At 35.2% G+C, this 72,089-nt stretch overlaps 4 protein-coding genes across 5 annotated transcripts; 3 read left to right on the top strand and 1 right to left on the bottom strand.

Moving 5' to 3' along the window:
* Positions 1-29,311: 29,311 nt before the first annotated feature.
* On the top strand, positions 29,312-30,042 carry LOC141660619 (non-specific lipid-transfer protein 1). Its single transcript, XM_074467611.1, has 2 exons — positions 29,312-29,725; positions 29,875-30,042. The coding sequence occupies exons 1-2, from the start codon at positions 29,388-29,390 to the stop codon at positions 29,879-29,881; spliced, it is 345 nt and encodes a 114-aa protein (XP_074323712.1). The 5' UTR covers positions 29,312-29,387; the 3' UTR covers positions 29,882-30,042.
* A 5,167-nt stretch (positions 30,043-35,209) lies between these two features.
* On the bottom strand, positions 35,210-39,972 carry LOC141660612 (serine--tRNA ligase). Its single transcript, XM_074467602.1, has 10 exons — positions 39,825-39,972; positions 39,541-39,688; positions 39,390-39,460; positions 38,384-38,545; positions 38,206-38,311; positions 37,675-37,868; positions 37,480-37,583; positions 37,096-37,279; positions 36,617-36,796; positions 35,210-35,685 (listed from the first exon to the last, which is right to left on the bottom strand). The coding sequence occupies exons 2-10, from the start codon at positions 39,671-39,673 to the stop codon at positions 35,485-35,487; spliced, it is 1,335 nt and encodes a 444-aa protein (XP_074323703.1). The 5' UTR covers positions 39,674-39,688; positions 39,825-39,972; the 3' UTR covers positions 35,210-35,484.
* A 4,035-nt stretch (positions 39,973-44,007) lies between these two features.
* On the top strand, positions 44,008-46,573 carry LOC141660586 (pentatricopeptide repeat-containing protein At2g44880). The gene has a single exon (XM_074467577.1). The coding sequence runs from the start codon at positions 44,063-44,065 to the stop codon at positions 45,962-45,964; it is 1,902 nt and encodes a 633-aa protein (XP_074323678.1). The 5' UTR covers positions 44,008-44,062; the 3' UTR covers positions 45,965-46,573.
* Positions 46,574-46,579: 6 nt separating this feature from the next.
* LOC141660600 (uncharacterized) lies at positions 46,580-48,936 on the top strand. 2 transcript variants are annotated; one of them, XM_074467596.1, is made up of 6 exons: positions 46,580-46,733; positions 47,674-47,866; positions 47,992-48,024; positions 48,170-48,284; positions 48,359-48,419; positions 48,508-48,936. In XM_074467596.1, exons 3-6 carry the CDS (start codon positions 47,994-47,996, stop codon positions 48,796-48,798), a joined length of 498 nt encoding a protein of 165 aa, XP_074323697.1. In that variant the 5' UTR covers positions 46,580-46,733; positions 47,674-47,866; positions 47,992-47,993; the 3' UTR covers positions 48,799-48,936. The 2 variants fall into 2 exon arrangements, with proteins under 2 accessions (XP_074323697.1, XP_074323691.1); XM_074467590.1 differs by lacking the exons at positions 46,580-46,733; positions 47,674-47,866 and having other exon boundaries at positions 47,879-48,024.
* Positions 48,937-72,089: the final 23,153 nt, after the last annotated feature.

Here is a 72,089-nt window from a genome sequence, read left to right as displayed (position 1 = left end):
TAACTCTAAACTTAAATAGTTCCTGGTCGTAGGATTACTAACTGGTAATTAATAATCCACAAAGATCGATACATACTATGCTTGCTTCATTATGAAGGATGTCTGTTCTCATAGACATTTGTGTGGTGACACTATAGCTAGTATGTAGGTGCTTATTATAGAATAAGTTCACTGAACATGACTCACACAGCTGAACAACTGATGGAGTTCACTCACGTGTCAGCAGTTGTTCACATAGTGATAGTTGTACAAGTATCCTTAGACTTGAGGTCATCATAGTCATCTTGTGTGCACTGAACTATGCTTTGGTTTAGTTCTTAGTCTCAAGGGACAATTATAAGGGCTCTACTGGGTATAGGAATTTGTACACGAAGATAGTGTATGATCAATAAAGGATCTACCCCTTCCAGTGTAGGAAGAGAATGTTCAATGCTGATCCACTTATGTTAGTTTAGAAATCTCTGGCCAGAGTGAATGAAATTAGAAAGGAGTTTCTAATTTACATTAAATAGAACTAAGCATAGTGAATGGGAAAGCAAGTGATTAAATAAGATATGCTTGACACAAGTTCCATGCCTTGTATTTAATTGTGACATTGCAGGGTAGAAGGAATTAATTGTACGGTAACTACTCACTGAATAGGTTCTTGGTATTCTAAGCAGTGAATTCGTATTATCCGGATAGTCGCGATATGCTGAGAAGTATCCCTCACGATGTAGAATAAAAAAGATTAATTAATTAATCATATTTAATGAATTAGAGAATTTATATAAATAATGATAAAATAGTTTTATTATTATTTATTTCTACTACCGGATTAATATTGAACCTACAGGGTCACACCATAAAAGAGAATGATTTAATGGTGGAGAAATTAATTAATAATGGCTGATAATTATTTATTTGTGAAATAAATAATTAATTGGCAAATTTAATAATTGATTAAATAAGATTTAATTGATTATAAATTAATTAAGAAAAAGTTCTTAATATTATTAATTAAGAATTTAATTTTTGGAAATTAAATCAAGTGAGAGAATTATTTCTAAAGTGTTTAGAAAAAGGATTAATAATTAAAAGGTGTTTTAATTATTAGTGAGAATAATAAAGTATTAATAATAATAATATTTTATAAGAAAATTTTCAGCTGAAAATTTTGCCTATAAATATACTATTATAGACCCTATTTTTGCCTCAACCAAAAAAAGATTTACAAAACCCTAATTCTCTCCATCTCCTCCTCCTTCATTACATCGTTTTCATGGTAGATACTGGTGAAGTGCTTCACACTTGAGGAGCAGCTGCTATGGATCTCCGTTCATCATTTTTGGATCGCCATTAAAGACCTCCATATTTCCATTAACGTAAAGTTTCTTAAGGTAAACATACTGAACTACGAATTAAATATTATTTTTCGCATGGATCCTGCGGAGGGTTTTGTTTTTTTTAAGATTTAAATTTAAGTTTTCGTTGCGTTTATGTGCTAAAAACCCTTCAATGGCATCAGAGCTACTTGCGAAAAGTTTTTAATTCGTTTATGTGTTTAACTGTTTTCGATATATGAGCATGTACGTGATTCGCAATTATTTGATGTTGATATAATATGCTTATATATGTATGGTTTTGAATATATGATATTCATGTGAGTTGTATAATCATAAGATGATTATGTAATCTGTATATATACCGATATATACATAATAAATGTTTGTTCAAATTATGAGAATCATATTAGATACGAATTCTGAATTGGCTGCTGCAGATTTGCTGAAATCTGGGTTTGGTGTCCGATTTACGCAAACGAATACCCTATTCCATAGGTAAACGAGCATTTGAACAAAACTGATAGCTAAATCTATCAAAGACTCGTCTGTAAGGCGTTTGACGTCGTTTACTGCCCGTAAACAGTGATTCTTGTTTTTCTGATTTGATTCTGATTTTTCTGATTTTTGTCATATTTTCTTTTTATGATTAGTTCATGGATAATATTATATGTTAAGATCAGATTATGTGTTTTAACATGCTTTTATGTGTTGTATGAGCATGGTGGATGGTTATGGCTTTTTGACCTTAGTGTAATGGTTTTGGTTTTGGTTTTAAATATGACTTGCATGTCGTCAATCTTTGTAATCATAAATCTCGAATGTAACTCGAGTTATTCTTGTAAGTTCGTTATATTAGTTTTACTTTCAATCATGTAATGTAATTGAAGACTCAAGAAGGCTATCCAATGGAGGTGATACAAAGAAGAAGATGAGGCATACAGAAGTCTAAACAAAGAAGAAGACTTATGTAATAAGTAGTTGTATTTATTTCCATCACCATATTAGATTGACCTTGAGCTTTATCATGAGCTTGATAAAGATCACATAGGATGGGGCCATAACCAAACACATTTACTTTATTGCACTTTACATTTACTTGTTTATTTAATTTTATATATGAGATATATGCCTATGTTTACCATGCGATGATAGATTTAGGTGAACTTAAATCAATATAAGGCGTGCTCTAGAAAATCTAGAATAGGAATCGTTTCTTGCCTTAACAATAAATATTATGAATACGATCATGAGATTCTTGTGTTTATGAAACATGTAATTGAATATGAATTTTCAATATTGAGAGAAAGGATGATTCTGTCAACAACAGATTTCTATCTGTAAGAAAGGGTTATTAACTGACGCCTCTTGACAATGCTCCACCCGATCTGGGAATCATCTGATTATCGATTATTGATTTGAAATATTTAATTTAAAAGGAAGAATCTCTTTATAATATGATTATGATTGTAACGTAATATAATCCCTCTAAAATTAAATAATATCAAGTAGTAATTGGCCAATGACACAACGGGCTTGTGTCGGTCATAGCCTTCCAACATGGTAGAAAGTGGTTCTTATTTTTAAAGCATTGTCGTTTTGTGCTACAGCCGAGGGCTTTGATTTCGAAATAAGAAATACTTGTCTATTACATAGAGATGTATACATTGAATTAGAATCTAAAGGTCGGTACGTGCTACAGCCGTGGGCCGTTGGAGACTGATTCAATTGTACGAAATGTTGGGTTAGACTTGACTTAGAATATTGAGTTTGTCGTGCCACAGCCGTGACTCAATTATTCAAGAGGCTAAACTTATATTAGGGAATAACATAAGATGTAATTGACAAGAGTTGTCTGCCTATTGAACATCACATGACGTTTCGTGCCACAGCCGAGGTTGTGGGATGGAATGTAGGATCCCTATTCTCACTAGCATTATGAATGCTTAATTTTCACTTAGGGGGTTGAAAAAATTAGATAAACTAGTGGGAGACACTTATGAATAAAGACCCGATTCATATAGTGTTTTGAAATGAAATTGAATATTTGCTAAGTTTTGTTATGTGTTTATCATTTACAGGTTTACTATATTCGTCATGTCTTCTGCACTATCACTCCGGAGTATACTAGATGCTCACAAGTTGACTGGTCCTAATTTAGCTGTTTGTTTTCACTGTAACAAGTTGGGGCACTGGAAGAGGAACTGCAAGGTTTACCTTGCAGAATTGAAGAAGAAGAAGGGTAGTAAGACTACCGCTTCTGATTCAGGCATGTTCATGATCGAAGTTAATATGTCACTAGGTCAAATTTCTACTTGGGTATTAGATACCGCCTGTGGTTCTCATATTTGCAATTCGTTGCAAGGACTAAAGGGAAGTAGGACTCTTGAAAAAGATGAGGTGATTCTACGTATGGGCAATGGAGCAAGGGTTGCGGCCATATCTGTAGGATCATTTAGTTTACATATGCCTACGAGCCAGACTATTATTTTGAATAATTGTTATTACGTTCCCTCTATTGTGGGGAATATTGTTTCAATTCCTATGTTGGATGTGGATGGTTTTTCATTTATTATTAAGAATAATGAATGTTCTATCCTTAGAGATAATGTTCTTTTTGGACGTGGCATTTTAAATAATGGTCTGTATGTATGTGACGTAGAGCATGATTTACTTCAGATTGAACAAACTAATAAAAGAAAACGAGATGATGAAAATCTGACCTATTTATGGCACTGTAGGCTAGGTCATATTAGTGAAAATAGACTGCAGACATTGCATAAGGAAGGGTTACTTAACCCCTTTGATTTTGAATCATATCCTACATGCGAGTCTTGTCTATTGGGTAAAATGACCAAATCTCCATTTAGTGGACATGGAGAGAGGGCTGCAGATTTGCTAGGATCGGTACACACAGATGTAAGTGGACCAATGATAGATTTTCGTACTTCATTACTTTCATAGATGATAGATCTAGATTCGGATATGTGTATTTGATGAAACACAAGTCTGAAGCCTTTGAAAACTTCAAAGAATATAAACATGAAGTGGAGAAATAAACCAAACACAGTATTATAACTCTTCGATCAGATCGAGGTGGTGAATACTTGAATGGAGAGTTTCTAGATTATCTCAAAGAAAATGGTATAGTCTCTCAGTGGACTCCTCCATATACTCCACAATTAAATGGGGTATCTAAAAGGAGCAATCGAACTTTGTTAGACATGGTTCGGTCCATGCTGAGCTATGCGAATCTTCCAGTATTCCTATGGGGTTATACATTGGAAACCTCAGCATATTTACTGAATAAGATGCCTTCCAAATCTGTTCCTCAAACACCATATGAGATATGGAAAGAAAGGAAACCGAGTCTAAAACATGTTAAGGTTTGGGGATGTCCAGTTTATGTCAAGAAAGTTGACCCAGATAAGCTGGAATCTCGATCCGTAAAATGTAATTTTGTGGGATATCCTAAAGAGACTTTGGGGTATTACTTTTACACCGATCATCGGATGTTTGTCTCCAGACATGCTACCTTCTTGGAAAAGGAGTTTATCCTTGAAGGAAACAGTGGGAGCAAAATTGAACTTGATGAAGTTCAAGAAGCACAAACTACTACGGATCAAGTAGAAACACCTGTTCAGACTGAACAACCTTCTGTGGAACAGCCCATTCGTAGGACAGGGAGAGTGTCTCGCCAACCTGAGAGGTATTATGACCTTGTCATTAAGAATGACAATGAGTTGTCAATCATTGATGATGATGACCCTGTGACCTATAATGAGTCTATGAGTAGTGTTGACTCAGAGAAATGGCATAGTGCCATGAAATCCGAAATGGAATCTATGTATACCAACCAAGTATGGACTCTGGTTGAGGCGCCTGAAGGTGTTAAGCCTATTGGGTGCAAGTGGGTATACAAAAGAAAGATTGGAGCAGATGGCCAGGTGGAGACCTATAAGGCCAGGCTCATGGCAAAAGGATTCAAACAAAGGCAAGGGATTGACTTTGATGAAACTTTTTTGCCTGTAGCCCTGTTAAAATCAATTCGGATTTTGCTTGCGATTGCTGCTTACTACGACTATGAGATCTAGCAAATGGATGTGAAAACGGCCTTCCTCAATGGGGAACTTGAGGAGGAAGTGTATATGACACAGCCAGAGGGTTTTCTTTCCAAGGGAAATGAACACCTAGTGTGTAAGGTGCTGCGAACCATATATGGTTTAAGGCAAGCTTCTCGTAGATGGAACATCCGTTTTGATGAGACAATCAAAGAGTTTGGTTTTATCAAAAACATAGATGAACCATGTGTCTACAAGAAGGTTAGTGGGAGCGCGGTAACATTTCTTGTATTGTATGTGGATGACATACTTCTTATAGGAAATGATATACTGATGCTACAATCAGTCAAAGTATGGCTATCAAAGAACTTCACCATGAAGGACTTGGGAGAAGCATCCTACATTCTCGGTATGAAGATCTATAGAGATAGATCTAGAAGAATGATAGGTCTTACCCAGGGTACATACATCCAGAAAGTGCTTAAAAGGTTTAGCATGGAAAACTCCAAAAGAGGTCTCATACCGATGAGCCATGGAGTGTCCCTTTCTGAAAAAATATCTCCTAAGACACCTGAGGAAAGAGAGCGTATGAGTAAGATTCCTTATGCTTCAGCAATAGGATATATCATGTACGCGATATTGTGTACAAGGCCTGATGTTGCTTATTCAATTAGTGTGACGAGCAGATATCAGTCCAATCCAGGTGAAGAGCACTGGAAAGCAGTGAAAAACGTCCTTAATTACTTGCGAAGGACTCAGGACATTTTTCTTATTTTTGGTGGTGAATCTGAGTTGAAAATAGAGGAGATGTCAACGTCGAGAGACACACATAACAACGTAGCAGACCCACTCACAAAGCCATTTTCTCAGAGTCACTTTGATTGTCATAAAGACAAGATGGGTATTAGATACCAGAGTGATTGGCTTTAGTACAAGTGGGAGATTGAAAGAGATATGTCCTAATTCCAATCATGTATGAGGATTTAGGAATAACTTTTATGTAATCTGTTTTGATTTCATTGATATTTATAAAAGACTTGTTTTGTTTTTATTGTGGGCTCTATCTATTTAAATGTTTAAATAAGATATACCACAGTTTAGAGTAAAGCTTTTTATGGATTGTGATGAGATCATAATAATGAGACCCAAAAGATGATAACTCTTAACTTAAATAGTTCCTGGTCGTAGGATTACTAACTGGTAATTAATAATCCGCAAAGATCGGTACATACTATGCTTGCTTCATTATGAAGGATGTCTGTTCTCATAGATATTTGTGTGGTGACACTATAGCTAGTATGTAGGTGCTTATTATAGAATAAGTTCACTGAACATGACTCACACAGCTGAACAACTGATGGAGTTCACTCACGTGTCAGCAGTTGTTCACATAGTGATAGTTGTACAAGTATCCTTAGACTTGAGGTCATCATAGTCATCTTGTGTACACTGAACTATGCTTTGGTTTAGTTCTTAGTCTCAAGGGACAATTATAAGGGCTCTACTGGGTATAGGAATTTGTACACAAAGATGGTGTATGATCAATAAAGGATCTACCTCTTCCAGTGTAGGAAGAGAATGTTCAATGTTGATCCATTTATGTTAGTTCAGGAATCTCTGGCCAGAGTGAATGAAATTAGAAAGGAGTTTCTAATTTACATTAAATAGAACTAAGCATAGTGAATGGGAAAGAAAGTGATTAAATAAGATAGGCTTGACACAAGTTCCATGCCTTGTATTTAATCGTGACATTACAGGGTAGAAGGAATTAATTGTACGATAACTACTCACTGAATAGGTTCTTGGTATTCTAAGCAGTGAATTCGTATTATCCGGATAGTCGCGATATGCTGGAAGTATCCCTCACGATGTAGAATAAATATGATTAATTAATTAATCATATTTAATGAATTAGAGAATTTATATAAATAATGATAAAATAGTTTTATTATTATTTATTTCTACTATCGGCTTAATATTGAACCTACAGGGTCACACCATAAAAGAGAATGATTTAATGGTGGAGAAATTAATTAATAATGGCTGATAATTATTTATTTATGAAATAAATAATTAATTGGAAAATTTAATAATTGATTAAATGAGATTTAATTGATTATAAATTAATTAAGAAAAAATTCTTAATATTATTAATTAAGAATTTAATTTTTGGAAATTAAATCAAGTGAGAGAATTATTTCTAAAGTGTTTAGAAAAAGGATTAATAATTAAAAGGTGTTTTAATTATTAGTGAGAATAATAAAGGGTTAATAATAATAATATTTTATGGGAAAATTTTCAGCTGAAAATTTTGCCTATAAATATACTATTATAGACCCTATTTTTGCCTCAACCAAAAAAAAATTTACAAAACCCTAATTCTCTACATCTCCTCCTCCTTCATTACATCGTTTTCTTGGTGGATACCGGTGGAGTGCTTCACACTTGAGGTAAACATACTGAACTACGAATTAAATATTATTTTTTGCATGGATCCTGCGGAGGGTTTCATTTTTTTTTAAGATTTAAATTTACGTTTTCGTTGTGTTTATATGCTAAAAACCCTTCAGTTAGGACACTTCCTAAGCATCTCGTTATAGCGCTCCCAAGCTTCACATAAAGATTCACCTGATTGTTGCATGAATTGTGTAAGAGCAATCCTGATTACAGCTGTCTTTGCCATAGGGAATAATTTAATAAGGAATTTTTGAGCAAGATCCTCCCATGTCGCAATAGAACCTGGTGGTAGAGAGCGCAACCAGCTCTTAGCTTTATCCCTCAGAGAGAATGGGAAAGGTCTCAGTTTCACGGCATCTTCAGAAACATTATTGAACATGAAGGTGTCGCAGATCACGATGAAATCCCTAATATGCATATTGGGATCTTCCGATGGAGCACCCCCAAAATGGACTGAATTTTGCACCATCTGAATTGTGTTAGGCTTGATCTCTAAGGTATTAGCTGCGATAGCTGGCCTGACAATGTCAAATTCAATGTCATTGATCTTTGGTTGAAAATAATCCATCAACGCTTTCGTTGCTGCTAGTGGTTCTCCCATTGTAATGATTACTTCTTCTTCAACTTTTTCAACTTCTTAAAAAACTTATTTTTCCACTTCTTCAACCTCGTCTAGTGTTTCCTTACAAGATTGAGAACGTGTTCGCATACACGCTCTCTAGAGTACCTGAAACATACGAACAAATAAACCTTGTAAGATAAAGAATCTGAGTCAGCGAACTTTAACGACCACTGATGACAAGTACATAAACTAAATTTAACACCGATCCCCGACAGCGGTGCCAAAAACTTGTTCACAATAAAATACATGCAAGCGTACGCGATCACAAGTAGTATAAGATTTAAATCAAGTTCGTTCCCACAGAGACTGGTTTAGGTTAAGTTCAGATTATGCACTTATGAAACAATGTATGATTATCGTTCACATCTAAGAAAAGTAACAAATTTAAGTTGATTAACTACTTAAGAGATTATAATAGCATGCATTAACTAAGAGATTAAAATTGATTTACATATATGAGAATAAAACATGGGATTCTAACTTCATTAAATACTTCATTCAAAGTTTATGTCTTTATCAATAGTATGCGATGATGATGATAACTAATCAGATAACACGAAATTAGTATATGATTGATAAGTGGATTTTATATATACTTGGAACGCTTCATTACAGGCTTAAGTTGGTGTTTTGGACTCAAGTTATTGGTATTTTGATTTGTTTTTGTGTTTTTGCATTACAGGCTTTAGTTGGATGTACAAATGAGCTTTTCAAGGAATTATGCTGAAAGGAGGTCAGAGTGTAAAGTCAATACCATTCTCATATTGAAGAGAATCTCGATAGCTTCGCGTGGACTATTGGATTACCAAATTCTGACAGACGGAGCTCAAGATACAGAAGAAACAAGAAATTGGAGCCAAGGATCAGAAAGTCGGCGCGCCCGTGTGGAAGGCGGAGCGGCCGCGCCAGAAGTCAGAAATCGCGTGCGCCCGTGGGGAGTATGGGGCGGTCGCGCCATGTCTTTTTACTGGAATCCTGTTTTGACTTGGATTCGAAGAAATTGAGGGCCCAGGTCATCCAGAAGCTATATAAACCAATAAAAAGACGTTTTTAAGAAGAAGGAGCCAATGGAGAGCATTGAGAAGACCTAGAGAGCACAAGACGACTATAGAGAAGAAGACTTTTATATTTTTCAATATATTTGTACTTCAGATGCTTATTTTTTATTTGTCTTTGAACCCTAGTACTCTTATATTATTTATTATTATGTTTTCATTGGAACCCATGGTGACGAAGAGTTCGATTATGAACTAATCATTATCGTGGGGTTCTAACGGATTTATTTATGGATTTCAATAGTTAATTTTTTTATAATCCTTTGTGTGTGGTGATTTATAATTTCCTACTTTGGTTGTGCTTATTCATCTTTGATGCGTAGCTAACTTTTAAGATTTTTTGTTAATCTCTATTGAAGCGACAATGAATATTGTTAGGACGAAAATACGCGCTAAATTACACACAAGTATATGTGTTCGCAAGTAATATAGAATTATTTCTAGTTCGTTCCCACAGAGACTCTTTTAGGTTAACTTCAATTTATGTACTTCTGCAATAATGGTATGGTTATTATTCAATGCTAAGATGATAACAAGTTGAGATTGTTTATAACTACGAGATTATACTAACTAATATTAGCTTAGAGAATTAATGATTTACTTATTTAACACAAATATGTGATTCTAACTTCATTAAATACTTCATTCAATAGCCTTTTTATTCTTAACCTTAGCATGCAATGGTGATGACACTAATCAGATAACACGAAACTAGTAAACGCCAACTTTCATTGTACGAATACCCTGCTACCAGACATCCACAAAAGAGATAGAAGCTGAATAGACACCAATTATATTGAGACCCTATATATCTATAGAATTTGACAACATAATGGTTTAATGCACAAGTTATCTATCATGATTACATAGGGCAAATAAGATGGTTAAAATTACCTACGAATCATGCATATCAAATACATGAACCTATGCTAGCATGGCAAGTTCTAAACCCCTATATTCACTTTCGCTTCAATAGAGATTAACACATTATCTTATAAGTTCGCGACGCTCATAAGACGAATAAGCACAACCAATACTAGGATATCATACAACCACCACCCACTAAGGTATCGAAATAAATTAACTATTAAAATGCATAAGTAAATTCGTTAGAACCCCACGATAACGATTAACCCATAATTGAACTCATCATCACCGTGGGTTCCGATGAAAGCATGGTATAATAAACGAAGTCTTTATAAACTGAATAATAATCAAAGTACGTTAAACAAGAGTAATAGGTTCAATAAACAAGAAAACTAGCATCCAAGATTACAATTCAATTAAAAAAATTACAAGTATAAACAAGCTTTTCTTCTCCTTTGTTGTATTTGTGCTCCTAGGTCTTCTCGTCGTCTTCTCCTTAGTCTCTGTTATGAAAAATGTCTTCAAAGAGTCTTTATATAGCAGCCCAATCAGAAGAGAAGTCCAGAAAATCAATTTTCTAGTTGAAACAGGATTCTTCAGTTTCGGCCTAGCGCAGCCGCGCGCGCTCTCAGCGCGGGGGCGCTATCCATCTAACAAACTGGTGCGACCGTGCGCTATCACAGTGCGGCGCGCTGACCTACTGGAAAAAATTCTGAACTTTGTTTTCTTTGCTAGTTTTTGATGGCGATCAATGAGCCTTCATCCAAGACACCTTTCTAACACCATTCCAAGCATAAAAATATTATAAAACCCTTCCTGCTTCCGACTATGCCCTAAAATGCTAAACACTACAAAAACACATCAAATACACAAATAACTTGAGTACAAAACACCAATTCGAGCCTTTATAGGACGTTATAAGTGGATATAAATGCCACTTAACAAATATAGAGGTTTAGAACTTGTCATGCTAACATAGGTATATGTATGAATTGACATGTATAATTCGTTACTACTAAGCATCCACAATCAAGATAGAAGTGGAGTAGACACCAATTATGCTTAGACCCTATATGTCTATAAGATTTGAAAACATAACGGTTTAAGAACAAGTTATCTATTATGATTACAAAGGGTGTGTAAGATGGTTAAAATTACACTACGAATCATGCATGTCAATTCATACATAAACCTACGCTAGCATGGCAAGTTCTGAACCTCTATATTCACTGTCGCTTCAATAGAGATTAACAAACAATCTTAGATGTTAGCTACACATCAAAGACGAATAAGCACAACCAAACTAATAAATCATAAATCACCATACACTAAAGATTTAGAACAATCAACTATTAAAATCCATAAACAAATCCGCTAGAACCCCATTATAACGATTAGTTCATGATCGAACACATCGTCACCATGGGTTCCAATGGAAACATGATACTAAATAAGTTCATAATACCATGCAAGATTATATAAAGTACTAGGGTTCAGAACAAATCAAAACAAGCATCCAAAAGTATCGCCTAAATCGAAGAATACAAAACTATGGAACTAAATCTTCTTCTCCTTAGCCGTCTCGTGTGCTCTAAGTCTTCGTAGTTCCTGGCTTTCTTGTTCTTAAAAATGTCTTCTTTTCATTATATATAAGCCCCCGGTTGACCTGGACTCTTCAAATCACCCAATCAGACTCAAATCAGGATTCTGCAGCAAGTGTATGGCGCGGGAGCGCTCTACCTAGCGCGGGCACGCTCTCTTTCTGTCAATATGGGCGCGGGCGCGCCTGCTCTCTAGAGAATTTCCTACATTTTCTTTATTCTTGCTCTGATCTTCGTGCAAACTTCCGCAACTCTATTCCCTGATCTCTTATCAACATAAAATCATTTGAAAGCTCATTTCCACCTCCGACTAGTGCCCTGAAATGATTCAACACAAAACACATTAAAAATACCAAATACTTCAGTCCAAATACCAACTTAAGCTGATATGAAGCATTCCAAGTGGATATAAATTCCACTTATCAGCCACAAACTCAGCTTACATCGTGCAATGAGTTATCACGGTTTGCTTTGAAGATTTTTATGAAATTGCCACATCAGCTAGTGTAAACACATAGCCACTCATAGAATTTATAGCCTTCTTTCTTTATATCCAGTTCACGTCAGTATATCCCTCTAATATTGTTGGATATCCGCCATAGTGCAGCCTATAGTCTCGAGTTCCTCTCAAGTACATCGGTACCCTTATGATCGTTTTCCAGTGATCAGCTCCGGGATTACTCGTAAACCTACTCAACTTGTTGATTGAGTATACAATGTCTGGTCTAGTACAACTCATTAGGTACATCAGACTCTCAATTATCCTTCAGTATTCCAACTGGGAAACCGCTACACCTTTATTCTTGGATAGATGTAAAGTCATTTCCACAGGTGTCCTAGCTTTTTCAAAGTCATCCTTAAGAAACTTCTCAAGGATCTTGTCAACAAAATGAGGTTGACTCAATGCGAGCCTCTGATGTTCTAGAAATTTGGATTCCTAGAATCACGTTTTTGAGACCCATATCCTTCATGTCAAATCTTGCCTTTAACATGTCCTTTGCAGATTTGATCTCTTTATCATCTCTTCCGGCAATAAGTAGATCGTTTACATATAATGACATCATGACATAAACATTATCATTGTCCTTGACATAAATGCTCTCGTTATCTTTGTAATAGGCACGGTTTTCACATTCATTGATCTTGAAGCCATTTTCCAGCACAACCTCATCAAATTTCTCATGCCATTTCATAGGCGCTTGCTTCAAGCCATACCGTGACTTCACTAGTCTACAGACTTTCCTTTCTTGTCCAGGTACAACAAACCCTTCAGGTTGTTCCATATAGATTTTCTCATCTATATCCCCATTTAGGAAAGTTGTTTTCACATCCATTTGATGTACTGCTAAATCTCGCATTGCAGCGATAGCAAACATCATTATTATAGACGTTATTCTCGTTACTGGAGAATATGTGTCAAAGTAATCAAGACATTTTTGTTGCTTGTATCCTTTAACTACATGTCGTTCCTTCTACTTGTTGATAGTACCATCAGTTTTCAACTTTTTTAAAAAAACCCACTTGTTGCCTAACGGTTTACAACCGTTTGGAAAATCAACTAATTCCCAAGTATGATTCTGTAGAACTGAATCAACTTCATTTTTAATGGCCTCTTTCCACGTGGGGCCATCGAGTGAGGTAACCGCTTCCTTATAAGTTTTCGGGTCACCTTCCTCGGGCAAATAGGTCATAAAGTCAAACCCATAGGATTTCTCCGTACGTTATCTTTTGCTCCTTCTCACTACCCCACATTCTTGTCCTCACTTTCTTCACTCTCATTATTGTCATCTATAGACTCATGAGCTCGTTTAGATGCTGTAGGAAGTTCGTTTCCTGGATTACAAGGAAACATCGTCTTAAAGAATGAGGCATTCCTAGATTCCATAATTGTATTCTTCTGAATGTCAGGAATCTTGAAATCATACATGAGAAACCGATATGCAGTGCTATGTGGTGGATATCCGATGAAGATATAATCCACGGTCTTTGGACCAATCTTCACCTTCTTAGGTGTAGGGATCAGTACCTTTTCCAGACACCCCCACACTTTCAGGTGTTGGTAATTTGGTTTATTTTTCTTCCAAATTTTATAAGGACTTACATCATTATTCTTGCGCATGGTAATTTTAAAATATTATTTGCGCTTAGGATGGCTTCCCCCCACATCGATTACGGAAGTCCAGAGCTTAGCAACATCACATTCATCATCTCTTTGATAGTGCGATTCATCCTCTCAGCCACTCCATTTGACTGAGGGGAGTATGGTGCAGTGACCTATGGATTATACCATGTTGTGAACAGAATTCCCCAAAGGGTTCAACATATTCACCTCCATGATTACTTCGTATCGTTTTGATTTCATCAGATTGTTATGTCTTCCTTATAGATTTTAAATTTATCTATAGCTTCGTCTTTGCTTTTCAGCAAATATAAATAGCAGTATTTTATACATTCATCTATGAATATAATAAATACTAGTTTCCTCCTCTTGTTAAAGCAAATTTTAAATCACAAATATCGCTATGTATTAGACCTAGCACTTTGGTGTTTCTTTCCACACGTTTAAATGATGATCTCGTTAATTTTGCCTCAACACAAGTCTAGCACTTATGTTTTGAATAATTGTTAATTTTGGTATATTTTCTTTTACACTTAACCTTCGTAAAGTGTCATAATTAACATGTTCTAATCTAGCATGCCATTAATTAGGAGACTCAAGCAAGTAGTCAGAAGAATTTTTCATTTCATTATCGTCCTTAATGGACATAACATTGAGCTTAAAAAGCCCATCGGTTATATAGCGCTTTCTTACAAACATACCACTCTTAGATAAAACAACCTTATCTGACTCAATTACAATACGAAATCTGTGCTTATTCAACAAAGAACTAGACACAAGGTTCGTGCGAATATCAAGCACATACAGTACGTTCTTCAGAGTCAGATTCTTCCCAGAGGTCATCTTCAGAATCACCGTGCCTTCACCTTCAATGGTAGAAGTCACTGAATTCCCCATGTAAAGCTTCTTACTAGCATCGGAAGCTTTGAGGCTAGAGAAAATTGCCTTGTATGAGCAAACATGCCTGGTAGCACCAGTATCAATCCACCACTCACACGGATTAGATCCGACCAGGTTCACTTCAGAGACCATAGCACAGAGGTCCATATTACCCATCTCTGTGGAGATATGATCGACCATGTTTGCTTATTTCTTCTTGTTGGCCTTTTTGGGCTTCTTGCAATCAGAAGACCTATGACCCACTTTATCACGGTTGTAGCACTTTCCTTGAAATTTTGACTACGAAATCCCTCCCTTAGGTGTCAGTTTCACCCTTTTACCATAAGTGGACTTCTTGGGCTTGGAGCTTTCAACATGCTCCACCATATTTTCCTTCTCAGTAGCAACATTCACTTTCTTCTCAGATCTTCTATTGACTTCGAGCTATATACGTTATACAACGAGTCAGCCAGGCAGTTCAGCACATAATTCCGACATATGTAGTCGGAGTGCTTCCAAGCATACAAAGTCTGCATGTAGCTCTCACCAGTGAGCAATGGCACCTCTTCCTTTAGGAAGCGATCTAGATGCAATGTGATCAGATAAAAGTGCATATTTTGTTGCCGACATTTGAAGTTCGTTCCGTTGAACTTCTCGGGTTTATCAGGGTATGCAGCATGCACAATTGGCATAACAGGTGCAACATGCACCGCAGGTGTGACAGTCGGTACGGGCGTCTGTACTACAGGTGTATGTACACCAGTAGACACCGCATGTATAATCGGAGGAGCGAATCCTGCCAATATCTGTCCAAGAGGCACACTAAACTGTCCAATGACAGTGTGTCCTACAGGCACATGTCCCGAAGGCACATGTCCAACAAGTGTCTGACCCCCATCAGATACTACGATTTGTGTGTTAGGGTTAGGCGCCTGCTAGTGAACCCCATCAGATCCAGTGATCTGTGCATTGTGATCAGCCGTCGTGTTCATCGTATTGTTCACAGTGTTATTGTCCATAGATCTGTTACTCAACAAAAAGACAGAGACAAATATATTAGTCACAGATAATAAATAATAATAGCTTTAAGATTGTTATCCATAATCGATTTAAAAAAATAATATAAGTTCGTGTGTGCGAATTACAGAGTAATAAACTCCGAAAAATAAACGAAGGGATATGAAGGAGACGTTCTCGAGTCCAGTTGTATAAATGTCTCCTTAAAGCTATTACGGCCCCCACCGTATGTGCGAGTCGCTAGCCTCCCAGGATAAAACGAGAAGACGGCGGTGTTGCAGGAACAGCGCATTCGGCGAACTAGAACGGAGTAAAGGACTATCACCGGAACACCGGAACAGAGAGATGGTAGGGTTTGTGTTTGTGAGGCGGCTGTGTTTTGTATATCGAATAAATAACTAACCCTAAGCCTAATACAATATTATATAGGCTCGAGGGAAACGTGTGCGCTACTCCACGCGTAATTAAATAAAACGCGTTATTTAATAATCAAATATGTAATTGAATTAGATTATTATTACGCCAAATCAATTATAATAATTCGTAATAAAAAACGAATTAAGAATTTAAAAGCCCAAATCTAGTGGAAATTAAATTTAGCAAAACTAGTCCATTCGGGTCAATTTTCCGCTACATTTGTGTCCGCACGTCGTACACTCGGGCAAGCTCGAAGGCTTCGCAAGCCTCGGATTACCTCTCGAAAGCCCGTGATTTGCACCCCCTGCGCACGCGCGTAGGTGTTTGAGCAATACATAAGTAACACATTTGAACACTACATAAGTGTTTTGTTATATAAAGCTATCTATGCTCCTTTGCAAAATCAATGTGGGACTTTCTTTCCTTCCACAAATTTCCACTACTAAGAGACCAATTTTGGATGATCATATCGCATCCATCTATTAGTCATTTTGAATGATTTAAAGTGCATCTGGCCGCTTTCTCTGAGGAGAACGCATTCCGAGTGTTATTCGTTGCGCGCACACAACATTCGTCCATTCAAATTATGACTCAAATTCACTTGAAAATGTGGGACTACAACCCATATTTTCCAACAATTTTAACAGGCTTTAACAGTATAAATTGTTATCTTCTTTGAAATAAAAAATGAAAAGAAATGAATTGCACATACATACAAAGTCCTGCTCTTCTTCGGTAAAAATGCTAACAAATGAATAATTTTAATAGATCATAACATGCAGATCATAAAATCATTACTTAAGACCAATTATGAAACAAAAAATCTTCTCATTTTTCAAAATGTCGCGTCATACGAGAGTAATATTTGTCCCTTGCTTCCTCTTCTTGGTAGAGCCATTTTCAAAAAATTCACATAATGACAAAGAAGATGATCTTTTTCTAGGGCTTACTTTTTTTGGCCCTGGCAAGTTAGAGCCGATTAAGTGAGGATAATTAAGTATTGCAGATGAACCACGTATTCCATAAGCAGCTCTATCATACGCCCTTGCAGCATCCTCAGGTGTCTCATATGTTCCAAGCCAAACTCTTCGTCCTTGTTTGGCCGGATCTCTAATTTCTGCTGCAAATTTTCCCCATGGACGCCTCCTTACACCCCGGTAATGCCCACGAGGCAGCCCTAACATCTCTTGTTCATCAGCACTACTGCTTCTGACAGTTTCGGACATAACTGAAGTTGTTTCATTAGAGGAGAGTTCCATTTTCACATTCAGTGTTTGCGCTAAGCTATTTTCCATGGTTAAGAAATTGCCTAAGCATGTCAATTCTGGTGAAATGTTGTTGCTAAATACATCCGAAAACTCAAAATCATCGTATAGGAGATGATTTTCTATAGATTGGAGCATGGAAGAGAGCTCAGTGTGCAAGAATATTTCTTCACACATTTTTATAAGATATCAAGTAATGTATGTATGTTTTGGTAATGTAATAAAAAGGGTTTATTTATGGATGTGTTGATCTGTACAAGAACAATGGCAGTAGCTAGCTTATATAAACACATGAGTAGGCACAGAAGCTTGTAGAAATACAATGTGTTTAAGTAGAAAGCATGCATTTTGTGTTGTATAATTAAATAATCAGATTATGATTTAGTCAGGAAATTTGTTTATTAGAATTTTGGATATGATGAATCATATCAAAAATGTAGCTTGGGTTGATATATTGCCACGTCTATGTACAAAACCTAGCTTTACGACACCATAATTTTAAAACCCTGAAGAAAACGCGTTTAAATGTATATCATCAAAACTCTTAATACCTTATTTCTTTGTAGTTTGTTAATTGATTTTTCTGGAACGGTTTGTATTGATGTACATAAGTTGACTAGTTAATGGCACAAATTAATAGAATTACTATCACTACAACGAAACATGGTAAAATCGACCGGATATAACCGACAGACGTCGATTTGTTCACTTTTCTTTTCTCTATTTCTTTCTCTATCTCTCTATTCTCTCTATCTCTCTCTTTAACACATAAAAGTACTCAAAATGGATAATTCTCACTTAGATTGAATTTTTTCACTTCCAATTGAAGTTCATATGATTTTTCAGTTTTCATGTAAAATTTTGCATGTAAAAGATTCGTCAGTTTTGTCAATTTGTTGAATATATGTATAAGTATAAATTTTAGGTTTTTTGTCGGTTTGTTTACGTTTAAGTAGAAGTATAAATGTATTTTTAGGGTTAATTTGTAGGGATTTGCTCTTGTAAACATGATCCGTACTCGGAAATGGATAAATATTAAACTTTATATGTGAGTTTGGAACTTTAATTTGTTGTATATATAGATTAAGTTGATTTAATTATTTAATTTTCATAATTAAACAATACTCTAATTAGTTGTGTTTATTTTTATCGTTAATTTGTGAAATGGATACGTTTATATGCATTTTATATGCATTTTATGTGATTTTAAATGCTTTTTATGTGATTTTAAAATCATTTTCATGTAATGTGATTTACTAGCATATGTTTTATATGTAATGTGTTTTAATATGCATTTTATGTGATTTTATATACATTTTTTATGTGATTTTAAATGTATCGTCAATATGTGAATTTATATGTATCTCTAAGTGATTTTAAATGCATTTTGATGTAATGTGATTTTAAATACATTTTGATGTAATGTGATTTTAAATACATATTGGCTAATATATTCTTATTGTTTATTTTAGGATATTTTTGCTTGGTTGTTGACGTTGATAATGATTAGCCTCGTTGTTTTGGCAATGGCGAGGAAATGGAAGGTAAAGGATGTTGAGAAGGATAAGGGGAAGAAGGACAAGGGCAAGGGCAAGGCCAAAGCCACAAGTACTACAAAGGGCAAGGGTAAGGCCAAGGCCAAGGGTAAGGGCAAAGGTAGCGTGCATTTGCGGAATGAGCCGACGGATTCGGATTCGGACCCGAATGATCCGACTCGGCACATGACAAATGCGGAGGAGCGGGAATGGCGAGGAAGGCGACCTCGATCACATTCGAGTGGCATATATGGAGAGAAACCGCCATTGAAGCCATATCGCATTGATATCTCCGATGGACAGTAAGTTAAAAAGTTTTTAAATTGCATTATTCCTATATGTTTATATTTTTGGTTCATTGTTCAATATTGTTATGTGAATTGTTAATGTTTATTGTTTTCTTTTATTTAAATATAGTATTGAAGATGATACGGCTAAGAAAATATTTTTGGCTATGATTCGGGAGAAGTGGCCTCTTAGGCGTTAAACTTATACCGATATCGAAGAACGTCACCCGTGTTGGTTGAATGCAAGAGTCGAGGAGTTTCAAGTAAGTTAAAAATTCATTTTTTTTGTAATTGTCATTTATTTCTTTATTTTATGATGCATTTATCCTCGTTTTATTTTTTTACATTTTAGAAATATTATAGGCATCTTAAAGGGCAAAGTCGTTCAAAGGCCCGAAAAATTGTGGAAGATCACATTAAAGTGACGATAAAAATGACTTTAAACGAGCTTAAGAAGAGGGTGGAGCGAAAAGCAAGGGAGGAGGGCGTGAGCAAGTTTTCTTTGAAGCCGCCTTATTGGTCCGTTCCTTTTTGGAAGGACCTTTTGGAGTATTGGGAGAAGAACGAAGGACACTTGCACCGGTCATCGGTTGGATCCACCAACCGACAACAAGTTAAAAGATTGCATAGTGCCGGTGCAAGGTCATTCAATAAAGTTCGGGAGGTAATATTATTATATTCCATCACACACACATACATACACGTTCACCATATTTAATATAATCAACTAATTATTATGACGTGCTAATATAAGTTGTTTAATATTTTGAAAGGTAATGACGAACAAAAATAAGAAAATGCCGTCGAGACTCGAGGTGTGGGATAAATGTCATAGGAAAGTTGGATCCGATCCGGAAAATCCCGTCTACACTACACCGGCCGCCATGCGTATTGCGGTAATTTTTATGTGCTTTTATGACCATTTTATGTGATTTTAAAATCTCTAATAAGTGAATTTATATGTATTTTCATGTGATTTTAAATGCATTTTTATGTGTTTTTATATGCATTTTTATGTGATTTTAAATGCATATTTAATAAGTGATTTTATATGTATTTTAATGCGATTTTAAATTCATTTTTATGTGATTTTATATGCATCTTTAATATGTGATTTTATATTTATTTTAATATGATTTTTTATGTGATTTTATATGCATTTTTATGTGATTTTAAATGAGGTTTAATATGTGATTTTATATGTATTTATGTGATTTGAAATGCATTTTTATATGTGATTTTATATGCATTTTGATGTGATTTTAAATGCATCGTTAATATGTGAGTTTATATGTATTTATGTGATTTTAAATGCATTTTTATATGTGATTTTATATGTATTTTTATTTGATTTTAAATGCATCGTTAATTGTTTTAAATGAATTTGTAGGAACGATATGTCACCATTCTCGAGCGCATGCCCGTGGAGGTTACACAAACGGGTGATCGGGATGAGCCGTGGGATTGGTGGATGGAAGCCTTGGAGGTCCCCCAAGGTACAAAGCCGAAAAAGAATTATGTGGTGGGGTTCCCCAATGCTCGGGCCACCGATCTCTTGCCTACACTTGCTACCCGGTACTGAGATTCCACATGGAATGAAGCCGGCTCATCCTCATCCGCTCCGAGACAACGTGAAGCCATCCCCGATAATGTATATCTTGCCATCGTGAGGAATGTGCTTACAGAGATCCGTGCTAATCCAAATCGGTTTGCTAGCTAATTTCCCGATGCGGAAATAGCTACATTCGCACGTACCGCTCTTGCGGCCTCGAATCCATCCTCCGATGCTAGCCAAAGGTTGTAATGGAATAACCTTATCGGTGGCGAGATCATGCATATCGTGGGCTCCTTGATTGAAGATATCGTCCAAAAGACGGAAACTCGTGTTGCGGAGGTATAATTTTTGACCTTCTTGTTTATTTATTTGTTTTCATTCACATGTAAATTTTGTTTCTTCTTTTTAACTAGTTTAATTAAATTTGTGTATCTAGGAAAACAATCGGCATGCTATGGAAGTCGATAAGGATTACACGTCCGAGGATGAGACCTCCGATGATGAGGACTTTGATGATGGCGGCGGTGATAGTGGCGGTGATGATGGCGGTGATGGCGGTGGATCGTCCGATGTTGACTTTTCGGATTAGTTTACATTGATCGGTTTTAAGACTATTGTAATTTGATGGTTATGGGATGTAATATAATACATTGTGATGGTTTGATACTTTGTCGGTTATTTAGGATTTCTTATAATGATGTAATGATACGGTTTAATCCTCCGGTTATCGGAGTTTGTGAATGTTTGCGTTGGATTTAATTACTATAGTTTAATTGTAAAATTTACTAGTGTTTGCGAATGATTATGAGTAGTATAGTTTAATGATTATCATTGTTGTTTGTTTTGGTTGTTTGGTTGTTTGGTTGTGATTGGATTAGATTTGTGTATTGATTTGGTTTGGTATACATGGACTGCAGAAAAACCTGAAATTTTTTTAAAATCAGACCTTAAAACCGGCCGACAATAGGCATAACCGACCACTTTTGACCATTACAAAATCCAGAAAACCGACCGTCAGGTGACATAACCGACCACCTTCTTCATAAAACCGACCGTCTCCTTTAGAGGGTGGTCGGTTTTAGGACGGTCGGTTATGACATTTAAGTCAGCTTCTGGTGTAAAACCGACCGATGTGCACATTTTGACCACGGTCGGTTATGAGTTCCAGTCAACATTTTAAAAATAGACATAATCGACCACCAACGGTCGGTTATGACTCAGTGATGTGGCGACACGTGTGCACACGTGTTACCACGTGTACACAGTGACCCCACATTTCAGTAAAATGCCCAGGCACTTAACCGACCACAGTGTTGGTCGGTTATGAGGGTTAAACCCGACCAAAAGTCATAACCGACCAGGCTAAAACCGACCACCCCCTGTAGTCGGTTATGACCCTTTTAACCGGCCGTTTTGCCACTTAACCGACCATTTTTTACGGTCGATTTTGTCATGTTTTCTTGTAGTGTATTGATGTTTATTGCATGGGTATTTTATATTTTTACGATAGAGACACTATATATCCGTAACCTATTATATATATCCAAGTAACTGAGATTGTTGAATTTTCGTATTAATTAATATTAACTAGTTAGTAACACGTGATGGTATAATATGGTAGTAAATAAGTGGAATCAAATGATAATAATTTTTATAATTACATCTAACTTTTATTAACTTTTATTAGCTGTCAATTGAGTGACATGGTGAAGAGATCATCAACTAAATTTTTATGTTCGGTGTTTAATATAATTGTACAAACAGTTGTCTAATAATCATACTTCTAGATTACAAAATATGACATAATCAAAATATTCTAATAAAAATCACTTTTGCAAATCGATTGCAATATAATAAATTAAAGGCCGGTGCGATCAGGAAGTAGGGATGGCAGCACTCTCCGCCCCCATCCCCGAACCCAAAATCGATCCCCAATCCGCCCTGATCCTCGAACGGGATTATTTTACTCCCCGTTCCCCGCCCCAAATAGGGAACGGGGATCCCCGCTAGTATTCGGAGAATTTCTTTATTTTTTTCGTTTAATAAAAAATAAATTTTAAATAATATTTTTTAATAAAAATTCACATAGTAAATCATAATATATAGATTTTTTTAAAAATTTAATATTAATGTTTAACATTAATTTGAATTAATATTTATTTCTAGTATAATAATAAACAAAAACAATATAATTATAATGAAATAATATCACGATAAGTAAATTTAAATCATTTAGCAGATAAGAAATTGAAAATAATAATATATTGTATATATTTCAAAATTTATTTGAGATATTTATATATTTATTATATTATTTTTATTTAAAATACGATTCGGGGTCGGGGATCGGGGCAGGGATACACTAATCCCCGCCCTCGTATCCCTGCCCTCGCACCGATTCCCGAATATTTTACACATATCTCCCCGATCACCGCCCCGTACCCGGAAAAATTCCTGGATCCCCGCCCCGTTCAGGGCGGGGATCGGATCGGGGCGGGGGAAATTCTCATCCCTATCAGGAAGCCAATAGTCCAGATAGTCCCTTTGTCCGAAATCATTAAATTTAACATCAGCTTGCTTGGCAAAGAAAATACCCAAATCAGTAGAGCTTATCATATGCAGAAAAGATGAAGTTTTAATGTTCTAGCTATTATACATTATACGGTTCTTTGAAGCAGATACATGGACTGATGTGTTAGGAGTTGTCCCACATCGTTTGTGGGAAGGGCAATTTGCTAGAATATAAGCAGCCAGTTAACTCCATTAGTATGAGGCCTTTTGGGAGTGACCCAAAAACAAACCCGTGCGGGCTCAGGCCCAAAGAGGACAATATCATACTAATGTGGAGTTAGGCCTGCTCAGCAAGCCCAACAAGTGGTATCAGAGCTTCAGGTTATAACGGTCCATAACAATCTCAGATGGGCTCCAGAAGTGACCTATGAAGAGGCAGATGGGCTTGCACCAGAATGGGCTCAAGAAAAAGGCAGACGGGCCTTCCAGTATGGGCCTAGGGGGAGCAGATAGCCAGATGGACTTTCAGTATGGGTCGAGGGGGAGTCTGGTCACACTGAAGGAGGCAGAATCGATAAGTGTCAGGCCCGATGTGTGAAGGGGGGGATTGTTAGGAGTTGTCCCACATCGTTTGTGGGAGGGGCAATTTGCTAGAATATAAGCAGCCAGTTAACTCCATTAAAATGAGGCCTTTTGGGAGGTGCCCAAAAACAAACCCGTGCGGGCTCGGCCCAAAGCGGACAATATCATACTAATGTGGAGTTAGGCCTGCTCAGCAAGCCCAACAAATGGTATCAGAGTTTCAGGTTATAACGGTCCATAACAATCTCAGATGGGCTCCAGAAGTGACCTAGGAAGAGGCAGATGGGCTTGCACCAGAATGGGCTCAAGGAAAAGGCAGGCGGGCCTTCCAGTATGGGCCTAGGGGAAGCAGATAGCCAGATGGACTTTCAGTATGGGTCAAGGGGGAGCCTGGTCACACTGAAAGAGGCAGAATCGACAGGTGTCGGGCCCGATGTGTGAAGGGGGGATTGTTAGGAGTTGTACCACATCGTTTGTGGGAGGGGCAATTTGCTAGAATATAAGCAGCCAGTTAACTACATTAGTATGAGGCCTTTTGGGTGGTGCCCAAAAATAAACTCATGCGGACTCGGCCCAAAGTGGATAATATCATACTAATGTGGAGTTAGGCCTGCTCAACAAGCCCAACATGATGTGTACTGGAATTGTATTTATATAGTAAGACATTAAGACACTAGAACAGTTTTAGTAAAACTGATTGACTAATTGTGTGGACTCTGGACTCGGTCCCGGCCCAGGAATTTGCGTTGCAGAAAAGTGCTCATTCCCATTGTATATGTAACTAGCATAATAACCCGTGCGAGGCACGAGTCATTTTCTAAAGTTTTTTTATACATCATGCAATTATAATGTTTGTAGAGCAACTCCAACAATATCTTTATGTAGGCTCTTGAGTCAAATTTTGAATAAATGGAGATAAAATTTCTCTCCAATAAGTTTCATGTTCTCCTCTATAATACTAGGAGTTTCGAATGCTTCCTCGTTTTATGAGTGAATATCCCCTCAACTATTATTATATTATATTTTTCTTGCCCGTTATTTTATATTTAATGAATGAATATAAACAGGGTAGTAAGTGTACGTTTAAAACAAAACGATTAAGCTTATTCTGTAGAATGTCGTTAGTATGTTTACAAATAAAAAGCTATAAATTAACATATATGTTGAATACAGAGTTGACCAAAATCTTGAATTTTATTTAAATAAACTATATGTTTTGCTCTATATTATTACTGAGTTCACTGTTAACTTACAATTAACTTACTCAATTTAAAAGGTTAAAAAATGCATAACTGAAGTCAGAATTACTTGCAATCATAATATACAATAATGTAAAATTTACATTATTGTTAATATTAAAGTTGATTTTAATGAAAAATATTAGTTTTTGAAATCCAACGTATGTATGGAAACATGTTAGTTTTTTATTTACACTACTGTTAACAAAGTAAGATTAAGTTATATGTATGTGTGTGTGTTAGCATGTAAATTATTGTATGTTACATCTCTTAGTAAATTATGATGGTTTCAATTATTTATATGCTAAATATCTGATTTATGTACATGTATAATCATTATTAACATCTAGTGAGATAATTAATTACTTAAAAAACATGTATTTATAACTATTCAAAAATTAAAATTATGTAATAAATAAATTGCTATAATTTATATATGGTATTCACATTATCACTGACAAACAATACATATCTATTTTTTACGCAACTGGGTATCAATCATGGCTGTAACATAAAAATGAATTATATATTTTTAAGACTTATTATTGATATTCATGATTTTTTCAAGAATTCGAAAGAAAAATTGTATGTATATCGTTATTTAAATCGTTTTTAAGTTTCTTTCATTACGACTCTAATATTTCTTCATATAATAATTTGATAACGTTTTATACTATTCTTCTAAAATTAAAAATTTCAGTTCGATAAAGTTTTATAAATATCATTTGAATCGGTTAATTACTTCAAATTATTGAACAATATATTTTTTTTCTTAAATAATATAAAATGCATTGAATCAAATGCTACAATATAGTATAGATATAACTTTTATTTGAATAATTTAAAATATTAAAATAATTCAAAATATTTGTACAATATTATCTTGATCAATGAATATTGCTAATCTAAAAAAATTCTTTTTTAAAAGTTAGTTTTTTTAAAGTGAAAAATGAAAAATAAATCGATTTAATATATCATCGTAGTTTTAACAAACCTAGTGAAATCTCATTTTAAATTTCAAATATTCTTAAAATTGGTAATAATGTGTTACGAGTGAAGTTAGTATTTTTAATATTAATAATCAATTAACTTGATTATATAAAGACCCCAAACACATTAATTTATATTAACATAAGATATTGAAAAATTTCACATTGTCGGTAAGATATTCTCGCCGAACTTGTAATTTAAATTTACTAAACGTAGAATGTAACGATGTTTTTCGGTCGGGTCATGTAGACAAATTTCGAGTATTTTTTGAATAATGAGCCAAGTTCTAAAATACATTGACTAATTATAATTCGAATTTATCTAAATATGTAATACCAATATAGATTATTTATATATAAGCGATTCTATTTTTAATATTTTTTAAAAAATTACATATGTACATTTTAATTACTTTTTATAATAAAAAAATATGTTAAAAATATATGAGATATATTTTCAAACTAAAAATGATTAATAAATAAGATAATAATCTATTTATGTATTATGCCTAATTTTATATATGGAATTCAATTCTTTAAAATTAACTGTACAAATATTCAACTATCCTTTATTTTTGCGGAATTTAAGTAAGTATTTTTGAAGTTAAATAAAATATTCATTTAGCACACTTACATATTATGTATATGATAAAAAACACATGTGACAATATAGTATAGTGGTAAGAGGATGTATAGTTGAATAAAATAACTTGAGTTCGATTTCCACAAACCACATCTTTTATATAAATATTAAAAACAGAGATAATTTAGTCTTTTTAATCAGAATTTTTAATCTCATAAAATTATACCTCTGTTCTTCTATTATATATAAAATTATATATAAAAGAGATAGCCCTGTTCTTCTATTATATATAAAAGAGATATGTTTGAGTCAGTCTGGCTCTCTTTACTCTTTGCAAATAATAGACTGATTTTGCAATAGAAAAATACATATATGATTTTTAAAAAATTCATAAATAATATATGTAAAATATAATATTTATTTAGTAATATTAGTAACCGGTTCGGTTCCATTTTTATCGATTCGGTAGGAACGTATAACTGGAACCGAGATATTTAAATCGGTTCAATTTCTTGTTTTTCGAATATTTCGATTTCAGATCGATTTTTTTCAGTTCTGTTTCTTTCAGTTTTTTATTCTGTTTCGATTTTAAATCGATTTTTCTCGGTCCTAATAATAAGGCAACATAGAATATGAACTCATCCTATACGTTAAGGCTGGCTAAAATTTAGTGTAAACTAAAATTGATTAGATTTTTCTAGTTAAACTTTAACATTCAAAGTTTTACTCAAAAACAAAAATAAAAACAAAAATATATGAATAATTATGTTCTGTTTGTACCTCAAAATGCGTGCGAAAAAAGGGAAATGAAACATAAGAGGAAGCCGAATACTTCAAAAAGACCCAAAACGAGGACCCAAATGGTATCTTCGTCACTTCTTTTTTGATTTTAGCGAAAAGCCCGTGGCAATGCATGGACTTAAGTAAAAGCCCATAACTGAATCAATGATCGAGTTCGACATTAACAATACCTCATTCAAAGTAAAAAAGCCCATGAAAAGAATGGACTCAAATAAAAGCCCATAACTCCAACATTGACCAAACCCAATATTGACATAGACTCTACTCAATCATATTGTTAACAGGCTTTTCCGCACGACAATCTTAGCCATAATTAACTACCAAAATATATGGGCCAAGGCCCTAAATGCAGCATCATCATCTTATTCCAAAAATAGGTACAAAAGAAGATATACATGTACTTAGGGCAGTAATTCGAGTTGGACGGTTCGCCAGCTCCTCCGGCTAAAATTTATTTAATTAAACTTTCTTGTTAAATTAAATGAGTGAGTTTCAACGAGTCGGTTCCGACTCAATTCTTAAAATTAAATTAGTCGAATTCGAGCACAGGTTTAGACTCAATTAGCTAAACGAACTGATCCGATTCGACTCGATTAACCTCGACTCAAATTATGTCCGGCTCGAAACTCGGCTGGCTCGGCCAAATTATAGCCCTAATGATACTAAAATTGCATGGATAAGCCTGTGCTCAGTTTCTGTTTCACTTTGTACACGCCTTGAACGTAAGGACGTGACTCATACAAAACTAAAAAAGCAGAAGCATGATAATGTTCATAACTTGATATACGTGAACAATTTGATTTATAATTCAAGGAAAAGGATAACGATTGCAGTACTGTGGAAATTTGTGATTTCACTACCTATTGTACTTGTACCGTAAATGCGAACACAAAATTTGTACTAGTTCTAGTATCCCTGTACCATAAATACGAATACGAATTTTTTTCAAAAAATATCATTCCGTTTTCCAAATTTATAATTTCGGAAACTGAATATTCGTGCATTTAGTTATAAGCGGACAAGACATGAGTCGAGGGTCCTCCATTTTGATGATTTCAAAATTTTTGAATCTTTCGTGCATGATTTCATAACATACACAGCACATCGTATATAAATATTAGGATTTGAAAACTGATTTTAAAATAAGCAGCACGATATGTACATACATTAGGGACCCGAAAATTGATTTTAATTAAGATCTCATAAAAAAAATTCTTTTTTTTAAAAAAATCTGCATTGGCTATCTTTTGGATACATATCTGGTAAATCTTATGGTTCACGCAATAGCAAATAAATGAGATTGAATCATATATTTTACTAATAAATTAAAATTTTTAAAAGAAGGCGAGAAAATGAAAGGAAACTGACATTACCCCACCTGATATCAAGCTAACAAATTTGCTAGGAAAAACAAACTAAAAAAGCTGCAGAGCCGCAATGAGCACAAAGAGCAACAAAATGATGTAAAAAGTCTGAGAGCAAGGCAAAAACAATTCAAAACTCCTAAATTAATCCATCCGCAAAGTACTATAAATACCCCCTCAATCCCATAACCAAATCATATCATCCTCAAAGAAAATAACCTACCTCAAATATTCAATACAAAGTAAAAGCTTCAGAAAAGATGAAGGGTGCCATAATCTCAGTTATAGCATTGATAGCCATTATTGTAATGGCTGAGCAAGGGCAGGCTGCGATCGACTGCAAGACAGTCGACGCAGCTCTGGTACCGTGTGTGCCTTACCTTACCGGAGGAGGCACTCCAACACCACAATGTTGCACTGGAGTGAGCAGTATCAAGACCATGAGTGTAACTCCTCAGGACAAGAAAGATGCTTGTAACTGTGTCAAGGCAGCTGCCAACAGATACCCGAATTTGAAGGATGATGTTGCTCAGGCTCTCCCTGTTAAGTGTAACGTCCAGCTTGATATCCCGATTTCTCGTACCACCAACTGTGATGCGTAAGTTCATGCAACTGTTATTATGTTTAAACACACTCGCACACCCTCCTTGTCTTCGACAAGGTTCAAACCCTCGAAACCCGTAAAGGGAGCGAGGTAGTTACTGCTACACCTTTGCTAATTCTTTGTGTTCCATATTTTGGTTGCAGTATCTAAGATGGAGTTGAGGAGAGGAAGAAATAATAAGACCTAAGCTAGCAAGACGCTGGTTGATGTAATATGTAGTTTCGAATAAAATGGTTCTACCTACATAGAACCTGTTTTTGTAGTTGTATCAATCTTTTATTTTCATGAATGATGTTGTTCCTTTTAAACAATTATATCTCCAGTCCTCTTTCTCTACTCTGTTTTGAATGATAAACAAGGGTGGCAAGTCATAATTATACGAACACATGACACGAACACGAGAAATTACCCGGGATAAACCATAGTATAAATTTGAGAATATGCATATAAAACATACCATGATCATGGAACTTAAAATCATATGATAACTTAAAAAATCAAATCAAAAATGGAAATTTAATTTTTTTTTAAAAACTCAATCCAGTCACAACCGGAATAGGTTCACTACAAGTTTCAATTCTATCGTGAAACCGAACTAAATAATCAACTAAATAGTCTGTTAGGTTTTTAAGTATTGATAGATTTATAGATATCCAGATTTAAAGAGTTAATAAATTTCATTTATAATGGGCTGGACTAACTTAGCTGAGAAATGGGCTTCATGTATTGTTGGGCTTGTTAAAAGTCAATATATAAAAACTCCAATTTTTAAGCCCAGGTAAAACCCAGGTCCGCTCAACAGGTTGTTAAACCGCTAAGCAAAAATAAGGAGAAAATCATCCATATATTACTCATTTTTGCATTATGTTGCCTAAATTGACCAAATTTTTACTGAAAATCACATATATCATATCATTTAAAAAATTTAGAAACTTATAATGAACAAAAAGTAAAATATATATATTCCTAAATAGATTGGTTTTTGATCACTGTAACATGGATAGATCACCCAGGTTCGGTTTCATAAGCAGTGACAATTTCCCTACAAAGACCCGCTTTCACCTTCGACATCCCCTCCTTTCATTTAAGATAACGACTTCGGCCATGACCAGCTCCCATACGAAATTCCTTGTCGGGTAAATTCTGACCCGCAATATACTTTCAAATATATAATTACATTTTTACAAATTGTAAATAGATAATTTGTAATTTACCGTCAAATTTTAAATTTGACCAAACAAAGTCAAAATATTATTATTATTATTATTAGTCCCAAAATCGGGGTTAATAAGTAAGAAGGGGGGTTAATAGCTTATAACCTTTTTAAATTTTAGAGCCTGGCGTTTTCAAATTTTATGTACTGTTAAAACTTGTTACTTGTAAACAAGTAATCTAAGTGTGGAAAGATAAAACGGTAAAGATGTAGAGTGCGAGACAGTCGATTTTATCCTGGTTCGCGGTGGCTGACTGTCACAAATGGAGTCTACTCACCCCTAGTCCAGTCCCCGAGATCCTTCCCGGGTGACTCACTTGCTTAGAGCTTCCAGGCATAGCTCAAATTTTGAAAAGTGATTTGCTGAAGCTTATCTACAGCTCTTCTTTAACTCTTCTTTATTCTCAATCGGCGAAGCCTCACTCTTCTTATCAATCTTGTTATCTCTATTCTTTCTTATCTTATGCACATTTTCTTACTTGCCTACGGTCTTATAGAAATAGTAGATAAGCTATATAGAGTTGTAGCTAGCTTCTATCGTTCGTATACTCACTTGCTACAGCTCTTCATAGGTTGACCGTCTCGACGACCCTTTCTTTTCAGCAACAAGTCCAGCTTAAGCCCTATCATGTCAATGTAACTAGTGACCTTCAAATGCAGTAAAGTAAAATGCCTTCTTTCCTGGTCTCAATTGCCTATGTAATGAAAAAGGGGGTGGAGGGGATCGACAATACTTCCAACACTAAGATTTGGCTTAGACTAAAGCTACAATCAATATTCGAAACTAGAAAACTACTATGACTCGCACGCGTACTACTACTGCTCCTGTCTTACCTCCTCCTCCGGTCTAAGAATAAGAGAGCTAACACGTACTACCAATAAGATAATTCGACTTTCGCTAGGGCGCCGTCCTCCTCTACCAGCTACAGACTCTGTCTTAATGCTTCCCTTCGGCTAAGGAAAAGGAAGAAGGGCGATTTACTCTACTGACAAGATTGGTGGATTCCCAACATTAGCCAGCCGCTTAGATACTAAACCCTACTTGCCAATTGCAACCCTCGCTGCCAAAGACTTGCGAATACTCATGTTCTGTGGTACCCTGCTAAGGGTGGGTCAATCCTACTAAGAACCATGCTAAGGCTTCGGGCGGAGAAGCCTTGGATCTTAACTACCCGCTAATTCCTCAAAATATAATAGTAAAACCTACTAGACTAATCTTAGAACGTAACTCCCCGTTACTTCCTCACAATCTAAGTAGAACCCTTGCAAGCTTGTCTTGGAGCATAACTCCCTGCTACCTCCTCAAAACTATGCAACCTTTTGCGTAGACTTCGTATCTGCACCCTTTGTCGGTCTTGGATCTTAGATCGGGTCTTGGATCTTTCCTACTTTTCACGGTGCGTAGACACCCAACTCCCCGTTAGCGTTTCTAAGACTTGGGTCTTAATGCAAGAATCACCTCACTTCACTTCATCCCATGTCAAAGGATATAATACAAGCACTACGACTTATAAAAACCCTTTGGTAAGAAAGAAGGTTGGTATTAGTATATAATAATACTAAACCGAGAGATAATCCAATATCTTAAATAATATGAAAAGTATAAAACACAACAGGGGCGTTTTGAAATACAAGCACTATTAAGATATTAAATATAAGGCCAAATATAATTCAAGGCCTAATATTAATTATTTGAATAAAATTCAAGTGTATCTTGTTTGTTATTAAAAAGCTTTGGGAGAAATATAACAAATAGTTATAATGGCTTTTTAACAAACTAAGATAAACCACTTAATATAAACGAGAAGACTTTATATCGTATATTAAATTACACGAATATTTCTCGACTCGGAATTAAGGTTGGTTTCAACTTCAAGAACAATGTAAGTAATGTTCGTGTATATCTCTAATTAAAATAGATGAGGTTTATACGAGTAACCTTGAACTTAGTGTTCGAAGTTATTTTAACTTCTTTAAATCAACGAGGCAGTCTTGTTTATATCTCTAAATAATATAGTGAGATTTATACAAGTTGCGTTCAACTCGGATTCGAAGTTATAACAAACTTACTAATATTCAACGAGAGATAATTTGCTTATGCCTCTTATAATTATAATGAGACTTATACAAAAGATCGTAACCTCGGAATTTAGTTAGTTTAAGTATCTTTTTATTTCAAACAAGAAAGTATTTGTTTATGTCGTATTATATTGACTAATACAAATTTTACTTCAACTTGGAAATAAAACGGACTAACTTGCAAATATTCAACAAGGAAGCGTTTTGCTTATATCTCTTATAATTATAACGAGATTTATACAAATAGCTTCTAACTCGGAATAAGAGCGAGTCTTTAAGTTACTTTTTATTTCAGACGAAAGAGTTTATTGTTTATGTGGTTACTTTCGACTTATACAAATCAACTTTAACTTGGAAACAAAAAGAACCGTTTAGTACATATTCGACAAGGAAACTTTCGTTTATATCTCTATATGAGATTTATACAAAGTGCTTCTAACTCGGAACATGAAATTTTTACTTACTTTAACTCAACAAGGAGGTTATTTGTTTATGTCGTATATCGACTTATACAAAATTGTCTCGACTCGAAATTTTGGTAAATCGGAGTTGTATTTTGTTACGGATAAAGATCTAAGGAATATTAACAACTAATTTAGGAGAGATTATATGAGGTAGAAGATCTCCTAAATGTGTTTACAATTTATGTATACTAACAAGATTTAACTAGTTTAGCACAAATACACGAAAATTTAAACTTACAGAATATTCAGGGCCGGATGTATCCTTTCTTCCGTGGGTGGAGAGGACCCCACTGAAGCTGCAGTGTCAACATAAGATATAAAAAAAAATTAAGCCAGAAACCCACCGCCAAAAAACCAGGAACCCACAAATATATATAAGTCTACTTTAACCCAACCCATTAGTTTAAGAAATAGAATAGCTCAGCCCATGCTATGAACTTTGTTAAGTATTATTGTATTTTTTTTGTATAAGGAACCCACTGAAAAAAAATTCTGGATCCGCCACTGGGAATATTTGTGCAAAAGATCGAACGATTAAGCACTAACACACATATTAACTAACTTATCACTCTTGACCTTCCAAAGGCTCAAATCCCTCCTAAATTAAAGAGTACGTTACAAGAGATACAAGTTAGGATCGAAACCGAAAAATACACCAAAACGAACCCGAAAAGTTACCGGAAAATGGCCGGAAAAATGGTCGGAAAATTGGCCAGAGTAAGGATAATAAACACGAACTTTTGGGAGGTTCTTGGACACTTGGAGGCTGCAAGAAAGTGGTATTTAAGTTGCCTAAGTAAGTGTTACAAGATGTGAGATATTTGAATAAAAAATGGGGAAAAACAAGTTTTTAAAGGTATGAAACTTAATAATTAAAAAAGCTTGTTTGCTAGAACTTTGGAGAAATTTTTGCTACTGCAAAAGAGAGGTTTTAGAATGGCAAAACTCCAAAAATTTTCTTGCTCAAAATGGCTTGGAAGACGCATAAAGTTAGGGACTTCAATAATTGAATAATTCTCTGTTTATTTAAGCAAAAAACTTTTAGTCGATTATACATGTTGGTTTTTTTTTGTCAAAGTATACGTGTTGGTTTCAATATTATAAAAATCGGGAATTGAAATAAATCGGTCGAAATATTGATTTAGAATTACTCGGAAGGATAAATTGGAGGACAAATCTGATGTATTTTATATTTAAAATTATATTTAATTTTATATCCTTATTTTAATAGTAATTTATAAGTTAATATATATTTGTCATATTATGTGTTATATATATATAATAATTTATTCATAATATACCAATTAAGAAAAATAAATAAGGATTAATTAGATTTTAAAAATCAAATCGGTCACTTGACTTTCAGATGATTAATCGATTGAGAATTTTTAGAACCATGGTTGGTTTGGTCATATGAGCTCTTCACAAACGTATTTCTTTAAAAACAAAAAAAAAAGGAACTTTGCAATCCTATAATTCTAGGCATTTGGAGCATCTTTCAACCATGGACCAACATTAAGTTTGGAGTTGCCTTCAGTTGGGTGGTTTACTGTATTGTTGGGTCGAGCCAGGAAAACTCAAGTCAAGAATCCAGACATCCTACCCCTAATATCATATAGTGATCAACTACGGTAATTAGAACGATGTTACGCTTGTCAACAATCAATTTCATACTGTTACTCGTAACATCAGTGTATTTCTGGGTTTCAAAACAGCAAAAGAGGCGACAAACAAATCAAGTATGTATTCAATTACAGACCATTATCTTCTAAAAGTATCCAATCATCGAGTACAAGTTTGAAATTTTTTTTGGTCAATCCCTTCATAGATTCCATCAAATTAATTCTTAACGCACTATTATCAAAACACTGACATGGAGAGAGGGCTTGGGATCAAAATATCTGAGTTGAGCAAACAAAAAATTAAGACCCGAATTATGTCCATGATAATACCCTTTTAGTTTTTCTTTCCAATCTTCACGGTTTAACAAGATAAACTTAAGCCTTGGCTTTCTTCCCTTTTGCTTCCTTCGCCAAGAAAGGAATGAAGGTTTTGCCACCCATGTAAGGTCGCAGAACCTCTGGTACTTCCACTCCATCATCTCGTTGGTAGTTCTCGAGAATGCAACACATTGTCCTTTCTGTTGCTGTAAGGGTAGAATTCAACATATGAACGTATTGTTTTGTCTGATCATTGCTCTGCCAAAAACAGAAATATGGTGTTCTAGTTAGAGCCACAGCAAGAACATAACCGAGGCAAATAATATGTCATGCGATGCATTTCTAAGAATACAGTCCACTAATTAAAAAGGTATTAACATATGCACAGTCACTGATTCACTACCAACGCGAAAGGGAAAATTAGAAAACTATACCCAGCCTGAGAAAATACACTCCTAAATAAACCACAAGTTCAATAAGCAACAATCAACAAACTTTAAACCAATTTCATTGACTCTGCACAGTTCAATGAATTTCCTACCAAAATTATATACTTGTGGCAAACCTAAATTTAAATGTGGAAGACCATCATATAATTAGCCTATCTTGTCTTCTTATGCTCGGTATATACTGGATAGAATAGACTAATTAATACTTAGGCACCGGGTTCGGATAGACTACATTCAAGAGCTGCCACCCCTGGGATCAATAAGAAGACGAGTGCTAAGTTTCAGATCAAGGAATAAACCAACACGAAAAATGTGGTCGTCCCTCGCTTGGCACTGAGTACTATGCTCCACTTCAACAAATAAAAAATTTCGGTGAAACCAGTTAACTGCTCAAATCTTGCTGCTAATATATCCCCAGAATCTGAGCTTCCCAGCAAATAGAAAGAACAGCAGTAGAATGACATAAAACATGCAACTTTACAGCATTCTTGAGAGACCTTTTATGTGTTGCTTTGCAAATATGACACTTTTTTGCGAAATAATAATTAACATATTTTGAACCACTGACGAAAGGCAAAGAAATGTATTTTCCTTTGAATTAACTGGTTGATACTAATTCCTTAATTGTTTGGTTTATGATAAGACTAATAATATCACTCTGGGAGTACTTTTCATTTACCCTATGTATATATACAATAAAATTATATCTTGCAATAGAAAACAAGATAAAGAAAATTTACCTTCTTTTGCCCATATCGGACCTCTAATTTTCTGGATTGGTAGTCAGTGCAATTTGAACATGAGACAAGCTCCCTATAAGTCTGGGATGCTGGGAACCATGCTTCCAAATCATATTTTTTTGCCGCTGCATCATTTAAGGCACCAGTGACAATTGCCACTATTTGGTATGGAATTTTTAGCTGTTGATAAAACATAGTGAGTTCCTTTGTAAATATGTTAACCAGATAATTATGTTACAGCTCAACTACAAAAATATTTTAACCCTATTAGCAGGACTTAGCATTACCATAATCAGTACAATACTCTTGTAACTTTCGCGTAAAGTTGACATTCAATGGGGAAAAAAGAAAAAGAAAAGTCAAAAATATAAAAGTTATATAGTAATGCACTTATAGCTAGCCAAAGGTAATTTATAAATGACAGAGATAGAACAAGAGGATGCTTCTACTTTATAAATGTGAAAAGAAAACAAATGTACCGCCTGGTAGAACTCTTCAGAGTTTTTAATCATTTCCTCGAACATGTCCCAGGAATCATTTCCTTTAGGACTAGTCACGCAAAATTGTTCCACTTTCTCAAACTGATGAACGCGGAAAATACCAAGAGTGTCACGACCATGTGAACCAGCTTCTTTGCGAAAGCACGACGAATATCCAGCATATCTACCCAAATTAGTAATGTAAGAACTTAAGCACCACGGATTTCTGAATTGCAGAAGGAAAGAGAAGGGTATGTGTCACATGTGTGTGTGTGAATGTCTATGATGTATGTCTGGAGAGGGTAAGAGTTGGTTCAGGGCCAATTGCAAAGGTTTAATTATTTGTGCCCCCCAGAAGCTATTCCAGACTATTTTTTATTTTACCTCATTGGAAGCTCAGAAGGATGAACCCAGTCATCTATATGATAAGCACAAAGTGGCTGCTCAGCTGTTGCAATCAGATACTTATCGTCTCCTTCACCACTAACCTATAAACAGAAAAACAGGCAAATGTAATGTACTGTATGGAAAAAATAGACAATTAGAAATATTTCTTAATGATGGACAATGAAACATTACCTTGTAAAGTTCTTCATCAAATTGTGCTAATTGAGCACACTTGGCCATAATATCTTTCCTCATGAAGAAAGGAGGCTGCAATGAAGTATAAGCCCTATTCTCCAAAAAATCTAGAGCGAAACAAATCAGAGCTTGGTTTAGGCGTACACCAGCTCCTTTCAGATAATAACCTCTGCCTCCGGCTACATTTGCTCCTGACAGTGTCAAAGAGATATAAATTTGGAGCCTGATTATAGTTATAAAGCCACTCACTTCTATCTAAAAAGCACTGATGAGATGGCAATAAATGAAGTAGTAGCTGCAACATAATAAGCCACTGTTAAAATGAATACTAATGCTTAATCATATGCACGGTACAAAGTCACATAATTTACCTAACTGGACACGGATTGGTTTCAATAATTAAAAAGGACAGGAAAATACATGCAAACATCATAACCCTGTTCATTTAGCCATATATTCAGTAGTTTCATACTAAAGAGCACTCATACACGCTATTTAGAACATTCAATTAATGAACAAGTCCAATACCTTTTTTCAGTTCTGCAATTCCTAACATCTCAACAAGGTCAACATGACTTTTTAGTGATTTCTCTAAGCGCTTCTCACCCCAGTTTCGGATTATAGCATTATCATCCTACAAAATTGCACAATTATGAGAACATGGCATAGATCATTTGTAATTACAAAGAGCAGTTAATCTACAAACCTCATTGTTGCTAATTGGGACTGTATCATGCACAAGGTTCCCAATTGTCTCCAATTTCGAATACAAAGCTTTGCGAGCAGCTTCAACTTCTTCCGTTTTCTTTGCAGTTGCATCCTTGTTTTCCTCCGTGCTTTTAATCATTTCACTTGCATCCTCACCCGCCTTTCACCAAGTAATATCAAAATTCAGCAACTTCCAATTGCAGGATGAGTAACAACCACAAAATCGATATCCCAAAATTAAAAGAACAAGATTTATCAGAAACAACATACATAACAAAAAACACCATTTTCGACATCCCAAATTACACAATCACAAAGAAACTCAAAATTTTGAGCTTCACAACTTTCTTGTTAATCGCATTACAATCTTTAAAAGATTGGAAAATTCACAAAACAAGGTTTAACAGAAACCACATACACAACAAAAAAACACCAATCTTGATATCCCAAATTACACAATCACAAAGAAACTCACAATTTTGAGCTTCACAACTTTCTTGTTAATCGCATTAAAATCTTTAATAAAATGGCAAAAGATTGCAAAATTTGCAAAACGAGATATAAAAAAACTATATACACAACAATAAAAAACGCCAATCTCTATATCCCAAATCACACAACCACAAAGAAACACACAATTTTGAGCTTCACAACTTTCTCATAAATCGCATTAAATTCTTTAATAAAACGGCAAAGATTGCAAAATTTAACAAAAACTACGTACACAACAAAAAAAAACACCCATTCTCACAATCAAAAAAAAACTCACAATTTTGAGCTTCGCAACTTTCTTGTTAATCGCATTAAAATCTTTAAAAGATTGCAAACTTCACAAAACAAGACCTAACAAAAACTCCCCACACAACAAAAAACCGCCATTCTCGATATCCCAAATTAACAACCACAAAGAAACTAACATTTTTGAGCTTCGCAGATAGTTAATCGCATTAAAATCTTAAAAAAAACAATCGCTATATTCTAAACAGAATCACAACAAAACTCACAATTTTGAGCTTGGCAACTTTCTTGTTAATCGCATTAAAATCCTTGCGCAAATTATCCAGCTCATATTGACCTACAAAACTCACCCAATCAAAACTCGAAACCCTTGAGCTAATAACCAAACAAGCTAAATAATCGAGATTAGGAAATTACGTAAACGGGCTTCTCGGTCAAGAGCAATGACTTGATCAATAACCGCAACATCTTTAAACCTTCTACGCTGCGATTCCCTGATAATCTCAGGGTTATTCCCCTTGTCTTCACGGAACAGATTTATATCCAACATTTTCTTCTTTATTCGCTATAATCATAATTAAAATGCAAATTGAATAATTAATTATTTAAAACAACAAGATATCGATAATTCAATACAAATCAATCAATACAAACACAAACATGTAGATTAAAATGTATAGATGCAGAAGAGCTTCAAGTACCTGAGTGGGATTTGTAAGAGTGAGTTGATCGGCGGCTGTGTGGAATTAGGGTTTTAGGATGTAAGTATTGTAAGTATTTGTATATTGGGTTTGGTGTAGAAATAACGCAGAGATGATGTGAGTTGAAGATTCATAAGGTAACTTTTATTATTTTTAAATTGAAATTGAACATGAATTATAAATTGAATTATTATTTAACATCCTCTTTTCTTATATCAATATCAATATTTATAAACTTCATATGTTCCTTATTTATAAATATTTTTATAATTTTAACTTTTGAAAAAAAATGCTATATTTATTAATTTAGTCTTATAATTTAATTTTATTTACTTTTAATGGTAATATAGTCTTAAACATGTCAAGTAATATATAATATATTTTCAAGTTTTTTTATATTTGTTAACTTATTTACAATTATATTCTTACAAAATATTAATTTTAATAAATCTAAATATTTACTTTTTTATCTGTTATTAGTATTTTCTCTTATTTATATTTTCTTAAATTATATTGTATATAATTTATTTTTAAACATTTTAAGTGATATATGATATATTTTCAAGTTTTTTTGTAATTGTTATATTATGGTTATTATATTTATGTATAAATATGTTACATTTTTCCGATTTCGTGTTAATTTAATTCTCTATGTCTTAGTATTTTCTTTGGAATTTATATTTATTTATGTATAATATATTTTTAATTATATTAATATTTTGATATATTATAATATTTTAACTTTAATTAATTTCTCTTTATTGTCAATAATTACATATTATATATGTATAGAAACAGTTAGAGTTTACTGTGAAAATTACCTTTTCCGGAGGGTGTGAGAGTTTTATATGATTTTATAACACCCGAAATGATATTGTTAGCCATGACTACCAAACGTCCAAACCACACAATAGATATTAACCCCTGACACCAATTATATATAAAATATAATTTATAAATAATAATATAAATATTTGTTATTAGCGAAATTCAAATATAAATCTTGAGTAGTGTATAAATAATAATAAAAATATTTCTTATTGGTGGGGTTTGAACTGAGAGTTTTAATAGTGTATAAATAATATATATATATATATATATATTTATATATTTCTTGTTGATGGGGTTCGAATTTGGAAGTTTGAGTAGTGTATATTTTTTTAGTATTTGAATCTCACTTGATTAGAAGGATCTGACGGTCACAAATAGTGATAACCAAACCAACCAAAAAAATGCATATCAAATTATACCTCATTCTATAGTATAATATGGTATAGTATAGTATACTATAGTATAGATAGTATAGAATAGTCCAGCAAGAATATAAAATTACTTAGATATTTTATTTTCATAAAATTACAATTATGTGCGTGTGTTTACAATATTTTAAAAAATGTTGTTAATAGGGATCAAACTTATAAATCTTTATACAACTGCACCAAATTTATTTTTTATCATACATATAATATGTGAGTGTCGCTTAATAATGAGATATTTTATTTAACTTTAAACAAAATTATTGGATTATTTGTATACTTAATTTTAACAAATTAAATTCAAAATATAAGGTTAAACATAATACATTAATAAATCATAACCTTATTTATTAATCATTTTCCAGTTTAAAAATGTGTGTTAATCCATTTTTATATAAATTAAATCCTATATATTTCTATATTTTTTTAAAAATTGTTGAAAATATGATTACACACACATATATATAAAATTGGTCACGCCTATAAAAGTAAGTGTACTTTATTTGAATTCAAAATCATAATTTGACCATTTAAAAATACTTAAAACACTTCGATTTATTTTGAATATGAAATTTGGTCCAATTTTTGAAAATATTCGTTTTGATTATTGCGTAAGTTTAGTCAATTTAGATTACGAATTCGACGAAGACATATTATCAATAATGCGGAATGTTTGTAATGTCTTAAATTAATAAAATGTGTTTGATATTTTTATAAGATGAAATCAATAAATTATATGTATCAAATTTACTAGCTTAACCAAAGTTGGGTTATTATTTTTAGGACATAACATACATGAAATTTGACATGCGTTGTCACAAAATCTGTTGATCACCCGGACTTTCAAGATATGTGCTTGACAACAGAAGTCCCGGACCCGGTTGTTTTTGATGTGGTCTTCAATCCATTAGATCATATATATCAGATACAATACTCGGGGTTGGGTCAAGTTGATGCCCCATAAAATTATGAATTTTGATATGGTCATCAAGTCGACATGTTGCCGGAATGGGAGGGCATTAAAGAATACTTGTTTCACGATGGGTTGGTGTATTCTGAGGGTCGTACATTCATAAGGGGCAATTCTCTCGAGGAGGTGGATTAACTTGAAGTCAACATTAATTATGTGAATTGTATATCTGTAAGTGCATGAGAACACTATAATTTTCTTAATACTAGCCGGTAGAGACGGTGACAGAGGCTTATTTAGTTGATTTTTACGGGTTTCTACCCAACCGACCATTGTATAATTTTTTGTATGGGTTAATAAAATGCTTTGCTTATTAGAAAAACTTACAACCCGTGTGATGTCATTAAAGTTTTTTTTTTAAAAAGTGATTTTTATTTTTGTTCATGATAAAATTCGAGAACAAAACTTTAAAATATAATTTTATTGGCCATATTTTTATCTTATTTTTAAAATTTGTAAAAACATTACGCCTATTTTAAATATTAAAAGCTGAAAATTGATAATTAGACCAACTTAACTGATTTAAATAATAACCCGTTGAGATCAGCAAATAAAATGATATATGGTCTCAATTCACTAACCAGTTTAATATTTAACCCATTGAAAGCATCATAAAAATACCTGATATTCTATTAAGAATATTATTCCAAAACTCTATGCATTCCAAGTTAAAAGGCATATCTCATGATCCCTCTCGTATCTTTTTCACATTTGATCCCCTATTCTGTCAGCGATTATTTTTCCTTACTCATCTTCTTATCCTGACACAGTCGTATCTTCTCGGCCAATTCTGGTAGTAACCTGATATCAAATAATCCTTCAGATCCTTTACCGGTTATTCTGACTTCGATCTCCATCTTTTCGAACTTCTTAACTAACTCTTCGAAGGTTATTATTGTTTTCCTAGTGAGGGCATCAACCACCACATTGGTTTTACCCGCTTGATAGATGATTTCACAGTCATAATCCTTTATTAATTCTAACAATCTCTTTTGTCCCATTTTCAGTTCGTTCTGGGTGAAAATGTACTCAAGACTTTTATGTTCTGTGTATATCTCACACTTTTCTCCATATAGGTAGTATCTCCAAATTTTCAAGGCAAGTACTATCGCTGCCAGCTCTAGGTCATGTGCAGGATACCTTATCGTTTTCCTTCAATTTCCAATTACCGAGAGGCATACGCAATTAGCTTCCCGTGCTGTATGAGCACATACCCTAATCTCTTATGTGTGAGACATCTGTAAAATCACAAACTTTACCTTTCTATTGGGGAGCGCGAGCACTAGCCCTGACATCAACTTCTTTTTAATTTTTAAAAAATCTCATACATTTCTCTGTCCACATAAATTTCTCGATCTTACGGGTGAGTCTAGTCAATAAGCCGACTATCTTGGTAAAATCTTGCACAAATTTAAATTAGTTTATTTATATTAGATAACTAAATGATTAAAACAATTGACGTGATTTGAATTCTTATTTTCTTTTACATTTAATTCAAATATTCTAATATATCTATTTTGTAACGAAGTGTAACAACTAATCAATAACCATCATTCGTTTCATATAAATATATCAAATTAATCATTTATTACAAAAATGACAACTTATTCATTAATTTGAAAATTTGTATTAAATTAGTCACTAAAAAGTTGAAATTTTGTATAAAAATTTAGTTGATAACCCATGATTTTCTTAGACACATTTTCAACTAAGTAATTGAGTTATGTCATCTTCGAAATTAGTAATTAATTTGATATATTTGAATGTAATAAAATTTGATAATTTTTCTCTTTTATTTTAACCGATATTTAATTTTTTAACACATATTTAAGATGATAACAAAAATTAGCTCTACTTATAATTTTTTAAATTATTATATCAAATTGAGGTTTAGATTTTAAATTTTACTTTAATACAATAGGTAGTTGCTCGGCTAAGCTGGCAATTTTATTGCCTAGTTGTTTAGTACACAGCCGCGCGTGGTGGATGAAGTGCATTTGACACAAATACATATGTTTAATCCAGACACATTAGCTACTTGGATACAAAAGATCTTTGAAACAAAAAACAATGAAAATCACGCAATAGTACAAGAAAAAGCTGGGGTTAAAAGATGTAAAATTGAAGTAAAAAATGCTCAAGAACACAGTTCACTTTGGAGTTCAAGAGAAAGACAATGCCTTTTTCTACTTGAACAAAAAAGAATTCCAAGATTTTCACTTCTCCAAATCCATGCTTTGATGATCAAAGTTTCCCTCGAAGCAAATGTAAATCTTTTGACTAAATTGATCACTACAGTTGTTTCAGTTCTAGGAATTAGATATGCACGCCAACTGTTCGATGAAAGGTCTCAGAGAGATGATACTTTTATTTGCAATAATATGATGAAAGCTTATGTGGGTTTGGGCCAGTTTGATGAATCTTTGATTCTGTATAGGAGTTTGAGGAGAGCAACTGGTTTTGTTCCGGATAGTTTTACGTTCTTGAATTTGGCGAAATCGTGTAGTTCTGAGTTGGGGTTTTGGGAAGGAATGGAGGTGCATAATCATGTGGTGAAAAATGGTTTTGGTTCATGTTTGTTTGTGTCGACTTCGTTGATTGATATGTATGCAAAATGTATGAATATGGGTTGTGCTAGAAGGTTGTTTGATGAAATGAGTGAAAAAAGTGAGGTTTCTTGGACTGCTCTTATTGGTGGGTATGCAAGATGTGGGGATATGGATAATGTGAAGGATTTGTTTATTCGAATGCCTGAGAAGGATACGGCTGCGTATAATATGATGATTGATGTTTTTGTGAAGTTAGGGGATGTAGACTCTGCTCGGAGGTTGTTTGATCAGATGCCAGAAAGGAATGTGGTGTCGTGGAGTAGTATGATTGATGGGTATTGTAATGTTGGTGATCTGGTGTCTGCAAAGTTGTTGTTTGACGAGATTCCAGAGAAAAATTTGTACTCGTGGAATACCATGATTGGAGGATACTGCCAGAATAAAGAATCACAAGAAGCATTAAAACTATTTCATAGACTTCAAACTGAAACGTTGCTTGAACCGGATAATATTACAATTGTTAGTGTTCTTCCCGCTGTTGCTGATTTAGGTGCTCTTGATTTGGGTTGTTGGATTCATCAGTATGTCCGAAAGAAGAAGCTTGATAAATATGCAAACGTCTGCACCGCGCTAATTGATATGTATGCCAAATGTGGCGAAATTACAAAAGCAAGAACCACTTTTGACAACATGTCAAACAAAGGTATTGTGAGTTGGAATGCTCTAATAAATGGGCTGGCTGTCAATGGCCGTGCTAAGGAAGCATTAGAAGCATTTTTTGAAATGAAACAGAAGGGATTTAGACCGAACGATGTCACCATGATTGGTGTTTTGTCCGCTTGTAATCATGGTGGTTTAGTGGAGGAAGGTTTAAGATGGTTCAGAGAAATGCAAGACCTAAAACTTACCCCAAAAATTGAGCATTACGGATGTATGATAGATCTTTTCGGTAGAGCTAGGTGTTTGGAGAAAGCTGAAAAGTTGATAGAATCTATGCCCTATGAAATAAATGAAATAATATTGAGTACCTTTCTGTCTGCATGCTTGGATGCTAAAGATGTTACAAGGGCTGAGAGAATACTAGAGAAGACACCTACATGGAAGGCATGGAGTGATGACAACTTTATCCTGTTAAGGAACGTTTATGCCCTTGAGAGAAGATGGGAAGATGTGAGGGAAATCAAAGGGTTGATGAGAAGAAAAGGAACAAAGAAAGAGGTTGGTTGCAGTTCCATTGAGGTTGATAGCAGGGTATGGGAATTCATTGCTGGAGACACCATGCACCCACACTGGTGTTTGATTCGTTCTATCTTAAGGAAGTTACATATGAACATGGGGAGTAAAATATTTGAATTGGGATCTTAAACAAAGTTTCCTTCATGCTTGCCTTTGTCTTGGTAGTTTTTAACATGCATTGTGCCAAGAGAGGTGTTCACGTAATTGAAGAATTTACACGGAGTTTAAAATTTGCTTAAAGGGAGTCTGTGGCTGCAGAAGGCAGTGACACTACAGTCCTTGCATGCTCCTCTTGATACTGAAGAATTCATTGGTTGGAGCAAGAAATTTAAATACTTACTAACAAAGTGAATGTTACCTTTGCCAGTGAAACGCAGGTTAATTTTGAAAATTGAATCGATAATGGAAGATTGCTAATTTGCTGAGTTACGTCAGGTGCAAAACTATGGCACAGATACAGACTTCAGTGTCTCAATATATTACAGTTCTTGGATAAAGATCCAAAATCGGACATTGTAGAGACTTGACATGGAAGTTCTATTCCTTCAAACATTCCTAGGGCAGTTTCTATACCAGTTTATAATGCACACTTAATTATGACAAATTCATTACCTCAATCCAAAAGGATAACCGAGTAGCCCATTGGGCCATAGACCTATTAACTCATTTGAAAGAACTGCTACTGATTAAAGTGTAATTAAAAGATTTCAGCATGGATATGACTGTTGGATCGAAGAATCCGGGTATCATTTGATTGTGTAGGAAGATACATTTTTTTCATTGTGATGTATACAGTACCGAGCTTGCATACTTGGCAGCTTCTACAAAGTCTATTATTCACTAATGACCAGTCATTTTAGTGCCGACTCTCCAGAGTATACAAGCAAAAACATATCAGGTAAGCCTTTGGTTCTAATTGACCTCTAACCTGTATGATCTTTTATGAACTATTTGGGTATACTGTATGATACTTTCTGATTGTGGTATATAGTTAGTTACCTTACGTTGCTTGGTTTAAGGTTTAAATATGAGATGGTTGGAAATCTATACTATACTATAATAACCAGAATAGGGTATAATTTGTAGTTTGGTTAACCCCTCATTTTGGTTATCCCTTTCCATCTTGACCGTCGGATCTTCTTCACCAAATAATCAGAACCGCTAGATCCAAATACTAAAAAAATGCACTATACAAATTCTCAGGTTCGAATCCCGTCAACAACAGATATTTATATTATTATTTATAAAGATACATATAAGTTCTCAGGTTCGAATTCCGTTAATAACTAACATTTATATTATTATTTATAAAGATACATATAAGTTTTTAGGTTTAAATCTTACTAACAACAAACATTTACATAGATCTCATCAATTATATACTATTTATACTATTTTAACTTAACTTGAAATTATACACAATCAAAGTATAATTATATAATCATTATTTAGTATTTAATTATTTATATAGAATTACATAGAATAGAAATAAAAATATATAAATATTTAACCAAGACCCGTGCATCGCACGGGCCGTAAGCTAGTATAACTAACTACCAGGTTTAATATTGGCCACTTGTGTACATGTCTTCTGTGGGATCTGTAGCCACTTAGGAAGGTAGGATGGAACTTTGTAACCTTTGATGTCCACATCCATAAGAAATTTATTGATATCTTACTACGAAAGCATCCCAAAGTCAATTTATATTATTTATATTTAAAATCCAGTTAAGTTCTGAAACAAAAAGATTCTGTAATTTAAATGAACATCTCTGTTATACTACTCATCTGGAAGTCAAAAATAATTAGGTCTTCTTTTGGTACTCTTTGCTGTCCAGTATGGCAGTCTTTTCCGCTTCAAGTGGGCTTCTGCTGTTCTGCAACAAGTGCTTAGTTCTTGGACTCGACAATGATCTAAAGTCTACAACAGCAGATTTTTCTGTCCCATTTAGGCTTGGAGTTGGGGACAAAGCATTTTGTCCAAAAGCTTAGGTCCAGCCTCCAAGCAAGGAATCATATGTATTTAAAAAGGTGATGTATCCCTTGCTTCACAGAAATTTTAGCCTAACAAGGCACTCAATACTTTCTTTTAACTTTCTATAAAGTCTCAGGTATTCATATTATTGAATTTGAATCTAATCATCTTCTTGTATTAGGTATGGGTATGTTTATGAGCTTCATGGGTAAAGGTGTGTTTATCCTCTAACTATGTTCTGCTCTCTATGTTTTATATGCAACCAGTTTAACTATTAATCTGTCTGTTTGTACAACTTTAAACATGTTCCATGAAGGTTATTCAACTTGCATTTTAACTGTTTTTTCCTTTGGTGACAGGCTTGCCTTCGACACAGATGCTTAGCTTGGTGATGGGAACACTTTACAGAAAATTTATCGAAAAAGATATAAAAAACTCGGAGGACTTTCAGAAGGCGATTCTGGATATTTTTGAGTAAGAATTCTACATACAAAACTTCAAAGAATTTCGGTATGTATTCTAATAACTTCAACAATTATCTTGTATAGCACCATAAATTCAGCATTACCTGGTAAACATTATGATGTTCCTCCACAAAAGGAAGTTGAGGTAATTCTTTTTAATTTACACACACAAACTGAATAAGAATCACGAAAACATATAAAAAACAAAACTCTATGATTCTTTTGCATATTAGGCATGTTTTGCAGAGTGGAAAGAAGCCAAAGAACCTGAACGAAAGAAGCTGTTCACTGAATTTATGACAAAAAATGTGATTCTTGGGAAACTTGACGAAACTAGCCTTGTAACCGGACTAGTAACTCCACCAGCAGCACTGGCTGCAAAAAGAGCCGGAGAGTCCTTACCTCAACTGAGCATAATCAAAAGCATTCCTGATGTCATTTTTGTGCCAACCGCCACAATATTGGCTCTGATCTCTGTCAAGGTCTCTAGGAGAATGTTTGTAAACAATGTAGCATATCCATGATTAGTATGTATGGAACTTTACTCTCAATAAATGATACCCATATCTTAATTTGCAATTTTTTCTACTTACTAATATTCATTAAATTAAGACTAGGGAGCTGCCCTCTGTTCAATCAATTTGAAGAAAACTTGTTCCTCAGTTTTTTTAACTAGTCATGTTTTCATTGATATGTCCATAACAATTTTTTTTTTATTATGGCATAAAGTCATGTTATTTTTACAATATGTAGTGGTATCCCTGCATATCTACACTGTTTTAGGACACCCATTTAAAAAAATAATGCATACTTCGTTCGTCATTGAATTTGTTGCTCTCATTTGTTAATTTAATTTTCTTTTCTTATAATGAACACATGGACTCTTCTTATCATAAGAGGATCGATGATAATATGAATATCATAGTATGATATATCCAATCAAGTAAGAAGCATAAACTGAAGTATTGAGCACAGTTTAGAGTATTGATATCGAGAGTACTGAGGGTCCTGATTTGCTATACCCTTGATAACTCTTTACCAAATCAGCTAACCAGTTGTGGCAGCTGGTGGTCAGTTGAAGCAATGCACCCCTGTTCTTGTTCTCAGGCAGTCGAGAAAGTGCATCCGCAACCTTGCTTTCTACCCTTTTCTTGCACACTATTTCGTAATCAAACCCGATTATTTTTGCCAGCCATTTCTGGTAGAGCAGCGCCGACAACCTTTGCTCGAGGAGAAACTTTGAGCTCTGTTGGTCTGTTTTGATAATGAAACGGTTGCCTTGGAGGTATGTAATGGACTGGCCCAATTCCAGTAGGTAAGGAGAGAGAGGAAAGAGAAAGGGCATGATATTTTCCTTTTTAGTTTTCTCAAGAGAGCATGAACCTCTAGAAATTTCATTTACCCCATTTGTATTAGTTTATCAATTTTGCAATCGAAAAGTAATAAAAGCTATTATCATCAATATATTCAGAAGTATTTGTGGTCTCGAGTTGTTAATTTCATTACAAAAACCATCACAAGTGGTATCAGATCCGTTTTCAGATTTATGGTTTCGGCAGCTCCTATAGTGGGGCAGAGAATGGAGGAGTTAGAGGATGCAATGGGTAACTTGGAGGCAATGTGGTGAAGGCAGTTGAAGCCATAAAACATTCTTTAGTTGAGCTGTTGATGCAAGGGCATACAGAATCCGTACGCAAAGAAAATGGGGAAATGGAGGCCTTGATTACTAGTTGGAGGGTTGTATTTCTCGAGCGCGTGAGCACCACGAAGCTCAAATGTTTTCACTGAAAAATGATCAAGAGCGTTTCCAAACTGAGATTTGGTCCACTCTCACAAATCGACAATTCACATCCCCAGGTGGATCTAATAAAGCAGAGGCAAGTGTCAACAACACAAATGTACCACCTCGTGTTACGATCCCGACACCGGTAGGGTTTGACTTGGGTCAGGGTTTGGGTACCCCTCCATTTATAAGGGGGATTTTCAGTGGGGGAGGTTCAGAAGGGGGGCCTGAAAATTGGCACTATCGAAAGCTTGATATGTCGATATTTGATGGAACTGATCCCGATGGGTTGTTGCTCCTAGAACGATATTTTGATTTTTACAAGTTGTCAAAGGAGGAACAAATGGAGTCAGTAGTTTTAGCCATGGAGGGAGACGCTTTGAGGTGGTACTAGTGGGAACACAACCGACGCCCTATACGATGTCGGACAAAGTTTAGATTTTTCATCCTCAGGCAATTTCGACTATCCCATGGGGGTTCTCTGAACAATGGCTATCTACCACCCAAACCTCTCTAAAGATCAAGAAGGTTCACAGATCTCCATTAGAGCAAGCTTAGATCTAGAATATAAAGAAGTAACAGAAAATGTATACACACAAGTTTGTAAGTAATCTTTACAACACAGCAGAGATAACAGAATGTTTTTATAAGAGTGAAAGCAAAATCAACTAACTAAGAATGACAACTTGCAGGTCATATTTATAGACCTATAAGAGTTTGACTTTACTAAAAATGAATTGAATAGCTATATGGTTAACAGTCCCCCTTCAGATTGACATGTGAAGAAGATGGTGAGGAAGACACATTCAATCTGGAAAGGATGTGCCAGTGAGCTGTGCGTGACAAGCCTTTAGTCAGTATGTCTGCCAGTTGATGAGAGCTAGGAACATAAGTAGGTTGAATCAACTTCATTTGCACCTGTTCCCTGACAAAATGACATTCAATAGCAAAGTGCTTAGTTTTCGGATGAAAAACTGGATCTGCTGCTATATCAAGAGCAGCTTGACTATGACTATAGATCACAGTAGGATATGTCTGAGGAACAAGCAATTCTCGAAGCAACAAATGCATCCAGGCAAGATCACAAGCTGTATCAGCTAAAGCACGTAATTCAGATTCTGCAGTAGACTTTGAAACAACCTTTTGCTTCTTTGATTGCCAGTTTACAAGAGAAGTTCCCAAAAGTAAACAAAAACCACTAATACTGCGGCTAGTATCAACACAATTACCCCAATTACTATCACAGAAAGCCTTAAGTTGCAAAGTGGAATTTGCAGGAAAGAATAGGCCTTGAAAAGGAGTGCCTTTAAGGTACCTAAGTACTCTTTGCACAGCAAGTATATGAGGAACTCGTGGACTTTGCAAGAACTGACTTAAATGGTGTACGATGTAAGCAATGTCAGGACGAGAAACAGTAAGGTACAACAATTTTCCTATATATTTCCTGTACATTGATGGATCATCTAAAAGCACACCTTCATTTAAGGACAGTTTGACTGCAGTATCAACAGGCAAAGAAAATGGCTTACTATCATCTAAACCAGCATCAATAAGTAAATCATGGATGAATTTTCGTTGATGTAAAAATATGCCAGAATCAGAACGAGTAATCTCTAATCCCAAATAATACTGTACCAAGCCCAAATCTTTTATGGTAAAAGACTTGTCAAGAAAGGACTTGACTTGAGAAATAAGGACAGAATTGGTACCAGTTAGAAGAATATCATCAACGTAAACTAAGGCTATGATAAAAGAACCATGATGATTAAAAGTGAACAATGAGTAATCTGCTGTCGTTTGCTTAAAACCAAAAGAAAGCAAAGCAGCTCCTAATTTCTCAAACCATAACCGAGAAGCCTGTTTTAAATCGTAAATACTCTTATGGAGCTTGCAAACAAGTGGAACAACAGAATCATATTGAGGATGCCCTTGTGGAAGTTCCATATAAACTTCCTCGGGTAAGTCACCATGTAAAAAGGCGTTATTCACGTCTAACTGGTGAACAGGCCAAGATTTTGCAGAAGCAATAGAAAGGATAGTTCGAACAGTAACCATTTTGGCTACAGGGCAAACGTGTTGTGGTAATCTTCCCCAGCAGTTTGGGTGTAGCCCTTTGCCACCAAACGGGCTTTAAACTTGTCTATATCACCATTAGCCAAATATTTAACTCTATAAACCCAACGACAACCCACCACTTTTTTATTTGAAGGCAAAGGCATGACAGTCCAAGTATTGTTAGTTTCTAAAGCAAGAAGCTCTTTTGATATGGCATCAACCCAACGAGAATCAAGTACTGCTTGATTATAATTATAAGGTTCTTTGATTGCAGAAACCTTATTGACAGCACAAGAATAAACTGAGCAAGGAACGTTGGAGTAAAGAGCATAAGCAAACTTAACAGGATCAATGGGGCAATTTTGTAAAATAGATGTGGCAGAAACACAGCTATTAATAGGAGAAGAAACAGAAGATACAATATAATCTTTTAACCAAGAAGGTTGTAGTTTCCTTCGCAAAGAAACACGAGGAGGTGGTGCTGTGGAAGTTATGGTAGGTGTTACAGTAGATACTGGTGATGACAAATGTGGTAAGTCAGAATTGACAAATGGTTCAGTGGGTGGAGATTGACTAACAAGATCAGAAGCAGGAGAACAAGGCTGATGAGAAATAGAGTTCTGTAAAAACATATGAATTTCATGAACAGGAGTATCATACTCATCAGAAAAAGAGACAGGAGGAATAAAAAGTGGTGTAGAGGGAGAAAATTCCAAGAATGGAAATTGAGTTTCGTCAAATACGACATGCCTGGAAACATGAGTGGTAGACGTTAAAGGATCATATAATTTGTAGCCCTTTTGACGAGATGGATATCCAATGAAAATTGTCTTAAGGGCTCGAGCAGCTAGTTTATCACCTGAATGCAAAGACATATAGGCCAGACAACCAAAAGCCTTAAGAGTGTTATAATCGGGTGGTGCCTTGAATAATTTGGCATAAGGAGTGTCAAAAGCCAATTTAGAAATAGGCAACCGATTAATCAAATAAGTGGAGGTCAGTAAACAATCACCCCAAAAACTGATAGGAAGCTTGCTTTGAAACAAGAGTGCTCGAGTCATTTCTAGTAGATTTCTATGACGTCGTTCAATTCTGCCGTTTTGTTGAGGTGTATACGGACAGGTAGTTTGGTGGACAATGCCACACTTAGAAAAATAAGAAGATAATTCAGTATTAACAAATTCACCCCCATTGTCCGATCTAATGCATTTTATTTGACCATTAAATTGAGTTTGAATATAGGAATGAAAATCTTGTAAAGCTTGAGAAGTATGTTGTTTAGTTGAGAGTAAAATTGTCCATAATGCTCGAGAATGGTCATCAAGTAAGGTGAGAAAATACTTGCAACCATTGTTACTTGGGGTTCGATAAGGACCCCATAAATCGCAATGAACAAGATCAAAAAGATGAGGAGAGTATGAAGAGCTATTAGGAAAAGGAAGTCGACACTGTTTAGCTAAAGGATATGTATCACATGTAAGGTTATGAGAGGCAGAAAACAGTGAAGATAATGCTGGTATTTTGGTCATAAGACGGCTTGGCACATGACCCAAACGTTGGTGCCATAGTAAAGGCATAGAAACAGAAGTAGATGCAGCAGCAATAGGTAAAGTATAAGAGGTACGAGAAGAAGCAATACCAGTATGGTTATGAAGTTGATATAACCCTCCTTCAAGTTTACCAAGAATCTGATGATTGGTCTGGGACAGGCCCTGCATTACACACTCATTTGTAGTAAAATGAATGAGGGAATTGGTCTGTGAAGCTAACTTGCTAATTGAAAGCAAATTGAACTTAAAAGATGGCACTAAAAGAACATCATGAATAATAATTGCGATAGGCTGCAACTTAACAGAACCAGAATGAGTGACAATAGAGGCATCTCCATTTGGAAAATTAACAGAAATTGATTCTGGTAAAGCCTTGAGATCATGCATAGCATTAATATCACAGCACATGTGATTTGTAGCACCGGTGTCTAAAATCCACACACTTGCTGATATATCGGAAATAGTAGATAAAGAATATGTGGTACCTGCCACATTGTTTCCAAAAGTGAAAGATGAAGGTGGTGTGGAAGCAGTTAATGTAGGTGAAGTACCATTGTTAGAGAAACACTGCATCAATGTATTCATTTGTTGTTGTAAGGCAGCCATTTGTGAAGTCCAAGATGAAGAACTGATGTCCGATACTGCAGTATTGCCAGAACCACTAAAAATAGAATTTCCAGAACCAGAATTTCCAGAAGAAATAGCACTACTGACTTGCATAGCATGATCAGTTTTTTGAGAAAAACCAGCAGAGGTATTTCCAGTGACGGATTTGAAGGACCTTTTCTTCACTTTATTATTGGGATGGTAAGGATGATCAAGAGGATATCCTATCAACTTGAAACACCTTTCTCTAGTATGATTCTTGCCATGACAATAACTGCATTCTTGAGAGCTTGGTTTGCCTTGATTTTGTAAAGAAGATTGATGTCTGGGCAAATTTACCATCATAGCCAAGGGAGCAGTATTATGAAATTGGCGCTGCCTTTCTTCTTGTTTTAAAAGCATATATGCTTGATTAACAGATGGCCAAGGATTCATCATAAGCAAGTTACCCCTAGCTGCAGTATAGCTATTGTGCAGACCCATAAGAAACTGAATCAACCTCTTCTTTTCGAGTTGATCTTCCCAATTTTTGGTAACACCACACGTGCACTTAACAACCGGCTCTAAAGCTCGTAATTCATCCCATAATCCCTTGAGCTTATGAAAGTAAAATTCAATGGAGTCATTACCCTATTCTAGCTTGAACAACTCTTTCTGTGTTTCGTAAAACTTATGACCACTAACCACAGAAAAACGATCATTAAGTTCAGTCCATACATCAATAGCACTGTCCATATAATTCATACTGTTGCTAATTTCATCAGATACAGTATTGAGGATCCAGGTAATTACCATATCATTAACACGTTTCCAGTGTGGAAATAGTGTTGAATTGACATTAGGAGCAACAAAATCACCAGTCAAAATAACAAGTTTATTCTTAGCCGATAGTGCGATTTGCATCGATCGTTTCCAAATAGCGAAATTATCAGAACCGGTAAGTTTTTTTGAGATTAAAATCATACCAGGCTGATCATTATTATGAAGAAATAGAGGATGTGTTTTAACATTGATAGTTGATACATCATCGAGATCTGAAGAAAGAGGATCACCTGTTTTATCAGATTCGTTAGTTCGTTGAGAAGTTTCACCTGATACAACATTTGCATACGATTGACGATGCGCCATAGTATAGAAGCTTGATTACAAAAGAATCTTACAAGAGAGATCAATAGATCGTGAGAGGGATCGTGCGAGAGAGACAAAACAAATCGTACAAAACAATTAACGATTAACAAATCGTACGGAACAATTAACAAATCGTACGGAACAGATCGTACGAAAACGAGATCGAAAAATGATGAAGAACAGATCGTAGATTAACAATATGAGATTAAGTATACTGTATTTGTGCGGAAGGCTCTGATACCATCTAAAGATCAAGAAGGTTCACAGATCTCCATTAGAGCAAGCTTAGATCTAGAATATAAAGAAGTAACAGAAAATGTATACACACAAGTTTGTAAGTAATCTTTACAACACAGCAGAGATAACAGAATGTTTTTATAAGAGTGAAAGCAAAATCAACTAACTAAGAATGACCTATAAGAGTTTGACTTTACTAAAAATGAATTGACTAGCTATATGGTTAACAACCTCCACGGTGACGGATTATCGAAAGAGGTTTATTGAAACCGCGGCTCCGTTGGATCAGGTGCCCGAGAATATTTTATTGGGTCATTTCGTTAATGGGCTGAAAGAGGAAACTAGAGTTGAGGTTAGTCTGTTGAGTCCATTAAATCTGGATCAAGATATGGATGTTGTTGTGCGGGTCGAGGACAAAAACAGGGCATTACAAGGTCATAAATATGGGTCTGGCACAAACAAATCAGGTACCTCTTTGACCAGTACTTTTTTTTCACACCGCAATTCACAAAGGTCAAGTTTGGGTGGTATAAGGGATGTGGGTCAAATTTTAGTGATGCTCAGTCAAGTGTATCTTTTGCAAATAGTGTCTAAGTTAGCTCACCCATCAGAAATTTGGGAGAAGTTAAGTGCCTCACCGACAAAGAATTACAAGAGAAACGTTCGAAGGGTTTGTGTTTTAGGTGTGATGAAAAATGGAGCATGGGCATCGTTGTAAAAAGCGGGAACTAAGTGCGTTGTTGATGGATAATGAAGAGGATGGGGAGTCTGATGGGGGTAGTACTGAACACCGTCATCTCCTATAGTAGAGACAGTTACAGAAGTGTCCTTGAATTCAGTAATAGGGTTATCGAATCCTAAGACGATGAAGTGACGAAGCATTGACCTCACGCCACACCGAGATCTCGGCCAACTTCGGCCCACTGACGAAGCACCCGTGAGTGTGGGTGGATTTATTGCTGGAATTGGTAGTCGTCCAGTCCGGTTGGCCTGCCCGACGGGCAATGTTGTAGAAGCCCGGGCTCTTCGAGTTCTTCCGGAAATTATAATGATACCAGAACAGCCGGTGAACGGCAGAATCCCGTCTTGGAGGCACCACGACCTGACCACGTGTATGAACATAAATTGAGGTAAGACCGAAGCAGTCACCCTAGGATTTCTTCACCCCAGGATGGGCCTAGATTGATGTTCATCGGCCCGCCCGAAAGCCCAGCCGAAGGACAGGGACATGTTGGCTATGGGCCCAATAAGGCCCATCGAACGAAACCCCATTAGAAAATTATACTATTGGGCCGAAGGCCCAACAGGACCATAAATCGAAGGCCTAGTCGGCTCAGCAGATTGAGGCCCACTTCTACTCCAACCGTTGGGATTACAAATCATAATGCCCCATTTTCACTCCTCTTCATTATTAAGGTGTAACGGACGAAGCATTGATGGGGAAATCGGGTATAAAACCCCTGGAAAAGTAAGAAATACACAATTTACACACTCATTCTCTCAAGTACTCTATACTTTCTTGTATTCTTTAAACCCACTCTACATCCAGATTCTTACTCTCACACCGGAGGTGAATCGGGGGGACAATCCCTCGCATTCTCTTCCCTTTCAGATAGCAGCCAAAGGCAGTTCCTGAGTGGCCGAAGATCGTTCATTCAGCCGAAGAGGATCTGGTCGTAACATATATATTATACAATATATAATTTTTAATTCTGAAACATGTAAAAATATGATTTAGCATTAGTGAGTGCCGGCTAGAATTTAGGATAATCTCTTTAGTTAGCTGCCAAAATTTTATTCTACATTTTTTTGGAACCTTGATCAATGATCTGTACTCGTGTTCCATGTTACTAATATAGAAAGAAGAAATATGTTGAAGTTCGCATATTGATAAAATTAGTAGTATTGATAAAACTTTGTATTTTTCTGCTCATTTTTACTTTGAATTGTTTGGTAGTCTATTTGCATCTTCAAGTTTATAGCAGTGGCATGTGAAGTTTGTTTGAGAAATGCATTGTTCATGTTTATGAATGACACTTCTTTAGGCTTATGGATCGTGTAAACTTTGTAGTCTAGCATTATTTTTATTTAATAAAATAATCAATTCGTGTAAACCCATACAATGCAGCTGGATTTTTAAATCAAGCGATCTCTTTTATTCGAGTTATAATATTTTTTTGGCGATTTTAAAATCGAAACTGAACAGATTACATCCGAACCGAGATTTTTGAAGCCGAGACTTTTAAACCACTTTGACTATTAAAAAACATTCTTACATCATTAAAATTATTATCTTTTAACATTCGTACAAATGGATCGTTAAGAAGGAATTTTAAAATATATAACTTTCATTCAGGATAATATTGCGGTTTAGGGCTTAAGGGAATTTGACTGATTTGACTATTATAATTTTTAATAAAATAAGGTTTTAAAATTCCTAAAAAAATTGGACATTACCAAAATAGATAGATTTGAACTTCTGTACAGATGAATCTTCGAAAAAGGATTTTTTAAAAATGGAACCTTCATTCGCGACAATAGTGCAATTTAGGGATTAAAGTAACTTGAGTGATTTGACTACTATATTATTTCTAAATTTCTAAAAAAATTGCACATTACTAAAATAGATACTCCCTATATCTCTTCATGTTCTCTATCTTGGGGACGGGCTTGAGACACATTTTAAGACTCCTATAAAGTATATTTTTTTTAAAAAAAATTAATTTTTTCCCTTTAAATAAATATGTAATGTTTAAATTTTTATACATAAAAAAAATTTTAAAAATAAAATAATGAAACCATACTTTATAGTAGCCATAAAATGCGTGTCAAACACTAGAAAGAAACTATAAAGAAATGAGTGGGACGATGAGAGTATCTTTTATCATTAGTAATGATGGATTATCGATTTTTTTTTGAAAAAAATATAAAATTCATTCAAGATAGTAGTGCAGTTTAAGGGTTAAAATAATTTGACTGATTTAACTACTAAATTATTTCACAAAATAAGCCTTTAAATTCGTAAAATAATTATAAATCACTAAAATCGATAATTTTTAACATCTGTACGAATGGATCATCGATAAATAATATTTAAATAATAATTGAAATTATGAATGACTCTCATGTATTTTTAACCTAAAATATGATATTTGCATGTGTGGTGGAGTGAATTGCAACATGTACCTTTATGTGGGACGACGTGGGTTTAATTTTCGTGAAATGCTAAATTTCCTAAAATATTTACATGTATGGTCACAACACGGCTACCTCATTAGTTGTGGGCCCCATACGTGGGGCATAATATTTCCACTGACATGTCAGTAGCTGCGGACCATGTTAACAGTGGTGGATTTCACATACGGGGACCACATCGGTCGCTTCAACAATTGGGCCCCCCACATGTGGGGCACACATATGTCACGTCACAGAGTATATCCCACATGTAGGACCCATCACTGCCATATCATCAAAATCGTGGAACTCACTGCTACGTCAGCAATTGGGATCCACTATTTGTTATTCTTCATTAAAATTAAATATTTTATATATACTATGTCATAGAAACACTTTCTTCAGGCTTATGTTAACATTGAAAGTCTATAAGTTTTGATGATGACACGTAATAGCAAGATGATAACTTCTTACTGAATATATTTTAGGCTGCACTCTTGTATTTGCTATTTAACTTGATCTTGCAGGATGGGTTTAATTAAGGGAGAGTTTTAACCTCAATTTTAGGTTGATATGTGATCAATTTCAAGTTGATATTTGATCATCAAAAAGGGGAAGATTATTACACTACTAATTTTGATGATAACATACAGTAAGCTAAAAAGGCTGATTTGACTATATCAACAAACTATTAATCTGGAAGTTATATATTGTATAAAAAGGTTCTTTTACTTGTTTCTAATTCTGTTTTGCAGGACATACTATAGACATATCAGTAACACTAATAATAAATATGTTATAAATATTAATTTTATGATAACGGATCCTGTGAGCAAGCTAATAGTACGAGAGCAGAGCCTGTCAGCAAGCTAACAGTTAGATGGAGAGCCTGTCAGCAAGTTGCGAGTTTCCGCCTAGAAATTGTTGGAGATAAAATCAAAATCCATTTTTCAAAGAGATTTCATAGGACTTCACTTCTTAGGACTCTAATACAGATATATACGTTATCTATTATATTAGAGCTTAGTTTTCAACCAAATATTTTAATAAAATCCTTATCCTACTTAATAGGTACGTAGGTTGATATGTATAGAAGGTGTCTTGTATAAAATTTTTTACTCTCTAACCACCTTCAATATACCTACAATATAGGTGTATGTTAGGGTTTGAATTAATCAAACAAATTAAACGTGAGAGTTGGACTCAAGACCGTTGTAATTTGGTTTGGGTAATCTGAACAATAACTTATACACTATATTAGTTTCAAACTAAACTGAAGACCTGGTCTTATATTTTTTTATCATCTTATCTTCAATTTAAACATGGTTTGTAAGTTGTTAATATTCAAATTATCATAACAAACAAACGTGAGAGTTGGACTCAAGATCATTGTGTGTTGTTTGATTATTTGAATATTAGTCATCTTCTAAGTACACAATGGTGTGTTCATTTTACGACTGATCACAAGATACACACCAAACTTTCTGAAAATACAACTTCACACATCATTGAATATCTTTTAGTTTGAGCTCTAGTATGTACACATATATCTATATTGAATTCATAGTTTGAGTTGTATCTTTCTATTCGATTTATATTTTTCAAGGTGTAATTGTTGTTACTGATTAGTTGAACTTGGATAACAAGGGTTCAGAGAATTAGTTTGCTAGAGAAGGCTATACATGATTGGTATAGGGCTTAGAGAGCAGTTGATTCAGGGAACAAGTGTTATCAGCAAGCTGCAATCAGGAACAAGGGATAAAGGGAGATATATTATTGGATCTTGTAATCATGGTTTAAAGTGATCAATGATATATCAGGACGTAGACCATTAGGCATAGGGGTCGAACCTGGCTAAAATTCTTGTGTATTGTTTACTTGCTGATATCTTTTGTTATGGATAAAAACTTAAGGTATATTTAATGCTAGGGTTCGTGAGCTTCGAGGCTCGATTTGACTGCTCTTGTATTTCTTGACTCAATCTGCCTTAACAAGATGTCTACGTACCTTGCTGTTTGCCAAGGATCAAGTCAAAAACGTAGTTCTGATTTGTGGGATAAGACCCCTTATATAGGCATGGGATGTCTTCGAATTAGTTTAGGGCTAGGAGACTTAATGGACAAGTCTCAAAATTAGAATGGACTTTGGAGTCCTATAATGCAGGAAGTTGATTCCTTATCCTATGGGATTTTGTGGAAGCCAATCTCCAAGAAATTGTGTCCTTATTAGACTTCACTGATCAGCTGATTTATCCCTTATTAATTAATTACAAAATTAATTAATATTCAGGGCTATTGGGCCTTCTCTGTTCCATCAGGCCTGATCAATGTGTTAACCTTCTTGGGGCTGATCAATGTGTTAAGCTTCTTGGTATGAATGTCTTACATATGGCTTTCTTTAATGGGCCTTGCAGTCCTAGATGCAATTAATGCAACATTAATGACGTAATTAAGATTTATTTTATCCCCTATCATTTGCCCACTAACTTCTGGGAAATCGTAAAAGATTTCACATAATTTAAGTTCATTTGTTCTCTTTCAGGGTATCGTTTCTTTCGTAAAGTATGGAGCGACCTACACATTTACAACGATTTTCCTTGTACGTGGCTTTAGGGTTGTTTTGGAACCTCCCTATTACTTTCCTTACCTTATTCCAATTATTTAGGAATTTTCCCTTAATTTCTGGGTTTTTTTCTTAATTTTCAGGAATTTCCCTTAATTTCTGGGATTTTTCCTTAATTTTCAGGAATTTTCCATTAATTTCTAGGATTTTTCCTCAATTTTCAGGAATTTTCCCTTAATTTCTGGGATTTTTCCTTTATTTTCAGAAAATATTCATAATTTTTCTGAAACTTTTCTAAACTTCCCAGGAAATTATTTCAGAATTTATATTTTTTTCTGAATTTTCCTGAATTTTCTATTTCTTTCTCCCTTTTTTCTTCTCTTTTTTCTTCTTCTTTTTTATACATATTTTCGACCAGGAATCCTTTCGACCAAGATCTTGGTCGAATTAAGGACCCCCAAGCTCTGATCGAAGCTCTTTTTGGCCAGGAACAGTCGACAAGGAATTTCGGTAAGGATTAGCTCTGTTATGACCAAATAATTCTCCCACTATTTCTGCTCGTGCGGTATTCCGATCAGGAGTATTCGACCGGGAATCCTGATCGAATTCGGTCAGGATTAAAGGTTGTCTTTGGAGTTTCTGACTGAATTATGGGCCAGTTAATTCTGGTCGTGGGGATTTTCAATCACATAGCTTCGACCAGGATTTTGTCGTTTGACTTGTGGATTCTGACCAAATTACGGGTCTCTAATTCTTGGTCGTGATGTTTTTCGATCAGAAACGTTCGACCAGGAATCCAGTCAGAATCCTGACCGAATTTAAGTCATGATATTTTAATATTAATTTCTGATTTTTTTATATATTTTCATAGATTGGGCTTTCTTTTGCATGGGCCTTTAATTTTTGGGCCATTCTCCCTGTTGTTTCTTCTTCAGAAAATTCCAGAATTGGGCCCTTATACTGGGCTTCTTGGGCCCTTTTTCTTACAGTTTTTTAAATTCGGCCTACAATACGGGCTTTGTGACGACTGAGAATTTTGTAATATAATTAAGTGAATAAAGTGAGATTTATGTGAAGTGATTATAATTGTGTGATTAAGTGTTGATTAATTGTCTTTATTATATATTATAATCTAGTAGCGTAAGTGAAAGCGTTCCAATTTAAAGAGTCAGCTTAGGAGTTAAGCTGTGTTGTCGGGCCATCAGGTAGAACGGAACCCATCCTAAAAAGGGGTTAAGATATTTAAAATGTGAAGTATGTGTTATTATGTGAATGAAATGTTTAAGTAAAGTATTTCGTCCTAGTGACGTGTCGGTCGATATCGAGAAGCGTAATCGAAACGCTGAGCGCCGGGCCGTCAGGTAGAACGTGACCTGGAACGCGTAAAAAGGAATAATATTAAAGAAGGATAAATTTCTATGATCATACATGAGTACAGATGTGTTCTTACGTGTGCTTACTTGTCCGTATGCATGATTACGTGATCTGTTGACATTTCTATGGATTTAAGGGAATTATTTGATTTAAATAAAGGTTTATTTAACCTTCGTGCATTTTTTTTATAAAATTATCAGAGTAAGATAAAGGCATGAGAATTGTTCTGTTATCTTCGAAATAGTCCTAGAGACTTTCTAAAAATGATGAACGGATTTATTTGGTGGTCATTGCATTTTAAATTGATTTTTATGTGGAAAAATGTTATTGTTAAAACGAACTTGCGAAAATCATATAAAATTAACCGTATGCTCAAAATCTTATTATGAGTAATGGTTGGAAAGCTAATTTCGAGATCTACGTTTTAAAATTGTCAATCGCTATAATTTTTAACTTTCTGAGAGAGATATATTTATTATTCCACCAATATTCTATGGGAGTAAAAAGAGAAAGGAAAATCAATTTAAAAAGGGAATTAGAGAAGTACTAAATTGCCCTTATCCTTATTATTTATAAACTCATCACCCCCTTCATTTTCTTTCTTTCTCCCGTGCACACCATTCTCTCTTTTCTCTCTTTCTTCCTCACTCTCTCTCTCTCGGCTACTCTCTCTCTCTATCTCTCTTTCAGCTCTCTTTTCTCTCTTGGTATACTACTTGTTCCTTTGATAAATCTCACTAATCCTTATCAAAATCTCTTGATAAACACATATAAGAAGGTATTAGAGGGTGCATGTGTGTATATCCACTTGCATGCAAGCTCGATGTGTGTGTGTGTGTGTTCATGCTTTGATACGTGTATATGTATGTATGTATGTATGTTCCTATATGTTCTTAAGGAGGTGATTTTATGATTGAAAAATGATTCTTAAAGCTAAATAAGTCTTACATGTGCCTTGTGTGTGCATTAATCGGAGGGCACCACCGAGAAACCACCGCCAACGGTGATGAACGCCGGTGAACCGGTGGTGAGTTGTGATGTTAAAACTGAACTCTAATTCCATAGAACTTGATTTTTGGTGTTTGCATGCTTGGTTTGTTTGAATTTCAAAAAGGGTTTTGATTTTTAAAAGTTAAGTTGATAATTGCTTGATAGGAATGAGTTGTTGAAGTTTAAGTCTATAAATTATGATTTGATTTGAATGACTAGATGTATTTAAAGCTAAATTAGACCATGCATGTGTTTATTTGATGTAAAAGACGCATAGGGCTTTGGTTTATTAAGAAGGAATTGATTATAGTTGATAAAAATGATTGTTTGATGATTGTTTGGAAGTGATAAGTTGAATGGAGTGTTTAATGGGATTAGGAAGAAGAAATTCGAATATAAGTTGTCTTGGTTCGAATTTTATTGATAAAGAAAGAAGAATTAAATTGGTGTGTTGTTCTTGCTTGAATTCATTAGAATTTAGGATTAAACCATGGAAAGATGCTTGCATGCTATGTATGAGATCAAAAATTGAAATGCATGTCGATTATTCTTGAAAATTCGAATGATATAGTTGTTTTTATGAGAATATTAAGTTGGGATAAGTGAATGTTTGATTGATTATATGTTACATGGATTTAGTATGAAAATTTGCTTGAATTTGGGAGATGTTTATAGAAAGGCCGAATGGTTTATAGTAGTTAAAAGGGTCAAATTCTAATTTAATTGTTTGAATTGATCATGAAGATTATTTAAGGATTGTATGTAAGTTTTGCTTGATTTGCTATGTTTGGTTCGATTTAAAGTATAAAAGAAAGGGGATGATTGATTTGTGTTAACTATGGTTGTCGTGTTGGTTTAAAGATGACTTTAGGGTCGTTATTATAAGTTTTGTTATTTGTTTATTCGTATAAGAATTTCAAGTATAAAGAGCTATGTGTACTAATATAAAGTATGATTTGACTTCGAGTTGAGATAAGGATGTTTATAAGTCGATTATCGAGTATATAAAGGTGTAAAGGTTTTGAGTAAAGTATATGACGTGTGATGTGCTATGTGCTTATGTGTATAAGCTATACCCGTATATTCGAGTCAAGGGTATAATCGAGCTATCGTATTGAGTAATCGTTCCGGGAACGAGAGTTGAGAAACAAATTAAGATTTAGTTTTATTGTAGATTCGGAGCGTGAGGGCATTCAGGCTAGGAAAGGAAATGGTATACTAGGTGGCAGTAGTTCAACCTTCAGGAAAGCGAATTCAGGCAAGTAACTCTCATTACTTGTGAGAATAGTTATAGAGAGGTTATTGTTCATACCATGTAGAGTATGGAACTCTTAATGATTTGAGATACCCTTTTTCTGATCTCGATAAACTGTTATTGATAAGCTTACTATTCAACCCTTTGGTAACCTGTCCTTTCTGTTCAAGTTATTTGTTAAGCCATGAACAGTTATGAACCCTATAATTACCTTTACAAACCCTCTGTAATGATACCTTATTTCTTGGTCACCCTATTGATCCTTGAAATAGATATTGATCCTTCTGATTTAAGTACCTTGTTATCCCTGATTCAGAATCCTTAGAGTTGTTCCTTGCTTGTATTTGAATCACTTCCTTAACTTTGTTTTCTTGAAATTTGACTTAAGAATGAGTTTCGACTCGAAAGAGTCTGAATGATTTCATATTCTTGGTAATGATAAAATGAATTTAGAAAAACCTACTTTTTCCAACTCAAGGTTTTCCAAACGAATTCCTGATGGATTGGATTGGGACGTAAGAGGCTAGTGGGACTAGTCCAGTCATGGTAAGAGGCTAGCGGGGCTAGTCCAATTTAAGGCTGAAATTATGCCGATTGGTACCTTAAAGACCGGATAGAGGTCGGTACGGGCTGATTACCCGTATTATAATGAAATGGAAAGATAAAGTGATCCAATCAAGGGTTCTATATTGATTATTTAAATTGGAACTGAAACATCCTGTTCAGTAATTGATTCTTGAAAATGAAAATGGTTTATATCGCTTTGAAAAGAGTTGATTGTGATATTGTGAAGCTTAAAGCTCGTGAACCCTGATCTTAATCTGTTGATCATATAATTGGTTTCATATAGTGAAATACTATTGCTTTCCTTTCTGAAAGATCTGTTCTGATCCTTTAATGATTTGTGATGAATGTCGGCTTTCACCCTGCTTTGAGCCTTGTTCCTTGAAAGTCCCACATTTTTCCTTCATAACCCTTCCGTAACCCAAAAGATGGAAATCTGCCACCTAGAACAAATAAAGTAGAATGCCCTGAGATTGGTAAAGTATATTGTGGATTTCATATCGTAGAACTGCTTTACAGTTACTTGCTGAGTTTTATACTCATATGATTTATTTTAATCTAACCATGGAAGTTAAGCAAGAAGATGGCCAGGCTTAGGCGCACTGCTCGTAAGAGCGTACCTGGTGGTCCCTATCGTGCTGAGGGCTTCTGGTTGCCAGAGCAGGTAGTGGTATTTCTGAGTGAGCAAGCGCTTAGCCAGAGAATTGTAAAGATACAATGAATTATCTGTCGGTTTCAAGCCGGAATTGATTATGTTTATTTAATATTATTTTGGGGTTGTAAGTTATATTTTATGATTGGTAGTTGTAATCTTTTCTCATACTTTATCCTGTTTGATCCTGTCAGTAGTTAATCGGGGTTTATGCTTATTTAATTATTAGATTAAAGGTGTGTGGTTCCTCATTTCCTAACCCCGATATTGAGGGCGTCACAAGTTGGTATCAGAGCTACATGATCTAGTCCCTAAGACAAGTTAGGAATAAAAAAGGGGTATTTTGGGTATATATATATCGCGAGAGAGTTCGACTCATATAGAGTTGAGTTAGACTATTAGATATAGTCTAAGGAAAGCGTGTAATAGTGAAGTGGAAACTAGAGTTAGGGTATGAGTTAGCTGGAAGCTTTATTTAACCCTAACATTGTTTCTTGGTTGCTATTTTGTGTTTTCCTCTCAGGATCCCAGTAGTGGTAGTGACTCAGATTCAGAGATTAGTCTGACCGGTAGCCCAGTGGACCCCATTCCACCCTCTCCAGAGGAGCCTGTGTATGTTAGTTCAGACCCAGAGGAGGTCCCTTCTGAGAGTAGTGAGATCCCTATGCAGATTTCACCCTTGAGGCCAGATTTAGAGATCCCTGCCCCTGAGCCAGAGTCTGAGATGCATAAGACTGTACCTGTCAGTGTTGGTGGCAAGTTAGGTCAGGATCGAGACTTTGTTTACTCCCGTATTCCTGACTTGGGAGCTTTGGTGGATAGGCTAGCCCGAGAGTCTAGGCAGAGCACTTCAGTTATGGATGATGAGTGGCGAGTTCGGGTTAAGATGGTGAAGCAGGTTGCCCAGAGGAGATTGGAAGAGGGACCATCCACTAGTGATGCTGATGTTGAGGCCCGGAGGCTGCATAAGATTATTCGCTAGATGTTGGTTGTGTTGAGAGAGATTCTGGATGATTAGATTGGACTGTTGGTTGAGCCCGTAGTTGTGGTTTTTTTCAACGCCAGTAGACTTTGGGATACTTGGTCAAATGCCGGGATCCCTTTTTCATTTATTATGTTATATTTCGGATCATTGTAGCAGTAGTTGTTAGAAGTTAGGGGTAGATAGGGGGATATATTCCAGTTTTTCCACTATTTAACCCTGCTATATTATTGTACCTTATTTCAGAATTTGTGATTGCCATACTTTTCTTTATGTACCCTTTGTCTAAATAAATCTATTATCTTGTTTTCCATTGTGCACCCCAAACATCTCATAAACTGTTCTAAATATCATGGTTCCGTATAACCATGTTTAAAATTCGTAATACCCTATCCTGTGCCATGATAAAACAACACTGATATGAGAATTATGTAGTAATAGGATTGCATGTGCAGAATTGGGTAAAGCTTAAAACCCGCAAAAGAGATTTTATAGTAAAATGTTATTATATATGCCATGCTATCGTATTGATAAATAATTGCTCAATCATGTTTGTAAGAAATGGCCAACTCACCAGATCACCAAGAAGAAGAAATTCCAACCCAAGACCCAGAAGTAAACCCAGAAACCACCATGATGAGCAGACTTGCTCAGCTTTTGCAACAACCTATGACCCCTAAAGTTGGAAACTTCAAACACTTTCAATCTGTTCATCCCCCAGAATTCTTAGGTTTGCCAGACCTGATTAAAGCTCAGTCATTATTAAGAGAAATGGAAAAAGCTTTTGAGTTAGCAGAAGTTAAAGACGACAAGAAAGCTCAGTATGCAAGTTATTACCTTAAAGATGAAGCAAGTTTCTGGTGGGAATCTTCGAAGGCATTGTTAAAAGGTAAGGACTTAACATGGGAGAAGTTCACTGAGATGTTTCTGGAAAAGTATTTTCCGAGCTATATGCAAGATCAGTTGGAGATGAAATTTCTGGACCTTAGGCAAGAGGACATGTCGGTAGCAGAGTATGAAGTAAAATTTTCGGAGCTGTCTAGATTCGTACCTGAGTATGTGGACACAGAGGCAAAGAAGGCTAAGAGGTTCCAACAGGGATTTAAGCCATGGATTAGGAGTCAAGTAGCATTGTTGGAGATCAAGAATTATGCTGCCTTGGTACAGAAGGCAATGATAGTGGAAAGTGAGCGTGAAGCTGCGAGGAGAGAAAAAGAAGGAAGAAAAAGGAAATTTAAAAGCTCGGAGCAAGAGCAAGGGAGCTCAAAGTTTAGAGGGAAGTTTGGAAAGAATGGTGGAGGTCAGAACCAAAAGTTTTAGAAGTTTAAACCCAGTAATGGAGCTCAGAAGAACCGTTTCCAGAAAGCAGGACAGCCGGGGAAGGATAACAGAACTCAGATTCAAGAATGCAAGAATTGTGGAAAGAGACACCCGGGAAGGTGTAATAAGTTGGATGTGACATGTTTTAAGTGCAACCAGAAAGGGCATTATTCTTCAGAATTCCCAAGTGGAGCAAGGAAGCCTGACTTGGCTTGTTTCAAGTGCGGAAAGGTGGGCCATATGGCCAGGAATTGCAAAGAGCCTGTTCAGAAGGCCAATTTTCTTAGGATTACTGGACCGCCGTCTCTCCCAGTACCATCAGCTCAACCCAGAGCTAGGACTTTTAATATGATGATGAAAGATGCGGTGCAAGATGTGGACGTGGTAGCATGTATGCTTGTTATTAACTCAGTTGAAGTAAAAGTATTGATGGATTCTGGAGCAACTAGATCTTTTATCTCTGAAAGTATTCTTGATAAGTTAAATTGTGTTGCGTACCCCCTGGAACCTAATTTGATTATAGAGGTAGCAAATCAAGAGAAAGTTATTATTAGCAAAGTTTGTCCTGACTGTGATGTGGCAATAGAAGGACGACATTTTTCTGCTGACTTAATTCCCTTTAAGTTAGGAGAATTTGAAGTTATACTAGGAATGGATTGGTTGTCAAACCATGAGGTGCAAACAGAATATAAAAGTAAGAAGGTGAAGTTAAGAACCAAGGATGGTGAGGAAGTAATATTCAAAGGAAAGAGGCAAGAGAAGAAATTCCTAACAGCTATCGAGACGAGGAGATTAATACATCAAGGATGCGAAGTTTATTTGGCTCATGTTATGGATGTAGAGAAAGAGTCCGTAAGGATCGAGCATATTCCAATAGTAAGAGATTTTCCGAATGTGTTTCCTGATGAATTGCCTGGACTACCTCCAGATAGAGAGATCGAGTTTACGATTGATTTGGCTCCTAGAACGGAACCAGTATCGAAAGCTCCCTATCGTATGGCACCAATAGAGATGAAGGAATTGGCCGCTCAGTTGCAAGAATTGTTGGATAAAGTAGTAATTCGGCCGAGTGTATCCCCGTGGGGCGCACCAGTGTTGTTTGTAAAGAAAAAGGATGGAAGTATGAGGTTGTGCATTGATTATCGCGAATTAAATAAGTTGACGATTAAGAATAAGTACCCTCTACCGCAAATTGATGACTTGTTTGATCAGTTAAAAGGAGCTTCGTGTTTCTCTAAGATTGATTTAAGATCTGGGTATCATCAATTGAAGATTAACGCGGAAGATATACCCAATACAGTATTTTGAACGAGATATGGGCACTACGAGTTTTTGGTAATGGCATTTGGGTTGACGAATGCGGCAGCCGTATTTATGGATCTTATAAATAGAGTGTTTAAGCAATATTTGGATAAATTCGTTACTGTGTTTATTGACGACATACTGATTTACTCCAAGATGGAAGAAGATCATAAGGAGCATTTGAGGATTTCTTTAGAAACTCTGAGGAAAGAGAAGCTATACGCTAAATTTTCGAAGTGTGAATTTTGGCTAAAGGAAGTGCAATTTCTTGGTCATGTAGTTAATAAATAAGGAATCAAAGTGGACCCAGCCAAGATAGAAGCTGTAATGAATTGGGAAAGACCCAAGACTCCTACGAAAGTCAAAAGTTTTCTGGGATTAGCCGGATACTACAGGAGGTTTGTGCAAGATTTCTATAAGATTGTTGTCCCATTAACGAAGTTGATAAGAAAGAACGAGAAGTTTGTATGGACGGAAAAGTGCGAGGAAAGTTTCCAAGAGTTAAAGAAGAGGCTGGTAACCGCCCCAGTGTTGGTGTTACCAGATGAAAAAGGAGAATTTGTGATATTCAGTGATGCTTTATATAAAGGACTTGGATGTGTGTTAATGCAACACGGGAAGGTAATAGCATATGCGTCAAGGCAACTCAAACCGCACGAGCAAAAGTATCCAATACATGATTTGGAATTGGTAGCAATTGTGTTTGCCCTTAAGATTTGGAGGCATTATTTATACGGGGAAAAGTGCGAGATTTATACAGATCATAAGAGTTTAAAATATATCTTCACACAAAAGGAATTGAATATGAGACAAAGAATGTGGTTAGAATTGATCAAAGATTATGATTGTGCGATAAACTATCATCCTGGAAAGGCAAATGTGGTAGCAGACGCTCTAAGTCGCATGGAAAGGTTGAATATGCTAACGTCATCGGAAGAATTGATCAAGGATTTTGATAAGATGGAAATAGAAGTGCAGACTCCAGAATTCGGAGGTGAAGCTATATATGCGATGTCATTCCAGCCTGAAATATTGGAAAAGATTCGATGCTGTCAAGAGCAAGTGATGAATCGCGAAAAAGGATAAGTTGACAGGAGAAGAAATTAAAGCTCAAAAGGATGGAAAAGGAATATACCGTGTTAACTCACGTATTTGGATACCTAATGTTGTGGAGCTAAAGCATGAGATTTTGCAAGAAGCACATAACTCGAGATTTTTAATTCACCCTGGAAGTACGAAAATGTACCAGGATTTAAAAGAGAGTTATTGGTGGCCAAACATGAAAAAGGAAATTACGGAATGGATAAGTAAGTGTTATACGTGTCAAAGAGTCAAGCGGAACATCAGAGGCCAAGTGGATTGCTTCAGCCCCTGGATATACCAGAATGGAAATGGGAACATATTGCGATGGATTTCGTGGTGGGATTACCTAAAACCATGTCTAATCATGATGCGATTTGGGTGGTAATCGATCGGTTGACAAAGTCAGTACATTTCTTGCCGATAAATGAAAGGTTTTTATTGGAAAAGTTGGTCAAATTATATTTGGATGAGATTGTGACGCGTCACGGAGTTCCTGTATCTATCGTGTCTGATAGAGATCCAAGGTTCAACTCGAGATTTTGGAGATAATTCCATGATCATTTGGGAACTAAGCTGAAAATGAGTACGACATATCATCCGCAGACAGACGGGCGAAGTGAAAGGACAATTCAGACAATTGAAGATATGTTGTAAACCTGTGCAATAGATTTCAAAGGAAATTGGGACGATCATTTTCCGTTAATTGAGTTTTCCTACAACAACAGTTATCACGCGAGTATTGGCATGCCGCCTTATGAAGCGTTGTATGGAAGAAAATGTAGGTCCCCTACATATTGGGATGAGGTTGGTGAGCGCAAATTAATTGGCCTAGAGTTGGTTCAACAGACGAAGGAAAAAGTAGAAATGATTCGGAAAAGATTAATTGCAGCTCAAGATCGACAAGCAAAGTACGCAAATCAAGAACGAAAATATGTGAAATTCGAATCTGGAGATAAAGTCTTGTTTAAGATATCTCCTTGGAAAGGTTTAACCCGATTCAGAAAGAAAGGGAAGTTGAGTCCTAGGTATATTGGACCATTTGAAGTACTGCGACGAGTTGGGAAGGTGGCATATGAATTGGCGCTACCTCTGCAAATGCAACATCTGCACAATGTATTTCATGTATCTCTTCTGAAGAAGTATAATGCGGATGCGAGCCATGTGATCGAATTGGAACCAGTGGAAATCCAACCAGATT

The sequence above is a fragment of the Apium graveolens genome, chromosome 1 (assembly GCF_009905375.1).
Source record: "Apium graveolens cultivar Ventura chromosome 1, ASM990537v1, whole genome shotgun sequence".
Lineage (NCBI taxonomy): Eukaryota > Viridiplantae > Streptophyta > Magnoliopsida > Apiales > Apiaceae > Apium > Apium graveolens.
The sequence above is the reverse complement of the archived record's forward strand: the minus strand, read 5'-3'. Positions and strand labels throughout refer to the sequence as shown.

Excerpts from the sequence above, each read along its gene's own strand:
- LOC141660619 (XM_074467611.1), top strand. The coding sequence starts at position 29,388 with ATGAAGGGTGCCATAATCTCAGTTATAGCATTGATAGCCATTATTGTA.
- LOC141660612 (XM_074467602.1), bottom strand. The coding sequence starts at position 39,673 with ATGTTGGATATAAATCTGTTCCGTGAAGACAAGGGGAATAACCCTGAG. Across the intron at positions 38,546-39,389 it reads AAGTTGCCAAGCTCAAAATT|GCGGGTGAGGATGCAAGTGA; the intron begins GTGAGTTTTGTT and ends ACTTGGTGAAAG. Across the intron at positions 37,869-38,205 it reads AATTGCAGAACTGAAAAAAG|GAGCAAATGTAGCCGGAGGC; the intron begins GTATTGGACTTG and ends TGACACTGTCAG.
- LOC141660586 (XM_074467577.1), top strand. The coding sequence starts at position 44,063 with ATGTTTAATCCAGACACATTAGCTACTTGGATACAAAAGATCTTTGAA.
- LOC141660600 (XM_074467596.1), top strand. The coding sequence starts at position 47,994 with ATGGGTATGTTTATGAGCTTCATGGGTAAAG. Across the intron at positions 48,025-48,169 it reads TATGAGCTTCATGGGTAAAG|GCTTGCCTTCGACACAGATG; the intron begins GTGTGTTTATCC and ends CTTTGGTGACAG. Across the intron at positions 48,420-48,507 it reads CTCCACAAAAGGAAGTTGAG|GCATGTTTTGCAGAGTGGAA; the intron begins GTAATTCTTTTT and ends TTTGCATATTAG.